Source organism: Ixodes scapularis, unplaced genomic scaffold, assembly GCF_016920785.2.
Source record: "Ixodes scapularis isolate PalLabHiFi unplaced genomic scaffold, ASM1692078v2 PGA_scaffold7__128_contigs__length_106722199, whole genome shotgun sequence".
Taxonomy (NCBI): Eukaryota; Metazoa; Arthropoda; class Arachnida; order Ixodida; family Ixodidae; genus Ixodes; species Ixodes scapularis.
This window is the reverse complement of record NW_024609882.1, coordinates 17,642,347-17,714,435: the sequence shown is the minus strand read 5'-3', so window position 1 is coordinate 17,714,435 and position 72,089 is coordinate 17,642,347. Positions and strand designations below refer to the sequence as shown.

The window sequence follows — 72,089 nt, the reverse complement described above, 5'->3', positions numbered from 1 at the left end:
CACGCTGGATCCAGTGGTGTGATTGTGGGTGGCACCTCTCCTGGACATCAGGGTAGAAACTCAAACCATTCACTTGGGTCGTACCCAACAAAGGGAGGGAGGGTCGTCTCCGAGAAATATCTGGGCAGAACCCTAGCAAAGGATTCTGCCCAGATATACAGTGTGTTTCTTTTTAAGCTTAACAGATTTGTTTAAAAGAAAGCCCCGAATGCTGCATGAATGCAGCTTTTGTGGGGACATGGTACAGGGGGCTGATTGTAACGATCTGTCAACTAATTAACTGAAACATGCTAGCTAATGTTTTATTTATGAAGCGTCACCGAAAACCACTCTATCAGCCAGTATTACTAACACTTGGAGCACTTGGGAAGCATGCTGAAGCGCTAGAGTTTCTACTCATCCAGCAGGAGCAGAGATAATGCGCCCGCCCGGTTTTTCCGTCTTTTATCGTCGGAGTCGCACGAGTGGTAACTTCAGTGCACAGCTGCACTTCCCGTGTACTCACTCATTCTAAAATCTACCGATTTAGTGGATTTCGAGGATGCTCGGCAATTTTCTAATTGAAACCACACGTCTATTTTTGCTAATTGAAAAGTTAATTAGCCAATTTTTGGTTAATTATTCGACTGATTGTATCGATTAGCCTCCTATGTCCCCCTGGCCGCGTAACTCACCAGCATAGACAACATTAGTGTATCTTTCGTGGATTTTTTGAACAAATCCGTAAAGATGAAGAAGAAACACCCCGTGTACGGCCATCTTGCCTTCTATGGAAGGTTTTTGCACGTGGCGTATGTCCCGTGCCATAGTTTCCTCTGTATGGTAGGAGCATGCGAAGTCGCCGTCCGAACCAGTCGTTGAAACCAGGGGAGAGGACGAGCAACAGCCGGGGAACCGTGACGCCAATGTCGTCGAAACGCCATGCGACGACCCTCCGAAACATTTCCTGTGTTTTGTTTCCGTTTCTGTGTGAAAACTGCAGAACAAAATTTAGGATGCTTAGTCCATGTATCTAGGGCTTGCCTTCCTCTTCTGACCATTTGATGCCACTGCACCGCTGTTGGCCATTGACTGCAAAAAACATAAAGGAAAAAGGAACAACAATGTTTCGGGGAATGGCCACCACCCTCTTCCAGCACCGGCTCCCAATGTCATTTTTCACGGGCAGCCGGCAGGGTTATTGTTCTTGCGCTGAATTACCTTGTTATTTGAATACGGTACTCAAATACTACAGTATACTATACATTAACTGTTAAATTTCCCTATAGAAAAGTAACTTTGTTTAGACACTATCTCCTGCAAGGCCCTGCTTTTGTTTTTTCTGTATTAGCAACTTCGGCAACTCAATTAAACTTTTTGTGTATGCTAAAGCTGTCTGTTAGATGAGGTTTATTCTTCCCGTGCTCCTCTGATTTCTTGTCCGAAATAACGGTCCACATATTTTATACGGTTACCGTGTAACAATTTTCGTTTTATTTTTGTTGCTGCTAAGTCAATGTATGCTGCTAAGGGCTAGTTGAGCCTCCATTGAGGCTCTTACCCTTTGCTCCACCATTTAACTTGGAAATAAACTTATTATTGTTATTATTAATTCAGCTGGGTGGCTTTCCCTGCACGGAGCAACGACAGTTCAGCCATCTTGGTGCTCAAAATCACGGTTTTCGGTTGTCCGGAGCTCCATCCAAAACAGTCACATACGTCTGCGTCTTGCGCAGAGCGTGGAGGGGGAGAACCACGAGAAGGCGGTGGAGCTCCTGAAGGCTGCCCAGGGGACCGTGAAGCTTGTGGTGCGCTACACGCCCAAGGTGCTGGAAGAGATGGAGATGCGCTTCGACAAGCAGCGCGCCACGCGCCGCCGCGCCACCCCCACGTCTTGAGCCGCCGACCCTTTTATTCCCCAGGAGACTCTGTGCATTCCAGACGGGCGGCCGTTTTGACGTAGGTAGCCCGTGCCTAGGCTTCCCCGCAGACGATACCAACTGAAACGTTCAGTCCAAACCTTTTCCGTGATACGGCAGTTTTCGTGGGCTGTATTGTCTTTCGGTTTGTCAGATAGTTTGAAGTGTGGGACCTTAACTTCAAGTCCCGCTTAGTTTGGACCGTAACTTTTTATATAAAAAAACAAACAAAAAAAACTGGCAGGTAATTTAAAGAAGCACTGAGGACTGTTTCAGCTCGTATTGTCTGCGATAATACTTTAAGGCTCGTTTGCACATCTGTGTCCAAATGGGATCAACTGCGTGGCAACCGGTTCTAACCGTTTACGACCAGAGAGCACGCCAATGCCATCTGTCGGGCGGTGTGGGGGCGCCTGCGGTCTGCGTACATATTGTGTGTCGTTCTTTCGCTGTGGTCAAAATAATTCTGATGATGTTATAAGAGATCATTTTTCATAAACAGTGCATAGATCTGATCTTGTTAAAAGTGCGAGCCCTACAAGCTAGTTGTATGCAAATCAGAAGCGCAAGCGATTTCGAGTGGCTCTAATCCAGTCGATCGCACCGAGGCAGAAATGTGCGATACTGCCTTTACATGTCCCCGAACAGTGTGCAATCGGTCTCTCCTGTGTGGTGTTTGTACGACACCTCACGAAAAGAGTGTGGCAGCTTTAAAGAGAGATTTTATTTTGGGGTGGGCGGCGGTGGACGAACGCATGGTTCAGGAAAGATGCCAGTTTTAACCTCTTTTCTCTACTGAGAGGCGTTCACGTTTACTTTATTGTTGTTATATTAGCAGTGCCAGTACAAATCTTTCTTAATCATAGTGTAGAAAGTGCTTTTGGTCTGCCTTTAATTATTATCTTTCTTAGTAAGTCGTCCGTGTTGTCTTCGTGCTTCTTTCTTCGTTATAAAACCGGGAATGATGACACTTGGCACGAGCTTTAAGCGTAATCAGTTTTGGCATACTCGTGCATTGATCTTCTTGGCGTAGCATGAAGTGCAGCATATGCTTTACCGATACTACTGTATAACGACGTTTTTACTTATAAAGGTATTTGGGTACATTCCGCACTTGCGCAGCGACCTGGTGTGATCTTGTAGCACCTGCTGTCTGTGGCCGGAAGAAGGAATAGATTCGTGGAGACGTTTCCATCTTTTGAAACATAGCTTCAGTTTATTTTTTTTATTTTCATGTCCTACAAGTCACTTTCCACACATAAAGCTCACATTTCTTTTATCCTGTATTCACAAGGTTGCATTATATCTGTAGCAGACGGGGAGGGGAACTGTTTTCATTCTGAAACACATTTCGAGGTGGGGTCAGATAAACCAAGACATTGAGAGGTGAAATCAGCTGCTGGTTTGCTCGGAGCCCCCGCGAACGACATGACATTGTCTCGGTTTCTGATTGTCCCCGCTACTGCAAACCAGCCCACAAAAACCTTTTTTGGTATTCAAAGGAGTGAACAGAATGGAAAAGACATACACAATATATGTATTTTTTTTAATGCATTCCTTCCCGATGATTGAATAGCTGCTGAGATAGTCTGCACCGACACTGAGAGGTTGTATTGCTCATAAATTAGATGTGCAGGAACGACCTGCGATGGGTAGTAGCGCTTTCACTAGAAAAAGAAAAAGGTAACCTTTATGGTAACAGCAACAGGAACACCAACAGTCAAAGATTTTTTTGTTGTTTTTTTTTGTTTTGCAGTGTTTTAGTATGTTGGGATACAGTCTAAGAACTGAACTGGTGGAGTGTTCGGACCTCCGGGTTCTAGGCCAACGTGTGACAAAGCGCGCTGTCTCAATGGCCAGCGGGATGACGGAAATCTCGTAACTACCTGCTCGTCCTTATAAAAAACTATGACGGCTTCAACAGACCTCTTAGAATAAAGCATGACGTAACAACGGGAGCGTACACAAGAAACAGTTTCCTAGAGACAATGTTCAAACAAACCGAAGCACGAGACAATGTTGCGACCGGAGGTCGCGCGTAATATGCGCAACTATCAAGAGCTCCCACGGATGAGTCGTAATAATGAACGAAGTACACCGTATATACAGCGAATGTACACATTAAATAACATCCAAACCATTGCAATTAGATAGTATACTCACATTATCACATTATTTTGATGTGTTTCATAACAACCACGTTGCCTGCGCAGTCTGAGAAAAAAAAAATAAAAGAAAGATGTTGTACACACCTAGACACTTTTTTTTTTTAAACAACTGTTGCTTATTACTTGTAAGACTGGGCCATAAATCAATCTCCGTGATCAGTTATTACTTGGTGGCTCCGATGGTGGATCTCGGATGCATGACAGCCGTTTTCATTCATGCTCGTGCACCGCAAGGAACAAGTTCACGATCGCCACGCGCTACTCTCAAGGACACCAATCCATTCGCTTCGTCTTCACAACATGCCAGTTCGCAAGTGCAAGTGTTGGCCAACAAGGACTCAAAACGAAATGCGTGTGTCCCAACTACCGTGCTTCTAGACTGGTCAATAAATACCTCACTAAAGACGGGGGTTATCGTACTGCGTTGAAACGAGGCGAAATTAAGACTTTGTGCCATCTTGCCTCATCCGTGCCTGCATATGGGGTAAAGGAAAGGTCAGAAGGTTTGAGTTCGTCGGTTCTCCTTTCGGCGATCGGCCGACGACAGACGTGCGGAGGGAAAACGAGAGTGTCTACGTGACACCTCCCAGGGAGGGACCACGGAGCTCAAGAACATTCTGTACAGTATATAACAGTATTCCCCGATGAGCTTAAATGGCTATTTGACAGTGTCCATTGGAACTTCCCTTTTAGACTGAGTCGCTACGACTCCATTGCTGCTTTTAAACCTCGATGGTGGAAGAGTTCGCTGAAGGAGCGAAGGCTTTTGTTTCGTTGCTCTCTCGACGCGATTGCGGGAACTGCGCCCCTCGCGGTCTTACCCCAGAGACATTGATTCAGTTTACGTCTTACAGTGTCAAGGCAATTCATCACGCACTATTGGTGTGCGGCCTGGACGAGAACAGCTAACACAGACTAAAATAATTGAAGACAATGCAAGGCTTGGAAATGATAGTCGTGCTGGAGCTCGTCGACCTCGAAGCATTCTGTGAGCTCTGATGTCTTGTCAAGGCTAATCATCAACAGAAGACTCGTATTACCTGCCAATGTGTGCACCACACCTGTACCTGGCCAAAACGGGGTGTGCGGATTGGCCGCGTGCACTGCATTAGCATTCAAAGGATACGATTATCGCATTAGCGCACGCAGACAATGACCAGCGTGTTAACTTTTAGGAGTACTAATTGGTGAGGAGGATTGTGAAACCATTTGTTATGTAGATTGCGCTACACAAAACTAAAGTGTGGCGTTTTCTTGATAAGCCTCCTACATTTGGCAAACCTGTTCATGTTTGGTTCCACCGACTGAACAAAGGAATATATTTGGGTGCAATTACCTATTGGAAGTTCCCTAAACTCCTATCTTGTAGCATGCACCTGAGGATTTGCCATGTGCAGGTCATCCAGAGCCACAGATTTCTTTGTCCGACCTGTGAACGAGTGAAGAGCTAAAACCATTGAAACTGGACACGCAAAAACGGAATGTGATGTGCTTTTACGAACATACAGCCACCTACCGCCTCTTACTATAATACGCCACCTTCTAGCACCTGTGTCTTGCGCGGTAGAAGCGGATATTTTAGTGAGAGTGAACTTGAAAGACTTCTGGGTTGTGTGTTTGTGTCCTCTTAGCGAGTCTATAGTAGTTTTCTCTGAAGCACTCAACCATACACAGGATCAAGCCAAGTCAGGACAAGGACAGACTTCTCTCGAGAAACAAGTCCCCCTAGCCCGATCAAGAGCTTTGATCCACAGTCATGTCTCTCAACAATCATATTTACACACTCGCTCCTGTACCATCGCTACTCTACTCTATCTAATACTATATGGCATGACCCACAATCTGGGAGTCGAACTTCAGTGTAGCGACGGACTCTCCATGTCTGCCAAGTTGCCTGGTGCATTTCCCCAGACCGGTGTCTCCAGATCGGAATTCAGAAATGCTTTTAAGGTCGTTGCCTCGGACAGAATAATTAGATGCGACGATGAGCATGAAAAAAAACCTAAGGATCTTGTGAGAAGAAACCAGGAGGTTCCTTTGCAGTTTCTTCCTTCTGGCTTCTGCTACCTTGATGCTTTTGATCAGTCCTAGTTACACTAGAAGGCCCAACAGAAACAACCGATACCTATAAGCCTCAAGCACGTGCAGCATGCACACGGAGGTACATTAGGCAGGCTTGCAGCGTCGATGGCAAGAGTGCCAAGATACATTCGCGTGCATGGTGCACGTGCTTGAGGCTTGCCGGTGTCGGTCGTTTCTGTTCGCTGCCCTAGTGTGACTAGGGCACGATGACGAGCTGACATGGGATACTGATGGCCAGTGTCGTTCGTCTCCTAGATTGTGCTTTGTCGTCCACCATTTGTAGTTCGGGTATGTACAGACTGTGCTGGGAGTTGAGTGCTGCCTCTGGTCGGTCATCGCACACCACACGAGACACTGGGTGCATGTACAAACGAACTGACACGGTGCAACTATTGCACAGGCCCTGGTCTTTGAGAGGTCCAGGGGCCCCTGTACGTGCGGAGGACGCCTTACTTTTAAGGGACACGTGACGCCGTCACGTGTGCTTAGCTCGGACATGTAACAGGGCGGGCCAGTATCACAGGTTCCTCCTCTACAACTATCGGCCACGGGCATAGGGAGTCTACTGTGCTAAGGTCTTGCGCTATCATTGCAGATCTTCGAGATCCGCTTGCACACTTGGCACTTGGTTCTAGGGTCGGGACAGGAGGTCTTCGGCAACGTAGTTCGTAACAAGGAACGAGGTGCAGCTGTTTTAAAGTGCAAGGACGTGGAACTCAAACTTGCGTTTCAACGCTGAAGAACAGCGACAAGATGCCGTCATTAAGAGTACCTATACAGTCATGGCGATTGTCTGGGTATATGGGAGCCAATCATGTTTAGAAACGTAATTCCATAATATGTTCATTACAAAGAAGAAGAAAAAAAGTGGAATTGCGTTTTCTAAGAGAGAAAGACATTATCAGCCAACACTTGCACTTGTGAATTCCGACTCTGAAAGAAATTAAGTATTCGGGTACATCTCGCATCCAGCAGAAACGAATGCCCATGTAAGTACATCGCCCATCAGTCCACTAACAAGACGGCCTGTTAGCACCACGCAAACGTATATCGGAAAACTATTATACACGTCTTTCAACACATCCACGGCTATAAAACATTTAGACAGATACGCACGAATTTCCAAGTCCGACAACAATCCTACCAGCTTGCAAAATAATGGGCATTCGTAACGTTCGACAAAACGCGACATCCGCAGCTACATCGATCACCCGAATTCGCTTGCAGTCAGAATCTGGTGCGTGTCAACGAACGACTATATGCGAACAATGTTACACGCACATATTTTTTTTCTCTCGAAAGGGTTAGAACAGTCAAACAGTGTTAGGGTAACTCAGACAGGGGGTTTGCTAAAGCATCATACTGGAACCTCGAGGCACGAAAGAAGAGGAAACAAAATAAAGGACACTGTTGTCTTCCTTTGTCTCGAGCTTCAAGTTTTAAAACGTCCAAGCTCTCACACTGTACGCATCGCGTTCAGAACCTTTCCGCGTTGTAGTTATGTCCTGAGCCTTGCAGATTGCTGCAGTTGCGTCTTGCGACGCTTTGTTTGCGGCGGTTTCGTTTTTTGTTTTGTTTTTAACTTGTGACAACATACGCAGCCAAAAACCGTGGTACGCGGTTACGACTCGAAGCAGGAGAAGAGAGAGGTTTGAAGTGGTACAAAGACCCCACACGATCATATCGACACGAATAGAACACGAGACTAGCCGTCTTCAGAACCCACAGAAAAACAAAAACAAACAAAAAAAAAAAAAACGCCAGAGAATTTATAATTTTTTCCTAAAATGGCAAACGCGCGCCGAGACACACGTCACCTTCGTGAGCGGGCCTTTTATTCCTTTATTCGCTCGTGTATGGCCGTCATGCATCTCGCGAACCACCGTTTTTCTTTTTTGCGCAGGCTATGTCGTCTCCGAGGCTTAAGACTAAAAGCCGCAGGAGAACGTCGCGAGGGCTTGACTTCTCGCTGTCGTTGCGGTGCGTTCCCTGTGCTGGTTCTATTGCTTCGTGCTTCCACGCTCACACTGACGCATATACACATGGCTGGAACTAGAGAGCTGCGTGAGGTGTGCCCATTCCGTTAATACTGCTCCAGTCAGACGACGGGTTGGTCACATAAATCAATAAATCTAGACGGCCGCTAAGAGTGCGTTTGAAGCGCTCCAACAACTTCCATTCGAACTATTGCCGCACCCTGTTCCTTACGAAATTGGTAAATTCTAATTTGAAGCTGACAAAAAAACCTTTCAGCCTTTCCACTCTGGTAAAGAAGGAATAGAAGCAAGGTTGTCCCACGTGCAAAAAAAAAAAAAAAAAAAAAAAAAAAAAACTAGTTCTCTCTATTGGTATAGAGGAGGCTATGTCTCGATGGCATTGAGGCAGCGGCTGCGTAACGAAACTGAGTGGTGATACCGGGCTGCTCTGCGAACCTTCCTACATATCAAATGCCCTTAAAAAAAATGTATATTTTGCGCAGTAGAAGATTAACTGCAAGATAACGTGACCCTGGTCACACTCGCTTGAAACGCACTGAATAAGCTACGCCAGAGCCTCTGAGCAACGCTTCTGAGTAATGATACTTGCCCATCTTGTGGCTTAAAATCATGGTTGCCAGTTATCTGAAGCTTTATCTGAGCTTCCTAACATTGTATCTCATGCTGAGGAGGTCGCACTTTTGAGTCACGACGATCGGCAGTTGCGTCTGCTCTGCACAAGCACCAAGGTGGCGGCGCCCACAACAATATCGTGGAACAGAGAGCAGATACTCTAAGCGTAGCTAATTATCTAATTGTAGGAAGGTTTAGCATAGCGCTGCCGCAGGTTACCGCCTAGAGCGGCATCGCTTCCACGAACGCGCACTCTGCGACCTTTAAGCATGCTCTTCAGAGCGCATGCCAGCTAGGAGCAAGTTTAAGAATAGGAGGCGCCCCAACTCCGAGTCCTCTAGAGTTCCTGTAGAAAACGAGGAACTCTAGAGTCCCCTAAGCAGCTTGGGAAGTTGGGGTGTCGCACTTCGCGTGCGCAGGCGGTCTGCGCATGCCCCGTGCGACTCCCTCAAACCACTCTGGGTGACCCAGAGTGTTGGGGCCTCCTCTTTTAAAACTCGCTATTGCCGTCCGTGCTGGTGGTACACCCTGCGCGGTAATGCTACGCTGAGACTACCTAACGTTTTGCCCAACCGGAGTGGTTATTCTCGGAAGCTACGGCACACCTCTACACTGAAAACTGCTGGAAAAGAAATAAAGAAAAAAAACTGCGATGGCACAACCACTCTTGCAGGCCTAAGGTGTCCGGAGGTGAAAGCAACGCCCAAGGCTCGCTTGTCTGCAACCCTCGCGAGTTTGCCGAGTACGACGCGCTGCGCGGGTCGTCGTATAGCATGAGCAGAACGCAGTGCCGCACGTATACTGCATCGTCGTTCCTGGCTGATTGCTGGCGTGAGCGAGCGGTTCCCGCCACATAACCTAAAGTTGCGCTCGCGCTGCTGATACGTCGTACAAAGGACAGTCTGTTCCCTGTACGACTGTCTTGTCGCGTTCATCTTACAAAAAAACTTTCTGCAGACATGTTCGAACATGCGTGCATGAAGCTTCGAACATGCGTGAGGCGTCCCTGCTGCGAACACGGTGGCTTTTTTACGACGTACCAGCGACATGTTACCGCGGCTTAATCGGAACCAAATGTGTGACCTGCCCGAGTCGTCTGTACGGCGACACCGATTCAGGCCGAGGTCAGTCCCAAAAAAACGGCGCAGCATTGCAATGTCTGCGTTGCAATCGTCGAAACCTAAAGTTCATGGGGACGTGCTGCAGTTAACGGAGGGTAAACTCGTCGAAAACGTTCTCGCGTATACGTTTCTATCATTTTTTTTTTTTTCGTACATCGACGTACAGGAGTATCCGTCGAGGGTCGTGTCGTTCGCCACTAGATGGCGACTGTCTTCTTAATTGTTTATGTCTCGGCTCTAGAAATTAAAATGCTGGCTACGTGCCGTAAGCCGCAATCCGTCCCCTTCGGACGTTGATTTTATACTAGAACTTGTTTACTCATTGGCAAGTTAAGATAAGTGTTAAGGCCCGTTCACACTCTTGCAACCGACTACGACCGAGAGAGACCAGACCGGTTTTTAAGCCTCTTGCGATCTCTTAGGACCAGCTCCGCTACACCGCATCCGGTCCTAAGAAGTCGCAAGAGGCCTAAAAACCGGTCTCGTCTCTCTCAGTCGTACTCGGTTGCAAGAGTGTGAACGGACCTTTACTCTGGCCTTTAGTGACGCCGTACCTTGGTGACGTATTTCGCAACTGATTCAAGATCTCGCGGGAGACAAAGCCCCATAATTAAGGTGTTCAAACAACTTTGTCAATGAAAGCTCATTCCATTGTCACACGCACAGTTCTTTGTTATATAGTTTTACCGTGGCGTTAGTTGGGGAACGTTCTCTGAAACGTTCGAGCTTTAGAGACGTTCGGGGAACGGCACCGTCGTGGAGCTGGCGGCTCAGTTGACAAATAAAAATAGGCGGTAACAGAATAGTTCCATTTTGTTTTATGTGGCCTTGTATTTTAGGGACCATTCACACGGAAGCGCGGTCGCGGCACCGCTCTGTTTTCGCCCGGGTTGCCGACGCGTACGAAAGTGCACCTGCCTTTTTATCTTTAGGGCTTGAGTAGACTTCTTTAAAAGTCTTAGAGCGGTTGTTGCATTGAGTGTCATCAGCGTCTAGCATGACGCCCCATGTTTTATGGGTAGAGTAAGTGCGCTTGCCGTAATTTTACCGATGTGCGGCAGCTGCAGCGCCCGACCAGACTGTCACTTTCTGCCACAAATGTCTCAGTTATTATTATTAGTATTATTATTATTTCCGAACCTTGTTTGAGTTTTAAGTATTCTCTATTGCCTGTTTTGTTTTCGTAGAGGATCGCACGAGAGTCGGAGGCACTGCAAGCTATGGTCACTGACGGCTTAAGAATTGCAATGCGCGGCCACGTTTTTACCCCGCCTCATGCTTGACAGGCTAGTTCATATATTCGATCGGTGCATATGCGGACTCCGGTAACATGAAGGTGACTTGGACTGACGTCACGTCAGCTGTCCCTGTGGCCTTGGTGCTGAGCGCGTACCTTCTTCCACATACATTCTGCACCATCGAATTCGTTTCCTTCGGCAAGAACACCCAGGAACGACCACCAGCATCATACGATGACGTCACGTCATGACCACCAGCATGATACGGTGACGTCAAAACGCAGCAAATCGCTCAAGAGCGCTTTGGTACGTATTTCTAGGGGTTCTTTCATGTGGTCCGCGGCTCAGGTTACTTTTTCGCAACAGCCGCGGCAATGATACCGCGCTAGTTGTCTTGGTACACCGTTGAGAGCCATCGAGCGTACAGCCACGCGGGATGCGTCATCAACGTATGCGCAGATCCGCCACCAACACGTCGACACCGCTTCTGCAGAGCGGAGATCGAGGTCAGGCGCGATACGAACGGGATTAGGCTTAGCCGCACTCTGCATTTCGCATGCGGCCAGTGACCGGCGGAAGATAGTTCTCGTGCTTGTCCTCACAGCGCCCCGTGACCCACACGCCGGAAACGGACCGACCGTTCCCTGTGCCCAGTACGCGCCTCGGTCGACGTCTTCACCGCCCTGGCCTCGGGGTCTTGTCCCATCGCCTCGTCGCTGTCGCGGCGCCGAGTCCCGTCTGGACCGCGCTGCTAGAAGTCCCGCTGTTCGTACAAGTCCCTCGAAGGTTCCTGGACCCTCTCTTCCCGGGTCTCGTACACCGGGAAGTTGGTCTCGGCCGTGGCGCCGTACGAGGCCTGTCTCTGCGGCGGACCTTGGCTCTTGGGAGCGTCGTCCTTGAAGGCGTTCTCCAGCGGGTTCCACGAGGGGCCTTCGTCCTCGCGTGGAGGTTCGGCCCACGGCTGCTTGTCACCGGACGCGAAGATGGCGTAGAAGATGACGCCGCCGAAGTGGATCAGGCTGGCGATGAGGAACACCTTCTCCCAGAGGGAAGCCACGTCTCCGCTATGGAGCTGCACAGAATTAAGGCATTTTAGAGCGCAGCTCTTAGGCGTCCGTTTCCAGCTTGAGCGGCGTCGCCGTCGCCGTCGTTGTCGGCGTAACCGCGCGTTGCATTATAAGAAGTTTACCATAATGACGTCACGAGGGTTACCTTCATGAGGGTTACGAGGGTTACTCTCACGAGGGTCACCCTCACGAGCGTTACCCTCACGAGGGTTACTCTCACTAGGGTTACCATCATGAGGGTTATGAGAGTTACCCTTACGTCACCCCCCCCCCCCCCCCCCCCCCCCGAGGTAACGTGACCTCGGGAAGTCACCTATCCCTCAGTACCCTTCCATCCTCCTCCTCAAGAGCTGCGCTCTAATCCGGCGTTACAGGGAGTTGTAAACGGCTTTTCAGTCGTTTTCTTAGCCCATGCTCAATGCCACAGTGTTTTTATTTTTTATTTAAACATGTTTTTGGTTTTATCATTCGCCAAACTCCCTCAGTAGATTACAGTGATTGGCTCTCCCACCAAGTGCTTGCCGGGAAAATGGACGCACTGTGTTTATTTTCGAGTGTAATTTCAGAAGGTTATACGCTCCGAAAAAGCTTTCAACTCCACTGTGATCTGGAACACGAGCCAAATAAAGAATGTATGTTTTACGGGGGAAAAAAAGAAAGTACATCGACAAATTGCGACTCGTGTCTATTCGGGAACAACTTTCTGTGGCATTATTCGACCAGAGGAAGAGTGCGGGTGCACAGCTTAATCGGCGCTCAAGCACGCGCTCCCGTAGCGTGAGGCAAGGCTGTATCATTGACTGTCTGATGTTATGGGAAGGTATTCACTGACATCTTAGACGTAGACCAACTCCTAGGTTATCGCCTCTTGGCAGTGGTATTACGTCAAGGAAGGAACTGCAAACATAGCAAATTTCTCTTAAATCTGTACATTTATTTGAAGGATACCCCTTGTATATATATATATGGTGGAATTACGCACTTTTCTGTCGGTGAGGTACTCGACCACGATTGGACAGAGCATGCCGGCCAGGGTGCCGACGCCATTGGACAGCCCCATCAGGATGCTGGCGTATCTCGGGGCAATGTCCAGATGATTCACATTGAAGCCTGAAACGTCCCATGGCTAATCAGGCAAGCAATCGCTTTCTTCACCCCGCAGACATTGAACAAAACTTTTATGCAGTAAGGGTTTACAGTCACTTTGCACTAGTTTTCCGCACTCGGGCAACTGTACTTAAAAATGCAGTCCCATTCATACTTCCTGAACACGTAAAAGGCATAGTTGTCTTTGATAAAGTACAACAGCAGTTTACTTCATCGTCGAGTGACCCCATACAAGGATTGAGTACTGAATAAGAGTATTTAAGAATGATCTGCCTATGTAATAAAATAAACTATTTTCAGGGAAGACAGCAGAGGGCTTCGGGGGGGAGAAGGTAAGTAATATCCACGTAAGGCCAAAATATGCAGCAATAGAACGTTTCCAAGTGCATCGTCGTAATAGACCCGTTCCGAAATACTGCCCTCTGTGTGCTGCTGTGAAATCCCTGCACAATGGCAGACTAAAACTTCCACGTCACTGCACACTGGAGAAAACACACCCACAGGGAAAGGTGATGAGCGCAGTGACGTTGCATTTTCGACACTGATGTTGCTCTTCGACTCGTAGTGTTGGCCGCGCTTCGACGTTCGCTATCTTATGGAATGACTTGCACGTTCCTCGATTCAGTTTTTCCGCCACTGTGCAGTGGTTCCGACCTCCTAATAATCGGCACGTGATTCTCGAAAGGGGTCGATAACTAAGAAACTGAAGGCCACAGGTGGCTCGGATGCCAAGGCTCTCAACTCCACTTTTATTTCAATGTTATTGGTTGTGAAAGTGACTTCTCTGTTCCAAAAGCCTACCTGGAACCTACAACTGATGTGCACTTTAGAATTTGAAAGCCCGTAGCGAAATACGTCTATGTGGGTACAAAATGTATAACAACGGTATTGAAAAAAAAAGAGAGAGAAAAAAGATAATACCACGCGGAGTGTAGACCTCGGCTCACCTGATATGGCAAATCCGCTGAAGCCCACGGCTAGGGTTAGCGCTGTGATGGCCACCGGAGTGCTTCGGGTGTAGCCAACCACAAGGAGGAACACGGCTTCCATACCGAACCCTGCGCAATGGCGCGGTGCGTTGCGGTCATCAGGCAACTACGTATCACAACTGATAATGAAGTCTATTCACACTATGACGCGGAGAAGCAAACGTGCAAGAGGTCTTGCAATGCAAAATGCGTTGACCACAAAAAAAAAAAAAAGAAAAAAAGTTGACGGGGGTACGTTATTGTTTGCTCGGCGATGTAAAAAAAAAAAAATGTGCCCAGTAACTTTAACATTAGCGTGAACCGCTGCGACGTTATGGACTACTCGACGATGTCAGAAATGTGCCGGGTTTTTTAGACAACGCGAGTTGCTGTAACGTTAATTATTGGCTGCCTGACGACCGTCAGAAACGTGCCGAATCGTTCTGCCAACAACGTGTGGTTTGCGGGTTTGCTCGGAGTGTCTTACCTCCGCAGTTGAAGATCTTTCGGACGAGCGTCGTGGTGAGGATTTGGCGTCTGCGAAGATAGTCGGCCAGGTGGCCTCCCACCGGAACCACCATGGTCATTAACAGGTGGGGCAGGGCTCCCACCAGTCCCGACTGCGAGCGGGAATCGACATCAGCGTGACGAGCGTCGACCGTGCAACGCGTATACAGCCCATTTCACTGAGTGAGCCCTGAGTGTTTTGCATTTGGCTACAGTTGTACTTCGAAGTGCAGAACGGTGACGAGAAAAAGTGTGCGGCTCTCTCACCCCGCGATTCGAATGGGCCGGCTTAGCGTTATTCGCGCTTGGACTGTCCAATGATGCAAACAATTCAGCGTTATTGGACTCAAACTACTCTTACGAGTATTTGTTCCCTAACGGACCCGCGCTTTATGCACCACTAACGCTACGCAGTGCAGAGAGCTGAGATTCCGTCTGAATGTAACGAGGTTGATGCCTAAGTTGTGGACAAAGGCTAAGAAAAAAAAAAAAAAAAAAACAGTTTTCTGCTGAAAATTTTAGCAAGAACGTTTGTAATTGGTAGCATGCACTACTCAGGAGCTCATTGTATGCTACTAATTAACAATGTATTCTTTATGTATGGACGTTCTTAGTATACCGAATAGCAAGACTACTTTCAGAATCGTTAAAAAATCTAATAATGAAGCCTTAGGTCATTATACAAGATCGTAAAAGCGAAAGCAAGGTTTTTTAGAGTGGAGCTGATCTTTAAGTAAAATTTTCACGACCAACGTACATGTTCTTTTGGGGAGACCAAATTTGATCGATTACCATTTGAAAACACATTTAAAACAAAAACCAAAAATAAAAATAAGCTTATATAAATATGTCAGTGACCTTTAAGATCCTTATGTAGCATAGACTCAGACTGGCGTTACATTCGTTATCTCTTCATCTGCATCCGGCAGCGTTTATAGTATGGTAGAACCGAGGGCGCTGGTCAAAATTAAGCATGCATGTTCCAGGTGAGATTGAATGCCATTGTCACTATAGACGCCGAAATCCTGGAAAACCTTTTGCATCTTTTCAAGCTGCTGACAATGTGACAACGGCGAGGCGACGACAGTGCCTTTCCGCCATTTTGCGCTATCGAGAACTCGGGCCATAATGGCGGAGCCTCCCCTCTCACAGTCCGAAGCCTCTGCAGCAGGGTGGAAAAAAAAGCGCAATTTTTTCTTTAAGTAAAGTAACTAAGATTTATTTGATTTAAATCTGATTTATTGAATTAAACTCAGACATTTTATTTAAATCCCTGCGGCTACAACATAGTGGTTCTATTTAACTCGATGCATTTTTAAACATGGCAGATTGATAGATAAATTGGATTACTAAAAAAATGCAGAAGAAAAATTTGGAGTAAATTTAAAGTACAGTTTAATTAGCAACTTTTTATCGAGTAAACCCCGCCTTAGTAGAACAATATTAGCTTGATCTGTTTTAGTTAGTGAAAAAGCATTTTTTTTTTCTCTTGTGTTCTGATTTTCTCGCAATATGACATTACTTTTCTAGTTTTTGTTTCTTTCTTTCGCAATTTCATCTACTCGCAATAGGACGTTGCGTAACGCGCGAACGAAGCGAATGGTAGAAAGAAAGCTCCCAGTTCCGGTTTGCTCGGAAGACCGCGGCTTTGTGCTCGTGTTCTGACATAAATATTTCTTGCTTGGTGATTCTCCTGTTTAAATACAAAGCAAATCTACCATCTGGCCCAAATGAAATGCGAACAGTGCCGGAACTTGGAGCCCTCTACCGGCGCAGAGCTCGGGTCGTGCTAGGCCAGGTTCAAACACACCGGAGTACGACGCACGACCTTGAAGTGCCCTGCTCCGACGTGTTCGAACTTCGAACCTCGCCAAGCACAATCCGAACTTGGAAGCTGCACCGGTAGTGGGCTCGAAGTTCCGTCACTGTTCGCATTTCATTCTAACTTGATGGTAAATAAAAAAATAAAAAAAATAGACACAGGTAAACAAACAAACATTTGGGGATTCTATTTTTGCGAGAAAGGTTTGATTTAAATCATCATCGTAAAACGAAAACCGGTCTGATGTAAATCACGGTTTAAATCTTTAAATTACGATTTACTTCATCCTCGTTTTTATTCTTCACCCCGCTCTGCAGCAGCATTAATACTAGCACATTCGTATAGTATGTTGCAGGTTAAGAACGACAGCTGGACAAGCTCCTGCCACAAAACACTCCACTCTTTCCAATAACGATAATAATCCCCGGAGAAGGGGAGATTTGTGTTAGTCCATGTCCCCCTTCTCCGAGTATTATTATCGTTATCCATGTCCAGCTCGCTGCACCTTCGCATTAATTACATGAACATCACTCTTTCCACTTTAGCAGGACGAATGGCGGAGAGGAGGGGAGTGGAAAGGAGAAAACCACCAATCACGGCGAGCAGAGAGTTTGGTGAGAAGAGTTCCGCTTTTTCTTTCTTAACCAGCAAAACAAAACACTATAATGTGTTCAGATCGTGAGTATCCGTTCACACAAAAGAAGGGGGAGGGGTATACCTTGTCCACTTCGAAATGGAAGACCTGGCCAAAGTACATGGGCTGCGAGATGATGAGAAGGTAGAACGTCCAGCTACGGCAGAAGTTGGCCACGATGATGGCGTACACCGGTAGCGAGGTGAAGATGCTCTTCCAGGGAGTCGTTTTTAACTGCCGAAAGAAGAAGAGCGAGGCACGAGTTAACGAAGCACTCGGTGTCGACGAAGCGAAAAACAAGGGGGGACACAATTGTCTTACGAGATTCTACTTGCCGGTGCTTGGACAGAGCTGCGTTCTCTAAGAAATCTGCAGCGTCTGCAACTCTCGCAAAGCACCTTATCTACGGAAAGAGGAGCTATACTCGGCGACAACTTTTCTTGGCAATGCAGTGGAGGGTACAGGCACGTGTTTTCTATCCAATTTTGAGCGCTGGATAAGGCTGTGCGTGGGCTATCGTCAACTTCCTCTGCATTGCCAAGAAAAGTTGTCGCCGAGTATTTTATAGGCGAACGACAAGACACGAAATTCCCTACATTCCCTATATGTTCCCTACATCTGTGTGTGCGACCATTGTTTAGACATTTTGGTCGTACGAAAACCGTCCGCAGACGTGTTCAAAACATACATATGTATGAAGTTGACACGCCTCAGGAATGCGTGAGGCTCGTCCGCACATAGTTCTGTCGTCCTGTCTGCAGTGAAGACCTTGTCTTTTGTATGACGTATAAACAACGTAACTGGAACTTCAAAAAACAAGTTTTTCTTTCTTTCTTACAAGAAGTCAGATAAATTAGCATTAATATTTGAGGGATACTTGCACGTATCCACTGTACTTATTTATTATTATTATTATTTGCCTCGCAATATTGTCAATAAGATGCTAGATTTTTTTCTTCAAAGAAGAGATAAATAAACGAGGACACGTTGTCTGCGCCTCGAGTGTATTTCGAAGTTAATCAGATGCATCGAATATGACTACACTAGATATAATAAAAAGGACACCGGATAGAAATTTTGGCAAAGCGCGAATGTATGTACTTACATACTTAATATACAAAACGAAAAAAAGACCCGAAGTAAAAAACAAACAAACAAACAAGCATAATGTTTTAATTTTAATTTCCATTAGAAGCGACCTTCTTCGGACCTCTGGCGGCGCGCGCGCGTTTCGCTTTCAATCTCGCTAGACTCTTTAGATGGTGCCGACGAGTACCTCCCCCAACAAAGACCGTTCCGCCCTCCCTCCCCTCGCCACACGTTTCCGGTTCTTTGAATTAAAATTTAATAAAAAAACTAAAATATAAACACACACACAAAAAAGAGGGAAAGCTATAGAGGCATGCTGTCACGTTGAGCAGACCGCGTTTTAGAAAGCGGACGCGGGACTCCCTGTGCTCTTCGTTTCACTATACGACGCACACCAGCGGATGCTACGAGCCATCGGAGCAAATCAACTGCCGTTAGAGTGTCACGTGACCTTGGGGAGTGACGCAATAACTCGCGTGGCGCACGGTCACGTGATCAGTTCATAGCGTTGGATTGGCTGGGATTGGCTCATGGTGTCTGCTGCAGTGTGGTGCAAGGTGAAACTATATATACATATAACCGCGCATATATGTGGCAGCGCCCCCGTTCCCGGCTTCACTCAAATCCCGGCCCAAATGGACTGGTCACGTGATCTCATTTGCTTACGCTGTCGGTGGCGGCGGACTGTGATTCCGCCTCCCTCCCGTTTCCGATACAGACGAACGCACGGGAATGACAGTATGTTATTTTTTTTTTTTTTTTCCTGTTGTGACTTTTTTTTTTATGTCGACATTCGTTATATGGCAATAGGGATGTAGCTTTCAAGTTTTAAGCAGCGCCCCTGGTGGGTAAAACCGGTCATTTTTAGGTCGCGTTTCGGTTGTGCTCCACGTTGCGTCCTTCCAAACGCTTTTCTTGTCAGTAACCGTAAAGAGACGCTGGCACGCGGTAGTTTATGCCCGTGGATTGTGTACGATGGGACGCTACGACGCCGCTTCACGCCCGCATTTAAACAAATTGCATCTCTCGGACGCTAGCAGAGGCGCCTGTAGGCTCTGTTATGGGCAGCGCAAGTTCGTCTGCTTTTTTTGCAGGGGTTGTGGTCACGCCAGAATGCCGAGCTCTGGTTAACTCTGATTGAAGGATAGTGGGTAGACCTCGAAGCAAGCTGCCTTGAGGTCTGCCCACTATCCTTCAATCAAAGCCAATCAGACCTTGGCGTTCTGACGTCACCACAAACCCTGCGAAAGCAGCAGACAAACTTGCGCTCCGCAAAGCAGAGGCGCCTCTTTGGTAGCGTCTTGTGGACGCTTTTGCTCCCCTGGCTGGGAGAAAAAGAGCTAGGCTTTTAGCGATAACAAACATTCCGTGCGCTCCACCTTTTTTAAAAAAGTTTTATGGGGTGCGAACGTGAAAGTATGATAATATTAAGGATAATAATACTTTTATTTATTGTGCCTAGTAACAGCCGAAGCTTAAGCACTGGTGCACTCGTTAGTAGTAAAACAAGAATACGAATAAATAAAGAATAGGGAAGGTAAGAAATGCAAACAACAATATAGAACAAAACACTCAGTATTGACTACGTATATACATCAACCACATACCTGGCGCAAGCACTTTCTAAATTGACACAAGCCTCTACTGAAAATGTCTCTATCAGATGAGTCTAGATGGTTTAAGTAGGTTTGAAGGCAACCCGATGGTGACATAAAGTTTGTGGGGTCAACGTGGAACGTGCGGTGGTTTCGAACATTTCTTCCAGGTATATGATAGTGCACAGATGAGACTAATGAGCTAATGTCGAAGTGACAGTGTATACATTTAAACAAAAACACAAGGTCGCGCGAACACCGTCTAGTTGCAAGTTCAAATATCTGTAATGATTTCAGTACTTCAAGTTATACGTATGGGTCATGTGAACATCTAAAATGATAAATCTAGCAAACCTTTTCTGTATGCGTTCTAAATTTTTTAAAGCAGTCATACTAAGACTATTTCAGATCAATTAACAGAAATCATGTTTTGGGAGAACTATGCTCCGGTAAAGCACAAATAAAAGATATACACTCGAAAAACTTTTGCTTAATCGTGAGATTACACCCAGAAGTCTAATACAAGAGCTCGCAACATGCGGCACATGCGAGTTGAAAATAACTTTGGAGTCAAGCAATACTTTAAGGTATTTTACTCACACTACACGGTTAATGGCCGCTCTTTCTAAACGGTACACAAAAGAAGTAGGATTAGTTTTGCGTGTAAAAGATATAACATTGGTTTTTTCAAAGTTGAGTGGAAGACCATCGTCTTAGACACCACTGACATATGGCGTTAACAGCTTCTTGAAGTAAAATACAGTCACTTAATGTCATTATGTTTTTGTAGATTTTGAGATCGTCTGTAAATAGCAAGAGACGTGAATGATGAACGACGTCTTGGATGTCCTTGACGAATATATTGAAATGAAGAGGTCCAAGGTTTCTGTGCCCTGGGGTACCCCTGATGGCACAGAAAAGAAGCGTGACTTTTCATGAGCACAACTGACACTATTCGCTCTTCCAGAAAGATAACTGTCGAACCAAGAACAATAATCATCACTGAGACCGTACACAGAAAGTTTATGTAAGAATGCCTTACTACAGTCAAAGTACATAGCACCAGTTTGTCCTCGAGAAAAAAAAACAGTCATGAAACCGTGTTGCGTGTCAGGTATTACGCGCGTGAAATAATGTGTCAAATCCTTATGAATTATCTTTTGGCGTCGCTCGTTGCGACAAGGCTTTCGGCTGAAGAAAAAACAGACATGGTGATCGCATATTTAACTATGCAAAAGAATGTTCGTCATGCTGCGCAACTTTATACCGCTCAGCACCCAGGTCGCATCGTTCCTGCCCACACTTCCTTCACACGCGTTTTCAACAAGTTTGCATCAAGTGGCACGGTGGTGAGTGGGCGAAGACAGAAAAACTATGTCCTTAGCCGCGAATTCGAGACTGACGTTCTCGCGTACGTAACAGCTAAGCCTGAAGCAAGCGTGCGCGAAATTGCGAGGTCTTTGGGACAACGATCCCTACAGTGTGGAAAGTGCTTGTGAAGCCACTTTTCACACAGGCATGCATCTGTTTCACGTTCGCCTGTTCCAAGAGCTACATGGCAGTTACTTCCAACGACGACTGGACTTTTGCGATTGGGCCCTGACTGAAATGGACCTGGATCCTTGATTCTCGAAAAAAATTATTTGGAGTGATGAGGCTCAATTCTGCAGAAATTCAATGGTGAACCTCCACAATGCCCATTACTGGGCAAGCGTAAATCCTCATTGGCTCCGTCAGCACAAACATCAAGTGAGATGGTCTATTAACGTATGGTGTGGAATATTTAATGATAAAATCATCGGCCCATATTTCTTTGACGGTACACTGAACGGAAAACTATACATGGAGAGAATCCTTGAGCGAGTCGTGGAAGAGTTTATTGCCGGCCTGCCTCTCAGCGTGCTGAAGGAGACGTGGTTTCAACAGGACGACGCTCCAGCGCATTCTTCTTCGCGGGCTGTTCGATTTCTACACCGAACTTTTCCAGAGAGGTGGATTGGACGCAGTGGTCCAGTTCCATGGCCGGCACGATCACCAGATCTGAGCCCGTTAGATTTTTTTTTTTGAGGTATGTGAAGAATGAAATCTACGCCACGGAACCCACCAGTGTGGACAACCTGAAACACTCGTCGCCGCCTGTGCCGCAGTTCAGCCTGAAATGCTCGAGTGCGTGTTGTGTTTCATGCGGAGCCGACTGGTGATGTGCGTTTCTGTAGATGGACTCCAATTCGAGCACTTGCTTTGTACGCAACTGTTTCCAGCTTCATAAAGTGGCCAGGCGGCGGCAAACGCTGGGTGGCTTATCACATGCCCAAATCCCTTTGGCTGCCAAGCCTTTTTTTTTTTTTTTTAAGTACCAAAATGCGCTAAGCCATATTTTTGCCTGCTTTTCTCGACGAACTAAAAGGTTTCCGAAGAAAATACTGGTGTTGTGAAAAGTGCTAATTCGGGACTCTAAGGTAGACGTCAGCGTGTTGGTAAACTAAATAATATTGAAATAATAAGCAGAGGGACGGACGGTTGAATAAACAGACAGCTTGACGAACAGAGGCACGAGAGCACGAAAGATGCGTTGTTCTGTCCGTCCCTCTGTTTATTATTTCAGTGTTATTTGGGGCTCTAAGTGAGGCAGTAAAACTTAGTTTTCAACAGTGCCCTGTTTGAGCTACACTTGAAGAAGCGCCGATGCCGTGTTCACACTGTGCCGCGTACAGCACATGACTACCGTAACGTGAGCGAGGACGCCGGTGCAAGGCTCCTTCCTCATTTATTAAGAGCCCACAAAACATAGAACAAAGGAAGATTATTTTGTTACACGCTGCAATAGTTTAACTGCCAGAGGGGCCAACGAGTGATATTACGCAAGCATGATTACTTTGTTGTTTAAAAACAAAACCTGGCTAGTTTAATGCATCAAAAAGCAAGAACTTAGAAATAAAGCAGCGGGTGGCAAATAATAGGTAGCAGAAGTCTCCAGCATTGAAAAAATATTTTTCCCAACTAAAACGCAGGAAGCTAGTCTAACGTTTCCGGCGGTTAATACTGCATGCAACAGCATTTATCGTACCAACGAAAGCGTCGCGTCGCCCGCAGGTCAAGAGAGGGATATGACACAGTGGCAGTTGACGCCGACCGCAGACGCCTAAATTACACCTGCCGCGGTAAGCAAAACACCAAGGAGAGGGCAACGTATTGCAAAAGCGCTGACGGCAGTGCCTGCATCACGGGTGACGTCACTGCTGTGACGCCAAGCGAGGGCGAAGATATCGACGTCATCGACGCTCTTGTTCTGGTCAGTTTCGGTTTGAAACATTTTCAAGTTTGGTCTAAGCGGCTACGGTTTTCCCCCTCCCCAATCTGATTCAATTACACACGACCGACGTCGACTGCAGCGCCGATACACGTTTGTGAAACGAATAATATTAATTTTAATAATTTGCAAAAAAAAAAAAAAGTGCCATTACGATAGCCGACAGAAAACAAAGGTAGTACAGTTAAACCGTACCATTTCTGCGTCATACGCCTTACATCCTTTTTTTAAAATTTTTTTACAGGTTTTCCCACTTGTTCTTCGCCAGTGTCTGCGTGGCCCGCCGTCCCACGCGTAGTCTTCTTCCCATGTCGTTCCCGTAATCCCATTTCTAACGCGTGTGTTGGCGTATACGGAGAGAAATTCCCTACGTCCATCGTTTTCTTTTGTCTAGCGACGACCCGTCCTTCGCGAGGCGGGAAACACGGAGGACGGAGTCAGGCGGGGATGCCGAGAGAGCTGTTGCATAAATCATGTCTCCGCCGAAGTACTCCTCCGCTTCGGCGATTCCTCCCCACCTCCCCTTCTTACCGTTCCCCCTGCGACGCGGCTTCTTGCTTCGCTCCGCGGTCGCGTGGCGAAGCGCGCCGCTCAGGGGCGCGAGAGCCGCGTGTGTTTTGAGACGCGGCCCTGCGTGCACCGCTGCTACTCCTCGTGTTTTCTCAAACCGGAGCGCGACATCACGCGGTGCAAAGGTGCTTCGGGATTCATACGTGAATAGACTGCATTGCTAAATTACCCAAGCTCACGAAGCGTGCGCGGGTCTAGCGCGCGCGTGCATCAACGTCTTAATTTGGTTGCTTACTTCAAATATTTAATAGAGATAAGGCGAACGCGTGCGGCGCGTGTTTACCTACTTTCCCGGCACTATTTTCGGCGCTTGGTTAATGTGGCGAAAAGGTCTATGCGTGCAATCACTGCTGCCTAATGCACACATTGAAGGCACCATGCTAAAGCGGCGTTGGTGCTGGCAGACACCGGCATGAGCGCGTGCTTTCCTGTAAATGCTTTATGTGCCCCAGTTTTCGTGCACACGAACCGGTTTACGCACCACGCTCTGGAGCCCGTGTCTTTGTCGACTTTAAAGAGAACACTTGCATTGGACGCCATTTTAATTGGCCTAGGTTCCCCGCGAAGTAAACCTACACACTGTAAGGAATGCGATTCTTTTAACTTCGCAAGTTTACAGTTATAGTTAGAAAAGCAACAAGGCGTCTGGATATTTGTTTATGTGGTCAACTTAGAGATAAAAAATCAATAAAAAATCAAGGCACGTAACGAAGGAAAGGACGTATCCAACGGTTTGTGCGCCCATTCTTTTCTCTCGTGTGTTCGTCTATTTAGTCGAGCTGGTCAAATAAAGAACTTGACAAGCTAATTGGCTCAACAGATAAACAACTTGACAAACTAATTGGCTCAACAGAAGCCCGCCACGCTTGTTGTTAACTCATTTCAGTATTTTATAATGTCACACTTTTCAAATATAGATGCTTGAACCGTCCGTTTATCTCACTGAAAGGCATATGCATCCGAGCGATCGCATATTCAGTGTTGATCAGAGCTGTTCAGTTTAAATTCTAGCTTCTCTAAGACTACCGGTGTCCACTTTCAATTTCTAAATCGCGTGTGCCGCTTACGTATGATAATTATATTGTATGAAGCTCCGAATAAACAAGGTTATTATAATTACAATTGCCGTTTTTTTGTGTGTTTTTTTAAACTCAGGACTAGTCTTAAATAGACTCTGGCCTATACCGAGGGCTGCCAGTGTCGCTTAGCAACCGTCAACTAACAACGGGAATGAACTTGAAGGGACTCTATCATATCAACTATATACATCAGCGCCGAAAGCGTAACGGAGACAAACTGTTGCTTTAAGAACAAAAAATGAGAATGCGTAATCTATGTTCGAGTTAGTTGAAGAAAAAAATTCCGAAAAATACCTAACAACAAAACACTTTTTTTTTTTTTTTCACGAGGCGATTCCCTTGGCGCAGCTTTCTTAAGCTATACCTCCGTTCCTCCGAGACGGCGTGTGAGCCCTGACAAACACGGCGTCAAAAAACAACAACAACAACAACAACAACAATAAAACAGCTCAAAGTTAGGCTCACGGAAAGTCGACTTTAGCGTAAGAGGTGCCTCCACCCGCAAGCCATATTTCATCATCCGGACAAGAACTCTACTGAATGCCAAACCCGAGTAACGACAAAATCTCTCTCCAAAAAAAAAAAAAAAAAAAAAAAAAAAGAGCAGAGGTTGAACAATAAATAAATAAATACAATAAAAAAAAGGGAGTATAAGCTCGAAACCTTTTACAGCCAATGGAAGCTTTTAGGTTGGCGCTGCCTCCTCCTTTCTCCCCCTCTCTACGTCTCTATTCTATGTCTTTTTCCTTTTATTCCCTATTTCCCCATCTCTCCACTCTTTCCTTCTTTCCGTCTTTGCACCCTTCTTTCTTTTAGGCGGTGTCTTTTTGTGTGTCGTTTACTTGTTTTGTACGCAAATACCGGATCAAAGGGAACAGTTCCCCGCCACCGTCAGAGTCCCTGAGATGTCGAAATATGTATTCCCTTTCCCCATTTTTCCCCATTTCTTTCCGCGCCATCCTTAGTTTCTTCCCTTCCCCCCGTTACACACGCGCGCGCGCATTTCTCGAGCTAGTTGCATCCGCGCAAAATGCCACTTTTTTTTTTTTTTCCCGGGGGGAACTGAGGGAATAAAAATACAAGTCAAATGGGGAGGCAGCGTTAGGGATGACTGCGCCGCGCTCGAAAGATTATTCGCCCATTTTGGGGATAAGTCGGCGTATACGCAATCGGGAGGAGAACGCCCGTTAGCGTGAGTACGGCGTGGCGGGTGTTGTGTTGCTACTTCTGATGCGTCCAGCAAATGGGTTCTTCGAAATGGTCCGCATATAAATGCATCGGGATGAAAGCACGGCCGCCGGGCGTTATAATGCTTTTGAAGAGCCGTGTTTCTAACTCTGGGTCATCTTTTTTTGTTCGTTTCCCAAGCGCAGTACTAATGCACTTCGAAAGCAACAGAAACATGACGATGTAATGGTAGTGGTGATGATAATTGTTAGGTTAGTAGATACGTGTGATAGATTTGTTGACTCGATTGGTTGAAACACCGCGGCAAAACTAAGTCGAGACATTTAAGAAAGGCACGGAAGGTGTGGCTCTTAAAATCAAAGTAGCTAGTTGCTACAGAAGTGCTGTCGCCCTTGTGCAGCAACTTGTTTCTAGGACAATAATTCTGGTATCGCTGCATGCCTTAAGGTACTGAACCGGGCCGCAGAATTCAATGAGAAGTATTTTGGCATAGATTGATAAAAGAAATAATCGCACGTTTCAGTCAACCTTTTTGACGCTTAATATTTTATTTTATTTTAATAGTTATCCTTCTGTGAAAGCGCTTCACAAGTGCCCAAACAAATATCTTAGTTCCTTCGAAGTATTGCTACACTTTATACCAGTAGACATGTTCCCTATGATGCTCCATGTGAATAGATAAAGGATTGAATTCTCTTACCGTAGGCGTAGTGAGGTTGACTTGTCCCAGGCTGTTTTCGATGTAGAGTAGCTCGGCCTGGGTGATGGTAGGATGTTTGGAGGGCTTCTCGAAGGACAGCCATAGCCAGAAGACGTACCATAAGGCTCCAAACACGCCTGCAAACAATCCAGGCTTTGAACGGAGTTGGTGACGCTAGATTCTGCCTCAATTATCTAAACAGTCACGTACACTACGAGGCGGTTGAAAAATACAAGTGGGGTCCTCAGGGCTGTTGTTTAAAACGTTTTTGTCGGACTAAAGAGGTACGACATTGCCAAATGCGAAAATCGCTATGAAAAACGATATGCAGGAAAACAAAACCAGAGGAGGTGTTGTACTGTAGAAGGTTTGCCAGACCGGCCAGAACGTTATTTGTTACGGGCTCGTGTTGTTTGGGAACCTCTGCACAGGGGTTAAGACTTGCTTACAAAACATGAGAGCATTCATTTTTTGAAGTGATGAAATATGCAGTCACCAAAATGTTTGTTCAGCGAAACGCAATGCCATCCCAAGATCTTCTTGCTGTTCACTGTCTAAAGTCCAAGGCGGATGTTTGGGGCATTAGACAATGCCCCAACCCAATCACCCGCCTCAGTACATCGTCTACTGTCCCAAGCAGAAATCGGAGGCTCCCCTGAGACTTAGCATAAGTGGGGCGTCATATTAAGAACACCGGAGCTAATCTGTATCACGTGTTACAACCTGCGACGAAGATATCATTGGGCCGCTCATTTGTCCTTGTTCAATTTTATGAACGAAGAGTGAAGCAGCGGGAGACCTTGCGTACTCACCATAAAAATAGAAGCAGGCCTGCCAGCCCACGTAGTCGGTTAAGATGCCTGACAACGGCATACCGACCACTGCACCGGCGTACGAACCTGAGAAAGTACAGAGGCTTTATTTGAGTAACACGCAGAGACCTTGCACATCACCCAGAAAACAAGAACAAAAGCGTAACACGCAACGGTATTAATCTTCTTTTCTTTATGGTTAAAACAAGATCGGCCAAAACACCCAACTCGTATCTCTCCGGTCGGTCTCATTCGCAGATAGTTCAAGCGAAATTAGGGTCCATATTTCACATCACAAGCTGTGGGCAGTGTTATCCGAGCCGATGGTAGAAACAACCTGCCGAGGTTAGAGCCACGAAATAAGCTACGCTTCGGAGTATAACAAAATTTACCCATCTTAAAATAAAGACTTTGTGTTGTGTTGTCCTTCCCCCACCCCCCAGTCTCGGGGTTTCGTCCACAATGTTACCCATCTTGATGTTTCATATAATGGTTGCCAGTTATCTCAAGTTTTAGCTGAAATCACAGGAAACGCTTTTCCGTCCTCCACAAATGTTTCAACAATTCGCGACAGAGCAAGGCAATATTACACGAGGTTCTTAACACCGAATCTAATTCCGGGGAAGTCGCACTTTTTGAATCACGACGATGGGCAGCTGCGTCTGCTTTGTACTAAGACCCAAGATGGCGGAACCCACAACAGTGTCGGGGAACAGAGTGCCGATACTCTAAGCGCAGCTCATTTAGTGGCTCTAGGAGGGCCAATACTTTAAGCGTAGCTCATTTAGTGGCCCTAGCCGAGAAGTGACAGTAGGGAGCGAAACTCAGAAAGAGGAGGAGGAGGAGGATGAGGAGCGAGCAAGAACGTCGTCTGCTTTTCACGCAGGGTCGGACGTTGAAATGCCTAGAGTCTCACCCATCGCTGCAGGGAGGGGGTCGTATATAGAACCCCAAAAGAATCAAAAAGGCTTCGAGCGTAAAAACGCAACCGGTATTATTCGCATAGCGTCGTTCCCAAGTCGACTTACCGCAGAACGCCAAGGTAGCCAAGCGACTTCGTTCTAAAGGCGGAGCCCAATGTCTCCAAATGCCGTGACAGGCTGGATACGTGACGCCCTGCACGCCACGACAAACAGAACAAAGAAAAATTAGAAAAAAGTTTACATAAAAAAAATTATACAAGTTGAAGCGCTGCTTCTACACTGAAGATGACGGACGCGTGCACTCAGAGACGAGAAATTTATTTTCGCGGTCAGTCTTCCACAAGCACAGGTATTCTAGCCGCGTGCATTCGCGTAATTTCTAAAGCGCGATGACAATAAAGCCGCAGCATTTACACTGCTCGTACATTGTACAAAAGACACCTTATTGGCTGCAGACACGATGCCGGAATTCGAGAGTTTGAGGGAACCGTTTTCGCACATCCCATGGTAGAAGCTCCGCCTCCAGCACAAGCTTTCTATGCGGAGCGCAAGATCGTCTGCTCCTTGCACTGCGGCTGCGATGACGTCCGAACGCAGAGCTCTTATTGGATGATTGAAAAAAAAAATATAGTGGCCAATCAGAGCACGGCGTCGTTCTGACGTCACCGCGACTCCTGCGCAAGAAGCAGACGACTTTCTCTCTGTATAGTAGTCACTGAAAGCTTCGGAGACGTAGGGCATGGCACGTCATGTTCGCGCTTCCTGCTTTCTGACTGGTTCTTTGGCGTTCCTATCGGCCAACGCCGCACTCTCATGGGCTGAGGAGCGACAATAAGATGCACGGTATACTCGCCACGCCCTGCCCTGCTTCAGCTGTCAGTCACTCTATCTTTGACCACACATCAAAGCGCGGGTGAAGGTAATGAGCGCGTGCTGAGGGCGAAGTTTCCACTAAAGACCATACCGCTTAGTATTCAGTGTCCATAGACCGTACCATGCCGCTTAGTCTTCAGTGTTCATTGACCATACCAAAAAACGGGCTTCTGGTCGGTGCCGTTTTCAGAGCTCGCACGTATGGCGCTGGCTTTCCACAAGCGACGATCATGTGCGTGCTGCGGGCTGTGATGTTCTCACGCTGGCTATGCCATCTTGTAAATACTGGAACAATGTATGTAGAGGACGTCTTTTTTTTTTTTTTTTTGAGCGAACTTTGCTGCAAGCCACGCGGTGAAAATTTGTACAACTTCACCGTTTTTGCGTGGTAGATGTATGCTGACGCGTTCGTAAGTTCAATGGACCACGAAATGATTTTTCAACTTCTTCCTCCTTAGCTTTTCTCCTCAACTCAAAAAGCGAAATGAGAAATTACGTGGTCGGGTCGTGTTTCTGCCCCGGATGCGATGACTTCCAAGCTTCCGCCGCGCTTTTTGAGAACGCCACGAAAAAATTGGGTTGTGTGTGTGTTTATACAGCCTAGAACTTGGTCTGCCTCACAGGGGCGACGAGTCTCCCAGCTGTAGATGAGAAATTCAGCCAGTGCAGTACGACTGCTAAGCTGGGGTCTTTAACGTGCTTACGCAGTAGTGATACACGACCGCACGCCGGTACGATGCTCATCCAGATCGAAACGGGCAGGGGTGGGGCTCGAACCCAGGATCCCTGGGTTCTGCAGCGCGAGCTTTCGCTCCACGTGCTCCGAGCTGGTGTGCGCTAGACCACTCGGCCACCGATCCCCCTGAACGCCACGAAACTTGTCATTCGAGAGTGACGATGAACGCCGTCAGGGCACTCATTGGCCGCGAACGCGAATCCAAGTATTCGTCGACGGATTGATTGTTGAGGGGCGCGTACGTCCGAATGACGCGGTGCTAGTGCCGGCTGACGTACTACATGCTCATCGCGGAAGAGTCACCGTGAAAAGGAGGAAAGAAATAGTCCGCTATATTTTCAAATTTTCGTACCGAAAAACAGGCATTGGCTTTGATTGGCTTCCTACTTTCGTGTGCTAGTTTTCTTTGTGGCCCACTAAACGAGATGTGATTACTACAATCCCAGTCTAAAAATCCTTTATCCCAGCCCACAATTAATTTTATGGTTTCTTAGTCTTTCAGAAGCGACCATCTTTCTTATGCGCCGTATAGCCCGTCGAACATTTTATCGTTAATTAGACGCTTTAGAGCCTCGACTCAGAAGAAGAAATGAACGACAACACCGATGTTAAATTATGGATGAAATGGAATTCATTCTACGTAACAGTTTTTAAAGCACCATCGAACTGTTTTTGTTTTTGTTTTTTTCAAGAAACATTGCGGTGTTCGAACGCGGCAGCAACTAAGCAGCAACAAACGCCGCGTCTTCTTCGTGTGTACTATGCCACTTCATTGCCATTCAATGGCCGGGCCGCTGCAGTAAAGAAGCCAGCTGACCGAGGGCCATGGGATTTCCTCGGCGGTAGACAGAGCCCTGGAGGCAGGCGCGGGTAGGTTCTAGGAATTGATTGCCGTTGAAATATTGAGTAGGGGACGCGGCGATCTCCGCCGAACAGTCTGGGGTCGACCGCAGCTCCGCCGTTTAATTTGGGGCACAAATCGAGTCTCTGCGCTTGCTTCCATTGGGTTTTCATGGATTGCAGTGGCGGGTACGAGATTCAATTGCGTTCTTACAGGGTATTGCGCGTCGTCCTAGTAGTCGTTGTGCTTTATCCGTCTGGATTCATGTGCAGGCTGTTGCAGAGATTTCTGCCCTGTCGCGTGAATTGACACGAAGCTGCATTATATAGGGTGGTCCAAGTCACCAGGCTCGATTTAAAATGGACCGTAAAAATTGACACCTGCACATAAAAATCTAAACTTTTCGTCAAAGGTGTATTTCACAGGTCGATGTTTTCTTGTAAAATTACAAAGCGCACTTCTCCTTCTGTAAAAAATAAGGCCAAGAAACTTGCCAGGGTCTACGGCGGGCAGCGACGCAGATGACAGGGGTCCAGTAGCGGGGTGTGTTTGACGTTCGTATTGATAGATGTTGCTACCTCCTTATCGCGAACACCGTGGTTTAATAAAATGAACATAATCCTTTTGAAATGTGGCTTATTCGGTTAAAAAATAAACGCGGACATTAAAAGCAAAACTTAAAGTAAAAAAAAAAAAAAAACGCGTCTGCATAACGACGGCGCATTTGCTGCCAACGGATTTCGTCTGCGTGTCGTCTGCTTTCTTTTGCTGGTCGGATGCACCTTCGGTCGCTGTTCCCGAGGCCATTTATCAATATGAACGCCAAAAACACCCCGCTGCTGGACTTCGTCGTCTGGGTCGCCGCCTGCCGTAGACCCTGGCAAGTTTCTTGGCCCTATTTTTTAGAAAGAGAACTACGCTTTGTAATTTTACGAGAAAAAACCGACCAGTGAAATACACCTTTGACGAAAAGTGTGGATTGCTACGTGCAGGCGTCGATTTTTACGGTCCATTTTAGATCGAGCCTGGTGACTTGGACCACCCTATATATAGTGTACGTCTCCCTCGTGCCCAAACTGAAAAGAGGAAGGCGTGTTTTTTGTGCCTTGTTAAGAATATTGATTCATATTATCTTTGCAGAATTCAGACGGTATTATCGGAAGGGAGCGGACAAAGTACACGATCATTTTGCAGAAAATACATTCTGAACGTTCATACAAAAACACATGGATGATTGAACTCGACAATCAGGGAAACACAAACAGTATCATATCTGATAAGAGTCATAACGAAGAAAAGCAGGCACTAATTCCGTTATTTTACGGACCTTCAAGAATTGACTATTATCATTAAAGAAGAGTTATTATTTTTCCTCTTTTATAATTGGCGTGGCAGACGACAAACGAAGTATTTGTCGCTTGTCGGTTCCTCGGTTATTAAAATGTGATCTCTAATAGCACTCGCTGCGAGACTCGACGATCAAGCATGTTCCTGTAACCGAGGGGAATTAGTAAATTGCTCTTTCCCGCAATATCGATACCGTGGCGTATGGTCCACTCCATCACCGCACAAACCCTGTGCACAGAACGCCCACCACGACGACCTGTAGCGGTCCGCGTGACCGCTATATGACCGCGTCTAGAGAGGGGAGAAAAACAGTCGATCACGTCCCTCCAGCCGACGCTATACAGCGGCGAGGAGACCGAGGAAGCGAGGCGCCATCTCTGCCCACTCGGGATTCGTCTCACGGGAGACGTACTCGAGGTGCGTCGCGCGATGAGGCATCGGCCGCCCAACAAGTTGTTCATTCGCGTTAGATCCCCTTTGCCGCGCGCAGGGCCGGGGAAATCCTCCAGGGACAGATCCCTCTCGCTTGTGGTGGCCTGCAGGAAGTGGCATCGTGCTCGTCTGGCTCGCGTCGACGCATCGCACGGGGATTCGCGTCTCGGATGTAGGAGCGCGCCGCCGTCTTCTGGGAGGACTTGGTTATTTGCAGCTTTTGGGGTCTCTATGGAAACTGACAGCGGTAGCGCAGCTAACACGTCTCACAGAAGGCAGTCTACAGACAATGTATGAGGCGTGTCTGCAGGTAATTCTGTTATCATGTCCGCAGCGAACACTGCGTCATTTGTACGATGTAGGTGGCGCGAGCTACCGCCCGTTATGAAGGGTACAGCCGTTATCTATCCATCCATTCATCCATCCATCCATGTATGCGCAGTGGGACCGCTGGTTTAGAGACGCAGGGCGCGTCGACTATAGAGCATTCTACAAGCGCGCCGCAGCCAATGAGATTGTGCCATTCGTCTATAAGAACTCTGAAGAACGAATCACGAAGCCATGAGCACTGAAGCTTAAGCTTAAGAAACACCCTGCCTTTTTTAAGCTTCTCGGATGGTGAGAAATGGATGGATGGATGAGAAAATGCTTGTAATCAGAACAATCAAGTCCTCGACGCTCGACGCTCCAGGCGCTGTTGAACTGGCCAATCAACCTGGACCGCCCTACATCGCCTCTCGCGTAAAGCGCGATCCAAACCAACGCTTCTTTTTGCGCCTGTAGGTCGTCGAGGACCCTATGTCAGGTTTTGGGTGACGCGGCCTATCGGCTTTGGCTTCGACTTGGCTGCGGTTGAGTGCTCATGTGAAGCTGATTTGTACTTGGATGACGGAGGTTAGTTTTTGTTGTCGAGCGCGGCACTGAAGAAAGCGCGAAAGGGCGGGCACTCGCCTCGACCAGTCCTTGTAGAATCCGGACGACCATGACCATTGAGAAGCCGATCTTGGCCGCGCCGGGAATGAGCATGTTGAGGAAGGCAGACACTGCGATGGCAGTCCCGAACACCCTGCACAAAAACATTGTCAAAACCGAATAGGAGGAGTGCCACGACGTTTTCAGCAATTAATTCTCGCAAGAACTACCGTAAGTCTCGGTGTATAAGCCTCGTTTTTTTCCCCTCCAGAAATGTTTGTTTGTGCGATTTACAGAACGGTGCGCCTTACGTGTGTTATTTTCCTATGTATATGAGCCTTAACTGCCCCAATGTGCCGCGCAAGTTATATTTATCTTTCAATTTTTTAATTAGGATATTGAAACCGGCTGGCGCTAGCGCATATATTGCTATCGCAACACGCCTATGCCGGCTTATCAATGCAGTTTCTCCGTGCCGACCGTCCAATTTTTTTTAGTGCTACTTATAGACCAACATTTTTTTTTACTTATACAAAAGCTTAGGACTCCACGACTGCAGTCCTAAGCGTTTGGTGATTATAACAACACTAGACCCGCAAAAGCTGCATGTCTTAAGACTGCAGTCGTGCACGTGTCTTTTATTTGAGACCTTAAAATGTGTTGCCTGCCGATGACCACGGGTTGCGCTCGTGATATGTGAAAAGTAGAAGGAAGACTGTCAAATGAAATCATTGTTGCGCGGGTTCTGAGACGGTGTTGTTGTTGTCCTTTTTACCTCCTTGTCTCTGGGTTTTTCTACTATGATTCGTCACCAGCTCACCTGCGTGTTCACTCTGATTTCTTTATCACGGTGATGCTATTCTGAGCCAGGAACGACACGTCTGACAATTAATGCTCATGGGACGGTATAGTGACATACATTACAAATGTGTAATTTTCTGAATACATTTATAAGATGTGTTTTGCTATTTAATACAACACATCGTACCACACTTCGCACCACACCTCGTACCACACCTCGTACCACACCTCGTACCACACCTCGTACCACACCTCGTACCGCACCTCGTACATTACGTGTGTCCTATCCAAACCTTTTATTTATTTATTTTAGGAGAAGGGGAAGGGGGCTGCTCGGTGTCTTATTAAAGGTGTTCTACCGTCGTATTGCAGTCTTGGGGGAACAGTTTAAAACATTTGAGAGGCGGTAAGCAGCCGGGAGAAGATGACCGTTTGTCGGCGGTACCACCAACCGAACACTATACCAAACATGTGCTTAGTTCCCTTTTATGTGTTACCATCGGTCACCGATTCACTACTCCGTTTCAGTTTTACGTTTTTTATTGTCTTAAACAATCTAAATAATCAGACACCGGTTTAGACGTACCAGATGACAGTTTAGTGTCACGATCTTCTAAAGGAACGCCGTGAACATCTCGGTATTTTTCGGTAATGCTTTTGCGTTTAAAGACGTATCGCGTGTTTACGCCTTCCTTTTCGAAAAAGGAGTAAACGTGCGAAAGGATTGAGAACAAAGCCAGTTTGTTATGATCCATAATAAAAAGAAAGCGCAAAAAAAAAAAAAAAAGGTCAAATGAATGACAAGTACGACAGACGAGCGCTCACTCACATCTGAAACCCTACTTCACAAACCGTTTCACGAGCTGTTAATGAAAACAAACTTTCAGTTGTGAGTGAGCGCTCGTGTGCTGAGCTTGTCTTTCTTTCGGCCTTGGTTTTTGTGCGTTCCCTTTTTCATAATGAAGCAAACATCAGACTGAGAAAGAGGGGGAAGGCGCACCGACCTGTTGGCTGGGTACTTGGCTGCCAGGAACCCGCCTGGCACCTGGGTGATGAGGTAACCCCAGAAGAAGGACGAGTCGATCACCCCGATGGTCTCCGGCGACCAGTCGAACTCGGCCTGCTGCGAAAGCGCACAGAGCGCCGGAGAATCGGGAAAACACTTTGTAACGACGCCATAGCTGGAGAGTGATATACACTGGCGGCCATTGAGGAGGAGATCCAACCGTCGCGCCCTTCACCGGCTATGTTGAGAACTAGACCCAAAGGGACAACAACGACAGGATGTATTCGCTTGTGTTTCTGAAGTAGAGCTCGGCTGAAGTATTCGCGTCTCCAGCTCGACGCTCGCCCTCCCGCGGCGGAAAACGGAAACGCTCTAGTGAGGGTCCCCCGATTCTCCTGCTCAGTGGGCGCGGCGGAACTGCGCGCGATCATGGCTCGCCAAATGTCATTTCCGAATCCAAACAACACCCTTCACTGTCCCAACGCAGTGCTGCAGCTGGTATGGGATTGTACCTTACCAAAGAGTTTCAGCATTGCGCATAGAAGCAAACGCAAGCGGTGTGCGTTTGCGTTAGAGTTGCGTGCGCCACGTTGTGCGTGCGCCTCATCGCCATGCGCCATCCAAGACCGTAATCTTGGGCTCCGCGCACGCTCAATGCGGAACACGCGAAGCAAACGCAAACGCACAGCGCTTGCGTTCGCTCATATACGCAATACTATAAAAGTCACTACTGTTTCACCGTAACGTGCTGCAGCGAGCAGACGTGTAAGCAGGTCGGCGTTCATCGAACTAGAAAGGCTGAGATTGGCAAAACGACAGAGCGTAGAAATAAAAGTAACTAAATGTTATAGATAAACTAATAATTCAAAGAAATCTTTCCTTTTTTTTTCACTTTTGGGCGTTTGGTTTGGAAGGATATTGGCGGCGATTTTGGACGTTTCGCCGATTGTCCAAAGTCGCGACTTTGGTAACAAAATATACTTTACCCCCATTAATGTAATTTTACATGAATTTCACGCATTAGCTTGTTTTCATTGATTTTAGACTATTTTTATTATATTACTTGGTAATTAAAAAATGCTGCAATTGGCACGAGTGATGATAATTGGCACACTTTTGATTGTCATATCTGTTCGCGCGTTTGAAATTAGATCATAAGCAACAAATTATATTAGAGCTTAAAAAATTACGTATTAAAATATCTCACATTTATTATCATTATTAATACAAATCAGAGCAACGTATGCCCCCAATTAATGCCAAGATCGGAGAAATACGCCATTTACCCGCAATAGTCTTTCCAGAAAAGTATAATTTTTTTTCTTTTAGCTCATGAAAAACGCTAGCATCGTTATCAAGATTGACAAGCAGTCAAACACTGGATGTAACATAAAGTCATATGCGTCACGCCGGTTGCTATAAAACACACAAACACACTTCATTTGTCTGACTCGGATTCCGTCTTTGGGTTTTTGCAGTGAGAACAGCGTTTATTAATTTTTACGTTTAGTGGACATATTGTAAAAATTTGAATTATTCTCTTATTCTTGTGCTGGCAACAATGGCAAAATAATTAATCATCTAAATACCCCAAACCCATTAAAAGGCCCGCAGTTCATTATCTTTCATGACAATTATCTAAGCGAGAAAGGCATCGACGAGGCGCAAATATCATCACTGATTGTTTCGATAATTACAACAACTACAAATATCAGCCATGATCTTAAGCTACGAAAGAATCCGAATTAAGACCTATATATCGAGAAATTAATCTAAAATAGAGGTTAGTTTCGGTTTCGCTCCAGAATTACAACGCGCATCCTAGCGTAAATATTGCGCTAAACTCCGTTCTTGTTTTCAAGGTAAACAGGTGACCTGCGCTCATAATACCCTAACTTCCTCGTATTACCAGAAATAATTTGTGTCGCTCAGTAAAGCCAGCACACTAGACAGGCTCAACAGCGGCACGCATCTCCGACCCTCACTATAACCGCCATCTTGAAAAATGAGTGGCGCCACCTATAGTTATTTGGAGTCGCGAATAGAGGCCGAACGCTAACGGGATACCCGTGTGAAAATTGTACCTCGTGCTCGATCGAAGATGACGTAAGGATTTACGTTTACGGTGCTTGGGGTTGAGCAAACACCGAGCTCTGTGGAAAACCAACTAGACAAAGCTACTCCTGCAGTTCGATCTCCTCACCAAGAGCTGAACCGGTTGGTATACTGGGTGCGCACCGACGGTGAGCTTGCGAATAGTTTACACCATCAAAATAGTAGATTTTTGGCGAAAAGCCGCAGCTTCTTTTAGACATGCGCCCTAAACAAAGTATTCAAACAATAGCATCGTGCGCGTATACCGACCATTGGCGACTCCAACGGTGTGAATTCAGTCCCGTTCCTTTTGTTTCACAGTTTCTCCGTCAGGCCGCGGGAGTTTTCGCTGCACATTACAAGCGGGAGCTCCCCGTTGACGCTGGGTAGCGTAGCTTTACCTGGAGCTGCGGCTTACTCTCTTCACATTAGCATCGGAAAAGTAATAATATTCTCGGGAATTGTCACGCTGTACGTCATTTAAGCCGTCAGTGACTGTAGCGGTCACCTAATTACAACCCCTGTCGCTTTTAAAAAAACGATGAGGCATATAATTCTGTAACTCTCAAGTTTTGAACAGCTCCTCGGGCAAGCAAAAACGGATATATTTAGGTCGCGTTTCCTTTTGTGCGTCTTGTTGTGTCCTTTGCTCTGTTAGTGCCCATGGATCGCTGAGGAACGCTGAGAGGGGCTACGCGGTGAGCAAGTCGTCTGCTTCTTGTGCAAGAGTTGCGGTGACGTCAGAACGACACCGAGCTCTGATTGGCTTTGATTGAGAAGATAGTGGGCAGACCTCAATGCTAGATGCCTTCAGGTTTACGCACTATTTTTTCCATCAGCCAATAAGAGCTCGGCCAGGAGCGCGGGCTAGCTCGCGCTTTTAGCTTTGGCTGCACTCTCAGCTTAAAGGAGCTGTGCAACGATATTCAATTGGAATGTTTTTCTCTCTACACGAGCTTACTGGCACACCTGGGACTCAAGGATACTCACACGCAACGCCATTGGCCAAGAAACTCCTTTGTTGCGGTGTAATTTCAAGGACAAAAGCGATCATTTTCATTTAATCTCTCCTTTGCAAAATTTGATGACTTAACTCGGGGATCGCAGTACACCCAAGTGACGATATTTGAATGCGGCTCATAAATTGGATCCGAGCATTGCGTGGGCACTCGATTTGGGCTCGTGATAATTGCTAGCCCGAGAAGCATTCGGGTTGTGACCCGTGTCCAATCGCTGCAACGACGACAACAGCCGAGCCATAACAATGTCTGGAACTCAGCGCGTGTCCTGCGCTTTGCCAACCCCAGCGCGTGGCTATGATCAACACTGGCGGCATATAATCGGCTCCAGATCACGTGGCCGCTTGTTCTGGCTGCGATTTGAGGCGGTGAACGCTGCTCGTTTTTCTTTAATTTTTTTTCTGGGACTTCTATTGCGTGGAGTGAAAAACGAACGCGTGTTTCATAGGTCATTAACGTTGGGGATCCGTTTTAAGCAGTATTTGCGAAAAGTAAAAAAAATTGTTGCATTGCTCCTTTAAGGATGAAAATAGTATGGCTTACGCTCGTGTGTCTTGCATGGTGGAACGCTAGGACGCCGCTTCACGCCAGCGTTGAATGGTCGCGTCTCACCGGGAGGGTAAAGACGGGAACCGAACGCGGCAAATTCTGGGCGCTGGGGACCAGAGTGTCGAACCGGAACGGAACCGAAAACCGGAACCGAACCGCTATTTTTAGCCGAATCGGAACTGAACCGAGCCGAAATCATTTCCGCAACGTGGCAACTGAACCGGAACCGAACCGAAAAAGAATATAGCGGTAACCATTTCAAAATTGTTCAAGGTAATTTTTTACAGCGGAGCAGTTAAGTGCTAGTTTCCCCAGTATCGTGTCCGTGGGCAAGCAAATGTCGACACAAAACTCCGGACAGCTACCGCCATCTATAAGCGACTGCGGCAACCAGACAACCGGCTGGCTGGTTGTCTAGGTGTCGCTGTCGCTCATAGATGGCGGCAACCTTCCCAGCCTTTCCATTCTGGTTTGCTGACGTGCGACCAGCGATTACTTCATTCCCACCATAGTACAGCTTCGCTGGTCTTCCTTCTTCGCCAGAGTGAAAGCCTGAAAGTTTTTATTTTTTTATTATAAAATGAATGTTTGAGTAATAAAAATTGGCAGCTGTATTTTTATGTAGTAATCAAATTGTCATATACCGAGTTGCAATGTATGAGGAATTCTGGGTTTTTGTGGAGCTTTTTTATTGCCACTAGGATTAATCATGCGCCACGTGGTTACGTGACGTAATGGTGCCAAGACATGCTGCCAAGTACTGTCATGTGACGTGACCCCGTGTAGTAGTCACGTGACTCACTGCGTGAAGTCGACTTAAATTGAGAAAGTCACTAGATATATTAGGGTTGTTGACTCCGTGACTTCACATGGCATCAAGACTTCTCCCTGCGAGGCACGTTACACCGTGACATATTGGACTGTCATGAGCCCGAGTCGAGTGCTCGGGTTTATGACAGTCAGAATCGCGAAACAATCGGTGATGGCTCGTGTTCAATCAGAGATGAGAATAGCCGAGCTCTAACAATGTCTAAAGCTCAACCCATGCTTTATTCTTTGCGTACCCTAGAGCATGACTATGATGAACACCGACGGTATATGTCGATACGGGGTATAACTGAGTCAACGGGAATCTGAAATCAATTTGCTATATCCGCTTCTTCGTTATATCTGGACTCCATAAAAATAACACGCAAAAGAAAAAGAAAGATAACACGGGTTGTAACACGGGAACATGTTTATCGTGCATGCAGAAAGCGGTCAAGGCTTCCCTGCACGCGATGTTTGCTAGATCGGAGCTGCCTCTCGGCGACTGCGAGAAGCTCCGATCGAAAGAAAATCCTGCAAGCTACGTATAGACCGCGTCCAGAGCCCTATCGACAGCCGCAACGGCAGCCGCAAAGGACGCCGGCAGTGGACGACATTCTTTACGTTGTTGCGCGCTTCGTCGAGGATGGCAGCACATTTTGGTTTCAAGAAGACTCCTTCCGTCTTCCCCGTCAAGAAGCCGGGACCCACCATCGTTGAGTGGCAATGAGTCGCCGAATCGGTGCTTGTGCGAAGCCAGACTTTCACGCAGAAAGAAACCACACCCACTATAGCCACGCCGTCGCGGAACATGAAGCAAACAAAGCGCGCACGGCACCAAGTTCGCGCTCAAGTTCGTGTTTCGTCGGTATAGCGTTATAAACGTGTTCGACTCTCCACCTGGTTTCCTCGCCACGCTGGCTACGAGACAACCAAATGCAGGCACATTTGAGCCCACCTGCCCAGGAAGCGTCCGCCATTGGGGTTGCTTCCTCTCTCAAACCCATGTTATTTCCGTCGCCTCCGCCGGTATACGTCATAGGTGCGTTGTCGCTGGCGCTCCAAACACCCCTATCGGCACACACCACGACGGCTTTTCCACGTGAGATGCGGAAAAGCCGCTTCCCAGATAAGGAGCCGGAAGCAGACGACGATGCAGAGGCTGCCGCCGGCGGCCTTTGCAGCATCGTCTCCGGCACGTACTGGGTGACTGCTCGGCCGCGACAGCACGAGTGCCACAATCCGAGACAGTAAAATTCTGAATTGTATTATTTTTTTTTTAAATTATTACGAAATTTCTTTTCGCTATATCCGCGGAAGCCGCTCAATTTCCTTCGTTAAAAACAGACACAAATTCATTGAAAAAGTGCGAACGGGAATGGGAAATTAGTCACATCACGTGGCTGCTTGTTCTACTAGCGAGTTGAGAGGGAGAGTTACTGTTTCTTTCCTTTATTTTGTTTGTTCTTCTGACATTGTGTGCAGTTTAAACGCCAGGAGTTATGTTTTAGTGGTATTCATTAAAAGTAAAAAAGAAAACGTTGCACGACTTATTTTACATGTACACATCACTGAGGCACTCATAAATGTTTTCATTGTTGCTATACTGTCTGAAAAAAGTTGTCCCTGATAATAGAAGCATTGAAAGGATGTGACTTTCTAATCCCACGATATATGGAACTACAAGTGTGTACGGGAGGGATATATGAAAAGAAAAATTCTAGTGGCCTCAGAAGGACAGCCGAACGTTGACAGCCGCTTTAAAGCCGGCTCGCACTTCACTGCTTAAGGCCCGTTCACACTCTTGCGACTGCTTGCGACCTCTTAAACCTGGGTTCCTTAAAACTTCTTAAACCAGAAAACACACTGGCGCCATCTATTGGGAAGCAGTGTAAACTCGGCGGTCCGGCATATTTTTTTTTATTTCTCGCGCAATATCCTTTCTTTTTTGGCTCGAAAAACTTTTCTCAATGTTATAAACGAGCCTTTCTATGGGTATTACGCACATTTGACCTCGGAAATCCCGTAAAACCTTCGCTTTTGTGAAATGCAGTTCTAGGGTCACCGCATAGATGGCGCCACAATGTCAGTGTGTATTCTAGAAACATTTAAGAAGTTGTAAGAGATCTCGTCTCTCTCAGTCGTACTCGGTCGCAAGAGTGTGAACGGGCCTTTATACATCATACAAAAGACAGTCTGCAAACAGACTCAAACGCAAGTCATCACGAGATCCGTGCTTCGAACGCCGCATGGCAGCGAGTTTAAAGACCGACCAACGAAACCATTTTCCGCAAGGTAGGAAAATGGCCCTCGCGCCCTCCTCTTTTCACCCTCTCCCGAAAATCACGTGACGGCAGGGGCTCGTTTTGTGTCGGCTTTTTCTGTAGGGATAATCCTCAAAAACCGCGAAATGAGCGGCTAGCTGCGAGCGCCACAACGACCTTGAGACGTCCAGGTGTCTTCCCTCGTTGACGCGGGCACGTTCAATCCGCGAGATTGAGGAAGCCAGCGCGACCGAACGCTTTTTCCCATGAGCTGCAGGTCCGAGGCCGCTCGGTCGGTGAAGATCGAGGGGTCTTGGTATGCTGGGTTCGTTCCAGCAGCCGCTCTCTGGCATCGCGCGGCATGGAACCATTCCCGTGTCTGCACAAGGATTGGCTTGCGTAATAAAGGGTTCAGGTCGTTGATAATATATTTATTTTTGAAACTTATAAATCAAGTGGCTTTCCCTAATCTCTTCATTACTGTTTGAAACACATCTTCTCTCATAGGTTGTTCATCCCATTTTGGACTCTTTTGCGTATTTATTCGTCCTTCCCTCTGCTTGATGACTGTGTGATAACTTAATAAAGACCTTTAAATATTGGCGCGGGCTTGCGCGATCAACGCTGTCCCGGATTTACCCGAAATCGGAAAGATTGGCGTCAGGAGGAGTTGAAGAAGCAAACCGAAAATCTTGCTTCTAATGAAGACGGCACAATCGTAAGATAGGTATCGCGGTGACTGATGTCTGGCAGGCTCTCTTTTGTGTGATGTATAATCAGTGTGGGACCCCGGCTTTAGCCTCATAGGAGTGTCGTTCTCAAGTTTTCCCCCAAACTTTCGGCACCTCCGTATTTTGTTTAAACTTCACAGTTTGTGTGTGCAATATAAAAGAGATGGAGGATTACTGTTAACAAATGACACAAATGCAGTGGACAATCTAACACCTTCCAACGTAAAATGAAGTCCCTAATGAAAAGTATTCCGTAGGGGAACATCGAAAAAAAAGGAAGGTAGGAGTTTTCAAAACGTACTGCGTTGTAAAAGTTCCTCTGCTCTGCATCTTCGGCACAGACCGGAAGGAGTGGTCCCGGAAACTACTAAATCCCGGAAAACACAGAGTTGTAAAGTGAGGGCCCAAAACAAATACACGTAAAACCGAATATAACATTAGCCTCCAGAGACAGTACTTTGCGAAGTTTCGAACTCGTACAAGCCGATGTCCAGATGTGATTTACATTACAAATATATTTGTCTGGCCTTCGCGCTATTTTTGTGTAATTAGGAATATCATTCCATGCATTTCTATGTATTTCTTTTTGCAGTAAGGCGTTGTGAAAGGGATTATTTAGAAGAATACCATGTTGCGCTATCACGCGTGAGCGCAACAAGAACGCGCAAATGTTGATAGCCGCCGCGCCACAAGCGATATCTTCGGCATGGCACATTTCCTTTCATTTGTTCTTGGCAGCAGCCGATAAAAGTCGGTTGCGCCGCCACCAGTATTGTTCTTCAGTTTTCGTCTGTCGGCGAGCTTGCCTGGATTAAAAGGTCCGTCTGCCCTGCTCCCGGTGTCGTCTCCTCGCCGTGGCCTGGAGTCATGCTCGGCCAAATGCAACAACCATTTATTATTTTTATTTCTGTTAATTTCGTGTATTTACCTTCAGATCTATTATGAGGACACAGTCCTTTTTGGCCTACCCCGCGACCCGGTGTTTCACAAGTAAATGCACCCCAAAGTATCTTAAATATGCTCTGCAAATCTTTTTTGGTGTTTTCATCCTTGATAGGCAGGTCTATAAGTGGTTTGTGAGAGCCTTACTTTTTTTTTTTAAATTTTATTTTGAAGTTGGTTTAAAGTAATTACGTATTTCTGAGACACATTTCACTTATCGAACACATAGAAGTTCTCTTTTATGTGATAAACAACAATTTTGTGTGTCTGTGGCTGGACAAAAACAAAGTGCAAGGGGTGCGTGGCGGAATTATGACGATTGCACGCGCAGCAGACCTTCAGAAAGTGACCGAATAAGTAGAGTATAAAATACTACTTTGTTTTATTTAACCAAAATCACCTATTAGCAAGGGTGATGCTTATTTGCAAATTGAATCAACCGGCATCTTGTCAAGAAGAATGTTCATTTGGGTACGCGCTATTTTAGGCCAGATTTGAGATGAGTACAAAAGTGCGTATAGGTTAGGGGGGACAATTTTGATCACCCTTTGTTTCATGATTATTCGCCTGCATCACGGTGCTGAGTGTAAACAATGTTGGTGAGGAAATCAAGCGGTATGATTGCGGCTCAGTGTTTCTATGATAGGTATACTGAAAGGTCTTGGGCTACAACTTTCGTGACATTTTGAAAATAATATTGCTTTTAGCTCAGCTGCGTCGTCATCATATCTATTGTGAGACATATTTCGTAAACTAGGTTTCACGATATATCAGCCGTGGAGGTGCCCATTCCATGATTTTATGCACTGTAATTAATTCCTAAGTTCAAGACCACTGCTAGGATTCAACTTTTAATTCTGCGACGCAAAGTTGTACCAATCACGGGTTATTTAGGCTATCTACCAGACTGATAACCTCTACATTCAAGTAAAATGGATGCCACTGAGATAAACAAATAGATGTTGAGTCGTATAAACACGACGTTTTTTTTATAATATAGCTTTTCTTTTACTGTTTCATCGAAATGAAATAAGGCAGTTTCCTAATCTCGGTACCTGAAAATGAAAATGAATATTACACGAATGATAAAAACTACACACAGTTACTCATTCACGTTTCAAATATTGCCTATTGTCAAAACAACGCGGAAAATATATTCTAAATTTAGCGGTTACAACCAGTTCGAACCGGTTCGAACCGTTATTTTTGCTCTCCGGAACTGAACTGGAACTGAACCGAAAGCCGTGAGGCGAACCCAAACCGAACCGATAAAAATTTAGGGTTCGACATTCTGGCGCTTACCTCGGCGGTCCCGGAGGAAAGAACGAGAGAGTGACAGAAGAGCGGAGAAAAAAAGCAGACGAAGGTTAGGCGGCGTGTTCGCTTTGCTGCGACGAGTTGAAGTTGCTCGAGAGCTTGTCAAGTTTATTTAGTTTTATACAACGCGTGATTTCAGTGCTTTTCTGCAAAGTAAGCTGGTAAAGAACAAGGTGCAAGACCTCTCAGTTGATACTTTGCTACTTCTTTGCGCATATTAGGGCGTCGCCAGCGATATGTGGTCGCGTCTCGTGGACACTACAGCGCCCCCTGGTCGGGGCAAACAGGCCTATTAACGAGGGGAGCGGGAAGATTGACATTGAAAAAAAAAAAAAAAGTTTGCTCGAATCGAGTGAAGGTCAGATTCAATGGCTGAAGTCACAAGGTGATACGTCACGAACGTTAATGTCAGTTGTAACTTAAACAGATTTTCTTTCCCCTGTTCTTTTAAAATTTCTGCTACTGGCTTACGTTATCTTATCTTACACTTAAAAATAATCTACCGCTACGCGTAGTTTCTTGGAGACTCGGCACAATGTTGCCACTTGAACACAGATAGAGTTAACGTGACAGATGGTCCGAGAAAATAAATCCCTAGCGGCAATATATTTAAGGGGAAAAAAAGGAAAGAGGCAGTGATTCTTGAATAATAATAAATAAATAATAAAAAAAAGATAGGAGGAAACGGCAAAATTTATTTCAAGCAAAAACAAAAACGCAGTATTAAAAATGTAGCGTCGGCCAAAAGGACTTGTGGGGTTGAGAACAAAACAAACAAATAAGGAACAAACAAGCGCAAGAACCGAATTAAATTGGACGTCTGGTTGGACGGCGCTGACATTCCAAATCCTGCTGGGCAGACCGGAGAATATTCGAGGCGGCAGAAAGCGTTGATATATGAACTGGAGGTCCGCCATCCCAGACATTTCACTTCTATTTTTTATTCATTGGTGACTTTCCGGACCACGGCAGACAACGCAACAAGTAAACTAAAAAATTTAGGCTAGAATACAAAACAACAAAACAAAGCAATAAATCTTAGGGATAAATAAGACAACGAAAGCTAGAAGAGTTGGGTTCGAGAAGAGAGAGCCGCGACTCGAGCGGCGACTGAGGGCCGGAGTCTCGAGGGATCTCGGCCGCAAAGGGATTTGGCGAGATCGGAGACAACGGTGCTGAAAAGCAGAGGCGTTAAACGCACCGCCACCCAATCCGATCAGCCGGAGGAAGAAACACCCGAGACCGGAACGAAAGTGAGACGAGCAGACGGGGAAGAAAAAAAGGAAAAGACACGAAAGGGGGTAGAAATAAGGGAAGAAGGCGGAGAGTGGTAAGAAAAGGGAGAGAAGAAAAAAAAAAGAGAGGGGGAGTGTAATGGGGTATGGAGACAGGCTTTGAAGAAGGCGTAGCTGCTTTCTGACTTCTCTCTCTTTTTACTTTATTGGAATCATGGGTGTTGCGGATCGAGCTGTAAATATATATGGAAGGAATTAATAATATCTAGCGAGCGCAGGTCGGAAGGAACGTGCGCGCCACCAAGGCACTCGGTTCTAAGAAGTCGCAAGTGTGTGAACGGGCTTTTAAGGGAGAAACTTAAAGGACGAACATAGTAAAGGCTTAAATGAATCGGTGAGAGGTGACCAGAATACCTGTATTCCAGCACAAGGACATTTATCTGGTTGTGCTGTCGATATGTGTTGTTGATATCTCTATGGACATATGCACGCATGGAGACACAAGCGTATGTTTGCTTGCGTTGAACCATTAGAGAGTTTTAGTAGATCGTTCCCATGACTCCGATAACGATACCCGATACTCCGCCACCGCCTCCATTGCGCATGCATAGTATCGTTATCGGGGCTATCGGAGGTATTGGAACGATCTACTAAAACTCTCTAGTAATGTCCCAATCCCGCTGCTCGTACATCCTACATAAGACATGGAGTCTCTCGGCAGACATGGTGACAGAAAAACTTCAAGCATTTTCCAAGCACGTTTGCTTCGTACATACGTATGCTTGGAACATGTCGGCAGGCAGTTTTTGCGTGACCAATCTGAGAGGAGCGTCCTACGAGGATGGATAGATGGATGGATGGATGTTAGCTAGCGGCTATATCTTTTGTAGTGGGCGGTAGCTTGCGCCACCTAGAAACTGGCCTCAGCCAGCGTCTGCAGTCTGTCTGTTGTATGATGTATTAGCAGTATGGGCTCGACTTTGGTAACCCCAATCTCAGCTACTATCATCAAGTCTTGAAGGTAAAATCTTGCAGGGTTCTGCTTTAGTGAAACAGGGCAAAGAATGCTCGACTGAATGGTTTTTAACCGCTAAATAATTACTCGTAAAAAAGAAAAGGAAGACACACGTTCGCTGTAATCAAAGTCAAGCTTCCCGAAAAAAAAAAAAAAAGAAAGGACGTGTCGTAATAGATGGGGAAAAACTGTGTAGTATCTACTGGCGGACGAAACCGAGGTCGCTGCTAACGAATATATGTACTCACGGAGAGGGTCGACAACTCTTCCGCAGCGTGCGCTGCGCAGCGTCACGATTGTCGTCGTTTGGCAGACGATATAAGCGATAGTTCGTTTTGAGCGTGCGAAATGAACAGTGCGCTCGGATTTGGCGCCCGCAGTTCACTAACAATCTACCAGACGCGGGGCGTTGTTTATTTGTTCGCGCGTCCAGCTTCGTGATTGGCTGTTTGACGTTCTTTTCGGCTAATTCCGCAATCTGATTGGTTGCGAAGCAATAGCAAAATGCTGTGGGCTCGCCACACCCTGCGGTCCTTAAAGACCGACGACCAGTTCGCGCTTTCCATTTTTCTCTCGCTTCTTCCTTTTTACCCTTCTACCCTCTCTCCCGTTGCCTGTTTTCTTCTCCCCCATGGTGAGGAGGGTGTTCTGCCTTGCAGAATCTCGAGTCTGGTCGTCGGCCTTTAAGTTATATGTGACTATAATGAATCTATACGGCGATCACCTGTTCTATAATATGCGTCTTCGGCGGGTCAGAACGCGAAGAGGACACGCCAGTCGAAGGACGATACAGAAAACGCGTAAATAACATGCGATGGCAAGGCAAGGAAGCTCGCGACAATCATTGGTTGAAGTCGGGGGGAAGCAAGGGCATGTGGGCGCATGTGGAGGGTCAACAAACAAACGAGGTGCGCAAGAAACTGACCAACTTGCGCGCCGTATAGACGTTGGCAGGTATGACCCCTGGGCGCCGCCATCTTGCTGATGGTGCGGGTAGATCGTCTGATAGCCAAGCATTGCAAAGGCGTACCCGCGGCCTCAGCAATGCTTGACTGTCAGAAGATCTACCGACACCTGCAGCACAGCGGTGGCGTCCAAAGGACGTACTTGCAAAAGTCTATATACACACTTGCAAGCAGCCACGCTTCGAAAGCTAGTCTGGCCACCATGGATCGAAAGAGCTATATTTGAAAGTGGAAGTGGCAGAGGAGCCAACTGGCTAGATCCAGAATCCAAAGTTCTGTGACCCCTCGTCACCAAGGGGAAACCGAGGGAATCCAACCCAATCCGATCTGGGTACCAGTCTGACAACCGTCGGCACGCCTTAGAAAGGCTTGCGGACGGGCAGAACCCGGTGGTGGTACACGCTGGACTCAACGACGTTTTGCGGGGAAGAGAACGGAACCTGGGGAGACAAATCGAAGCCGGGGTGCGTAGACTGAGGGCGACGGCTGAAGGGGTCCAACTTGTCATATGCACGAATCCGGAGATTCAAGGGCAGAGTGTAAAAACTGAGAGGAAGGGAAAGGAATGTGGTACAGGCTAATCCGGTCATAAGGTTACTGGGGAGGCAGCTGGGGTACGACGTTAGGGATATAAACAGGGAGGTGCACCAGCCAGCGTCTGGTGGTCCATCTGTTGCAGAGGGTATTCACTACCGTGAGCACACCGGAAGGAGGGTGGGTCGAAGGACTGGACGCAAAGCGGTGTATTTTTGAAATCTACACAGGACCCTGATGGACGAAGCCTAGAAGCGGGGCTGGGAGGGGGATGAAACGGAGAAAATGTAGGGATAAAAATGAAAAGGTAAAGGACAAGTAAGTATAAACTATATAAACATGTAGGGCGGCAGAAATAGGATAAAATTGGATAAAATTGAACACCCACATCAGAAAAAGAAAATAGTGTCTGGATTTGTAGAAGCACATCCTAAAGATGCTGAGCAGCCCTCAATTAACCCTGACTATGTGTGGGAGGGGTGTAACAGAACAAAAGAACAAAGAAAAGAAGGTGGAATCGGAACCTCGGTGAGGAAGTCGAACAATCGGTAGAGAATAAGTGATAAGTGCACTGACCATCTTTGGCTCAAAGGCAACATGACGGAACGACGTGCCGTGCCGGTGTATGTGGTACCAATACCGGAGCCGGAAGAAGCTCCTAGGTTCGAGCACCGCAGAAGCAGCAGGGAGACTAGGAGGAGGCCCCGTAGAAGTAAGAGAAAGGATCGGCTCAATATGGGGCTTATAACCATGCAGGGAGGTAGAAACAGAATAAAGTGGGATGAGATTGGTGAACAATTAGGCGCTGAAAATTTACAGTGTATAGGGTAGCGGAAACGCACATTAGAGATGAAGAGGAACCGCCGTACATACCAGGCTACTCCTGGATGGTATGCAACCGGAGGGGAGGTGAACGCAAAGGCGGAGGTCAAGGCATGTTAGTTAAAGGACAAGACTAGCAACGGGAGAAGGAAAGCTGCAGAGAACATTTATGACTGAAAGGTAGGGTAACAGGTCTAAGCAGTCTTCTGGGGTTCGAATACCTGAAAACAGGAAATGACTCAAGGGAGGAAAATACAGAACACTTTACAAGTATATCGAGGGACATCAAAGGCATTGGCCTTAATCAGGAAATAATTATCATAGGAGACATGAATGCCCACTGAGAATAGTTTTACGAATTTACAGATACAACCGGAAAGTTGCTAGAAGGTTCCTGTGAAGTTCTGGACCAGTGTTGCGGAGTTGCACTCCGGAGTTGGAATGATTCCCGGACTCATTCCGTATTTTCGCGACCCCGGAATGGAATGGCGGCAACGTTGAGTGGAATGGAATGGGAATGGAATTAGATGCCTTTTGCCCGGAATGGAAGTGGAATGGAATGGAGCCAATGCATTAATTTTTTTTATTATTTATTTATTTATTTATTTTTCTGGGGGGGGGGGGGGGGGGGGGGGGTGTTACGCTCAGCTAAGCCGAGCCAGTCAGCGAGTCAGTTGCTCGGAAATAAAATGAGCGGGAAACTGCTAGCCAGCGTGGAGCCCTGACGGACTTATACGCCGAAAAATGCAATACAAAAAACAAGCGCCAAAGGAAAGAGGAGAGGGGGCGACGGGCTGCACTGGTGTACACGAGAGCAAAACAAGAAACCAAGCAAAAGAAGCGAAGGGAGCGGCCAATAGAGTAGCCACCATGCACGGCTCCTCATCGTCCTTCTTGTCTTGCATTTTTTATTTTTTTTTGACAGCATGGAGAATGCACGCGCGCGCACAGACAGATCTGGGAGCGGGGGGCGACTTATAACTCGCAGAGCTTTGATAGCTCGTTGACTCGCGCGCCGTCGAAAAATGATCAGTTATTGTTTTCTTATAGTTCGCGGAGCGTTGTTTAGCAGGTGGCCAACCCTGCTGCCTTCCACGTTCATTCGCGCGCACTCCTTTGAAGTGTGAAATCTGGGTTTGTTTCGGCATTAAAGCAAAGCGAGATTCACTTCTCTCTTCTCCTCTTGCGATTTGCTCCGACGCTTGTCTTTTTATGCTGCATTTTTACGTGTAAATCCGCCTTTTACCTGGTCTTTGTTCCGATGCTTGTTTTCTGTGTTATATATGTTTTACATTCAAGTGGGTTACGGTTACAAGAAGCTAGCGGATTCCCGCTCATTACCAAGGTTCCTTCCGATTGACTGAATTATTTTTCTCGTCAGAGAAATGTTACGTAGTCGGGACTCGGGACTCGAAACAGGTAGCGTGCCAGGAGTTGAGTCGGAGCATCTTCTACCGCGGATCTCTAGGTAAAGATTTCATGAGTCATTGTTTATTGGCATCCAATGCCTGCTGCTAGTTAGTTAGAGCCTTGAGAAACAGGAAATCAAAGGAATTGTTGCTTGACCTGTGGCCGAGTAGCTGAATCACAGTTCGTTGCAACACGAGTCTGGCGGTGGTTGACTTGAAATAGTAGGATGGCTCAAGCAGTATGAAGTTCAACCCTTATCCGAATGAATCTGCGCCCGTAATATTGCACGGCTCAAGGGTACATCATCAGCCGCCGTGAACGTGGCCCGCTGCTCTGGTGATCCGAAACCCAGGAAGGAGGCCAGACGTGGCCTCGCTGTGCGGACCCAGACTTCGTACACCTGCGACTCGTCTCGAGCGCTCTGTTTCTCGGAAAGCTCGCACCTGTGTCGGCCATCTCAGGCCACAATCCACGAAGTCACTGTTTGGATGATGTTAGGCGAAACTTGAGGACTGCCATTCATGCGTTGGAGGTGGAGGGTCGGCAGGAAGGACCGGCCGTCACAACAGGGATGCCATCGTATCGATTTTTCAACCGTAACAGAAGAAAAGGCTTGTGCTCCAGAGTGCTTCAGTTGGTCCACTATTCTCGAAAATTCCAAAATGCAACTGCCTGCACGACCTTCAACGAGGTCACCTACAACGAAAGGACGTATTGTCCTTTCATACAGCAGGGTGGGTAAAGTTTATGTTCAAGGCAACACCTACAGATACAAAAATACTACTTAATTCTACGGTGACTTCATGTGATCAATGTTGACAGTGGCGCCCTTATTGGACAGGGGAGTGGTGATGTTTTGATTAAATTTAGGGCCTTATGGAATTTATTTAGAGGTCGAAGTCTTTTCGCATAACTCGTCAGGAAGACAGGATGTCAGGGAAGGGACCGCGGTCAATCCTTGATAGAACGTTTTTTGAGCCCACTGAAGACTCCTCTTCCGTCCGGAACCACTACCTTCAAAGCGAAATGCCAAGCTTGCGGGAAAGTAATTTCGGGAAAAAAATTGTCCACTTCAAACTTCAAGCCTAATCTGAAGTGGCGTCTCAAAGAAATTTGAAAAAATGTATTACATTATCAGTACTTGTATTTCCGCCCTCCCTAAAATGTATTCCTGTATTTGTATTTCCAAAGACTTTTTGCCTCTTTTTAAAATGTATTTCCGATACGTATGGCGATACCTTTTTACAGATATATTTGAGCATCAGTATTTTAGCTACTATTTCCATCTATCCCAACATTTTTATTTCCAAATACATTTGTGAGTATTTCTGCCCAACCCTGCAACACAATGTAGCTGTCAAGTGCCATATTTTGCCTATAGGAATTAGAGGAATGGAATGGAATGATTCAGCCATTCCAGGAGTGGGAATGGGCCCAGTGTCGCCATTCCTAGGAGTTGAAAGAATTGATTTATTCAAAACTCCCCGGAATGAAATTGGAATGGTAGGGGGGTGCCCATTCCGCAACACAGTTCTGGACCTAGTGTTATTTAATGCACAAGTAAAATGTGACGGGAAAAAAACTGTGGAAACGAAACAACTCACACTCAACAATAAACTGCAGTGCTGCCTCATTTTCCACAAACTGTGTGACAGGCTAGGAAGTATGGAAATAGGTGAGGAAAGTACAAAAAGATTAGGGGAATGACCACGAAAAAAATTAAGATTAAATTTGGCGCGTCTGAACCGGAACAACAAGCTCAGAAACGAGTGGGCAATCCGAAATTAAGGGAAGCTCAAATGCAATGTATCTAAAAGTATTGAGAACATCCAGAAAGAAAAGGGACGTTTGAGGATCTAATAGGAATCTTTAGAAGAGAATTAGAGAAGCATCGAATCAAACAAAAAGGAAAGCACAAACGAAGACACAAACCAAAATAGCTGGTGGGATAAGGAGGTCAAAGCAGCTATATAGCGGCACAAAGAGGCATCTAGGGAGCATAGGTGGGGAAAGAAAAGGGGAGCCTTGCCAGCTGAAGTAGCATCAAAATGGGAGAACTTCTAAAAGTGAAAAAGGGAGACATCAGCTTTAATACAGGCCGAAATTGGGAGTGCATGAGTGCAGTAGATAATGGGAATAAATAAAAATACAAGAAAGTGGCGAAACAAAAAGTTTTGGGAGCAGGTTAAGGCACACGGGAAAAAGACAGAAAATTTCCAACACTTACTGACTACAGAAAAGGAAAGAAGAGGAGATGGGGAAGAGGCACGGGAATATATTAGGCAGACAATCGAAGAGGCTTTCTCCCAGCTTGAGCAAAGGGGAACAGTGAATAGCACGGTCAGCAGCATTGTTGAGGAGGAATAGAATTGTGTAACGATGAAGACGACCACGAAAGAATGGGTTAAGGCAGAAAGTAAGGTTCTAGCAGGCACAGCGGCAGGTCCGGACGACATACCCATGGTACTCATTATTACACGAGGAAAAACCAGCAAACTGAGGTTACGGCACGTGATTAATCAAATAATATTGGAGGAGAGGTGCCTATTGATTGAAAACTAAGTAAAAGAAGACTAATATATAAAGGCGGAGAAAACAAAGACAGCATTAAGTCATATCACCCAATAATGGAAACTTCAGTTTTATACGGAGATTGGAGGGATGGGCAGAAGACAGGCAAATACTGGGTGAGCTCCAAAACGGATTCCGAAGAGATAAAAGACAGAAAGACAACTTATTTGTCACCACAAAATGTATAGAAACAGCAGTGAAGAACCAAATTCCTTTATGGTTAGCTTATTTAAACATCAACGGAGTGTACGATAATGTGAGCCAAGAAAAACTCTGGGGTAAGCTGAAGCAGTATAGCTTAGATGCAAAGTTGATTAGCTTACTTCAGCAGGTGTACAAAGACAATCACGTAGTTATAACATGAGAAGCACAAACTACACAACCCGCAGAAATAAAAGAGGACTCAGGCAGGGCTGTCCACTGTCACCTCATATATCTAAGTGAAATGAAAAATATATCATAGCAGAGCAGCAATTAGGTTCTGATCTGAGCTACGTGGATGAAGGGAGAAATGGTAGCACAGGCAATACCAAGACTGATACATGCGCACGGCGTAGTAATTATGGCGGATAACCAGGATATGTTACAGGAACTAGCAGGAATATGTGGAGAGGAAGGAAGAACATTGAGCCTGATTTTAAGTAGTGACAAGTCTGGAGTAATGGTGTTTAACCATGAAAAGAGAGAACCGTTGAGGATTCAATCGATTGTAATAGACCATGAAAAAAAAATACAAATATCTGGAAGTCTGGCTCAATGTGGGAGGAAAGTCACTATGGAACAGGGATGGGAAAAATACATGCAAATATGTATCGAAATACAAATGCAAAATACTTCGTCAAAAATGTATTTAATTACAAATCTAATTACATTTCCAAAAAAGCATTTAAGTACAAGATACAAATACAACCAAATGTATTTGCTCTCCTACTAATACTTTTTCAAATACATTCCTCAAAATTTGCGTCAGCGACTTCAGGGCACCTGCAACGGGTTTCTGGGTATCTCATTTTAATTTTGCATCGCACACTCGGGAGTTAGTGTGCGAGGCGCTAGTAACGTAATAGAAATATAATCACATAGGTGATAGGTGAAAAAAGTACAGAGCTTCAAGCAGCTTTTTTGTCAATTACATTGTGGTATAGACCAACAAAGAACCGACGACAAAGACGCGCAGCACTAGCTAGAGAATTTTTTATTGTTGCAACTCGCACCAGTTACGAAAGTCTGGACGACCCATGCATTTAGAATGTTCCAGGCAAAAATATGGATGGAAATCAGGCTGGAAAGCATCACAAGTTGTCACAGGCACTCATTTAGCCAGTCTGCCTGTGAACGTCGATTTCGTCACTATTCTTGCCCTGGACTAGCACCGTAATCACAAATTCATTAAACGCTTGTGATTTTATTGAGAGACACTGTATTCAGTGCAAAACGAAGTTTTCTTCCTACTCTGGACGGTGACAATAAATTTAGGGATGTATTTTCGCCCACTTAATTGTATTTAATTACAATTGTATTTGAAATACCCCCGTTTTAGTATTTAAGTACACGTCAAATACATTCCCCAATTTGTAAATAAATACAAATGTAAAATACATAAAGTATTTGAAATACGTATTTCAAATACTTGTATTTGAAATACTGCTCATCCCTGCTATGGAACTATAACGGATGTGAAGTGGTCAGAAATATATGAAAATTAGTGATGGTACCAGGACTGTCTTTTGGCAAAGGGGCACTTAGCATGAAATCAGAGATCCAATCAAGATTAGAAGTTCGACAAGAAGGATAGGCAGATTGTCACTGGGAGCACATGGAAAGACACAAAAAGAAGGTGTCCAGGGGGACATGGTCTGGTCGTCTTTTGAGAGACGGGAGGGAATTAGTAAGTTGCAATTTGAACAAGGGTTGACCGAAATGGATGATAGGCGGTAGTCACGGAAGGTATTCAAATATTTATACATGAAAAGTTTAAACACAAAATGGACAAACCGAACCCTAAACCTTACATTTAACTATCTACACAGTAGTGGCGGGGCTGAGCAGACTACTTCAGTGGAAAAGGGAGTGAAAGAGGCGGAAATAAAATTGTGGGAGGTAAGGATGCAAGAAAAATCAACTATAACAATGTACACATCGCGGCACTGTTAGCGCGAACACGACATCGGCGCATTTTCGCATTTTACTTCTAAATAGTATTAGCAAGCACGAAACTTTTCGATTACATTGTAGAACTAAATGAGCTCTATCCGTAGCAATAATAACTTGGATGACATCCCTTAGTTTTAAAGAGAAAAACTGGAAAAACCGGCGATCGCTTGTTCGCGCTAACAGTGTCGCGCTCTGTACAGGTCTGCACAGGCCACAAAAACAGGTCATAAGAGAGGAAAATGTGCTTGACAATTCACTGGGAAGGTCTTTGCTGTATGAGTGAGAACGGGAGTTTGAAGACGAGAACGTGTAGGGCTAAATTTCAGGAGACAGACCAGTTATGTGCCGCCTGCCATATTGAAAGCGAGGCATTAGAGCACTTGATTTCGAAGTGCACGGGGCTTCGCCCTGCCCTCTCTGAAAATGTAACGGATTTAGCTGGGGCCCTGGGTTTTGCTAGTGACGATAGAAGGACGAAGAGAAAAGGATTACAGACAGAAAGAGACGGGTTGCTAGAAATTATCTAGAAAAAATTGAATGATGGACAACTAATTAACACAACTGGGGACGGGCGGGAAAGAAGAAAAATGGGACTCCCTCCCGCGTGGCTCCGGCCCAAAGTCTCAACCCTGTCCCCCAATAAGTCCGGTGCTGGGGTAGCGCCGACAAGGTTTGACCAGAGGAAAATTGGCGACTCCCTCGCCAGGGTAAAGAGGCAGGGGATGATGTTTTTAATTTTTTTGTCCGATCCCCCTAAGGTCATCCTGGTGATATCCCACACTGCCTGGTGGTAGTTAGGCGGAAAAAAATTGGCTTAGAAGGGCGTGAAAAATCAAATGTTTTCTTTTTAGACTTAGGCTAGGTGACGCAACGTACTACCCGTTCCAAAGGGTATAGCCATTAACATTCATCCGTCTATCCATCCATCCATCCAGGCTTGGCTGTCAGACGATCTGCACACACCAACACAGCAAGATGGCAACTCCCAGAGACCGTAGTGCCGCCATTCGGTCGGAACAGGAAGGTAATTGATTTTTTCGTCATATCGTTTACATCCAAATTAAAAATGGCGCCGGTCACGCGAAAACGGTTCCTTTCCCGCGATATTGCCTTGGACTTGGGTGCACGGGACGATGAGGCGCTCAAAGACGGACGAGTTGTCGAAGGAAGGACGGGTCAGCTTACGGAAGCGCGAGGGGCGGGCCTTTTTCGGCGACCTTTCCCTAATCTGGGCGAACATCTCTTTTCCTTTTCCTTCCCTTCCCTAGATCTTCCCTAATCCCGATTAATCCCACCGCGAATCCCCGGCGTGACGAATTGTCAGACACCAGACACGCAATCACCTGCCTCGCCCCGCATTGGAGCTGTAAGACCCCGTGCGTCTTTCACTCGGGAAAGGCGGAAGAAAAAGAAAAGAGAAGGAGAGAAACAGGGATCGCAACGCTTCTCTTTATATCCATCTATCTATATATCTATATCTATATATATATATATATATATATATTCGTCACCTGCCCCGACCAAAAGTATTTTTCGAGAAGCTGCCTGAGGTCACGAACGCACGATAGGCGGTTCGCCAATTCCCTTTATTTCGACACATCTTGGAGAATGAGCGAGAACTTGGGGAAGATGTTTCTACTTCATCAATGTGGAGTCACCTTACCCGAGCCATCGCCGAAATTCTCGACAGCGAACATTTGTAACTGCCGTTACTAAAGTTTTTTTTTTGTGAAGAGTTTTAATTATTATATCATATTTAATATGTTTTGTTGTTTGTGTGTGTTTTATTTATGTAACCCACTCCCCTTTGTAATGCCTCTGGCCCTGAGGGTAACGAAATAAATAAATAAATAAACCGCAATATCTAGATCTCTTTTGGGCCGTGTTCCAAAATTTACTCGATGTCACTCCAGAGTAAAGCTATCGTACCTTGGCGTTCGATGACCTAATGGCGACGGCGTCGCTATGTCAGTATTGTCACGTGAGTGTATCTCGTGAGGGTAACACGGGTCTACTCGAGTAATTTCTAGAACACAGCCTTGGATAGCACCGATAATTATCGCCATTTTGTGTTTATATCTTCAGCAAGACAGGACGGCGGACTGACCTCCTCACTTGCCACACTCGCCTGCAAAAATCTTTAAGCCATCGACGTCCTCGAAACACCGCCACGCTTACCCACTATAAACGGCTGTGAGTCGGAGTGTGAAACTAGCTTGCGCGCATAAACTTGTTGCATATTTACGCGAAACTTTGTTATGAAAGGATCACTAGCATAGATCCTTGAGGGCCTGCAGCAAAGGCCAGATGAAAACGGAGCCAGTCACGTACCGAGAATGGGATGCATCAGTGGACATTCGGGATGACTTCAAATGTCTAAAATTCGCTTCGTCTCAACCGTCTTGCGAAAGGTTGATCAGCGAAGGCTGAACTCGATAGAGCGAATATGCGGCGAACCACCAACGAACTTGGCCCGGCAGCTCATTTGCTTTGTGCTTTGAGGAGTCCAGCCTCAAAGTGCCGAAAATAACCCATAAAAGGACACTGTTTCGAGTATATTTCACATCTTTTAAATTTCACAATAGGGTATATTTACCCATTCTGATGTTAGCCTGAGACTGAGGCAGGAAAAGAGGAAGTTTCAAAGTAGAAGAAAAAGGAACAGTTGAATTGTCAAGGTCGTTTGATTATTGTGGTGGAAAGACATGAGCTCTTTGTTATCTTTTGGCTTTGGAGGTCGCGAAGGTTCTGTGGTGAAGATTGTGGAGTGTATATAAGAGGGTGACCGAATAAACTTGTCTTTAGCTGTGTTAGAGACGTATCCTCGACTGTTCCTTTTTTCTTCTACTTTGAAACTTCCTCTTTTCTTGCCTCAGTCTCAGGCTAACATCAGAATGGTTACTTTCCAGCAGCTCGCCTGCTCACTCACTACAATATCATAGGGTATATTTGTTTCACAGGGTATTTATTAAAGGCAGAAGCTATTAATGGGGTACCTCGAGATGGAGAACGTCTCTCAAACATCGTACATCGTATAGATCGTACAAAGGATAGCCGGCATACAGATTTGAACGCGAGTCACCGCGAGATCCGTGCTTCGAATGCCACATGGCAATAGGTTCAAGGAGAAACTAGGTCAGGCGGCATTCGAACCACGGACATTGCGGTAACTCGGGTTTGCAGACTGCCTCTTGTCTTGTCTGAGGTATGAGCATTGTGACCCCAGCTTTTCTCAGGGACGAAGAGGCTAACGCACTTCGCAAAATTGAAGGCCCTCATCTTGAGGCCGGCGATGAGGGTTTTTTTTTTTTTTTATTTTATCCCACCCACTTGTAGTAACTGTCTGTTTTGCTATAGACCCTCTTGCCGTTTACAAACATGAACTGCCGCTTGCGGCCCAAGCGATTTCCGGTCGCACCGTCTTTGCAAGCCTGTTGAGTTAGCTTATGTAACCACTGCTAGAAAGCATAAACGCTGCACGGATAACAAAGTTGGAGATTAAACGAGGGCCTTCGGCTCTACAATATCTACAATATTGCCCCTTAAAGGAGGCAAGTTGGTTTACAAGAATACTCAAAACGTTTTAACATATCTCGCACTCATTCGTTCTTTTGGCGTTCCCCGGAAGAATCGGTGGGTAAACGTTTTATCTGCATTTAGAGCAGCGCTGTTAAAATGCCCTTTTTTATTATTTTTATAAACCGGGAGTTCTCTGTGACGTCAAAGACTGGAGCACCACGTGGGAGCGTTTGCTATAAAAGGGTCTATATGTAGAGCTGAAACTCATACCACAATTTGCTAGTAGTAGTTACTATACAGGGTACTAACGCTATAGCGTGTGCTCTCGCGATTGTGGTTGTATATACTGTCCCTTTGTCTACATGAGCACAAATCACGGTGTAAGATATACATAGGTGAGGACACACAGCACGGCAAACGCTGGGACGCGATCGACTAGATAAAGTTCTATTGGCACGCGCACCAGTAGCCTCAGCCGACAGCGTCTCCGCCGTCCAGACGGTTGAATTGAGAGAAAGAAAAAAAGTATCTTGTGCCCATACATAGCCTCCTATATACTGACAAAGCTTGCCAGATGTCCACGAGAAGAGGCCGCCGAAAGGGAAAAGGTGGAGCGTCAGACAACGAATGAGAGGAGAGCCTCGTGACTGGCACCCCGCTGCGGCGAGATGCCGAAACACAGTTCTCCCGAGCGAAAAAGTGTTTTTTGTGTCCTTGCCACTACAAAAGCTGTGCGCTGACGTCCAGGTTCCCCGAGAAATGGCTCTTTGATGATTTGCACTACCAAATCCTCGCGCTCCAAATCTGCGACCGGGCACTCTATGGCTCCGTCGTCGAACTGCCAGGCTTTGTGAGTATAGAGGAGGCTGTCTCTACACTTCAACGCATCCATAAAACTGCTAGTGCCGCCGTTTATGCACGGAGCTAGGGTCAGTGACGAATCAGTGTCTAAGCAACACGCATAGCGGAAGTAGAGAGTTGTGCATGACGTCGGGCACCCAAAATACGACTTTAAAAACAAGCCTGTCTGGTCATTTTGGCGCCGTTTGCAACCAAGTCGAGGAGGGGACTTTTTCTGGCAGCTGCGATTAGCGCGGTGTTCACACCTATGTATACTTATATCTTATACCATGGCACCGACGTAAGGAAAGCAGTTCTTTAGGTGACGCGCTCGTGGCCGTCTTTAAGACAACACACTCTTTGAAAAACTTACTGGTGAGACCTCGCATAACCGAAAGGACCACTATGGCAGCCAGACAGTCATCCTCCGTTCACTTTACTCTAGAAGGTATATACGTTTTCAGGCAGCCACTTTTTAAAAGCTAGTCTGGACACCTTGAATACAAAATGTTTTGTCTTGAATGCCAGCCTGGCATACGTAGATGCGCCTTAGCAAGTCTTGACTCTCAGACGGTCTGCACACGCCAACAGCAAGATGGCGGCGCCTGGAGACTCGAAGACGTGTGTACGCGGCCAGCTGAAGGCTGAGGGTTCTCTGGCAAAAGTCAGGAGCAAGCGTACACACTTTACAAGCAGTTATAATTCAAGAGATTATCTGGCCACCGTGGATAAAAAATGCTACGTTTAAATGACACTCTGGTAACCGCGGGCTCGGCAAGCAGACGATCTACACATGCCAGCAGCAAGACGGCGTCGCCCAGGGGCCGTACTTGCATACGTACTGGAGCGAGGTTACCCACCATGGTTTCTGTGTTGTTCTGGGTCATCTTGACAATGGCGACGCCCATGTTACACCGAATGCCGAAGGAGATGAGGAACCCCAGGGAGCTGAGCAGGGCCACCGTGAGGCGCTTGGAGATGTCGCAGCAGGGGCAGTTGGGCTCCAGGAACCGCCTCCAGGACGTGTCCTTTTCCGTTGCCCCCGGCTCGTCGGGGCACACGCCGACGCCGCCGCCGCTGTCGTAATACTCTTCCTGGAGCTCGTCATGCTTCATGAACCCCTTCTCGTCTTCTTGCTTTTTGAGGCGCCTGCGCAGAGTAGTTGAACACAGAGTGTGTTAAAAAAAAATGGGCATCGTGAAAAACGAAATAAAAAAAGAGCGATACGCTTGACGGACACGCGGTTGACGTAACGTCAGGACATCACGTGGCATCGCGACGTCACGTGACTTTGATGTCACGTGACGTCACAGAGCCATGTTACTTCGATATCGCTGACTAAACCAATCGCGCGTAAAAAAAAAAAAAAGTCCAGGTTCACGGCGCGTTCACGGCCTGTTATGCGGAGATCAAGTTTGCAGGAGTTGCGGTGACGTCAGAAAGACGCCGAGTTTTGATTGGCTCTGATCAACGCATAGTGGGTAGACCTCAAGGTAGCTTGCTTTGAGGTCTACCCACTATCTTGTGTCCTGACGTCACCACAACCCCTGCAAAAGAAGCAGACGAACTTGCGCCCCGCATTGGTTTATCATGTGATAGTAAAATCGCAAAAGGTCTGTTCGATTCGGCCAGAAAGTTCTGAACTAGTTCTGTCCGAGTTCAGAGGAGTGCAGGAGTCGTGCAGCGGCGGCGCAGAACCAGTGCAGCCGCCGCGCTAGGACTGGCGCTGTGATCGGCTTTCCGAGCGGAAGCGCAGGGTGTCGTCTGCATCTGTTGGCTCTTGTTTGTCCGCGCCACGTTGTATGCTACATTTAATTAGTTGCGGTTTGATGAGACCATTCGTGTTTCCTTATTTTTAAAGTATAATAACCGAATCTTTTCTGTGAATATTTTTTATTCGAGTGTACTAAAAACGTTTTCTGCACGAAATGTGTTTCTGTCTGCATTTTTAACGGTCATTCGGTTCCTGTCGTTTCCATGTTCGTGTCCTTCACATTTATTTAGCAATAGTAGATTCATTCCAAGTCTCTCGAGTTTCGAATTTAGACGATAGGTTCGCGGCGTCAGGATGATTTTGCGTCGGGAGTCACTGGCGGCAGCGCGCGGTCGGTAGCGGTCACCTCGAAGACGAAGGCGTGACGATGGCGTTTTGGCCAATACAGTTATCGACCGTAACTTTGGCGTCAAGCTGAATCGTTTATTCTGAATCTCAAGAAAGAACCGCATCGAACTACCAAGCCAATGCCGATCCTCGGCGTCATTTTTCCCAGGCCCGTTAGTGGGCGTCCAGACACCAGCGGACAAAGCATGCAGTATTATGCTCAGCTACGGGGCATGCGAGGGCCATTGTACTAAATCCCAGACCTCTGCAATATATCGGAGTCGTCAGTATGCATTCAAGAGCAACTTAAGGCGGGGACTATTAAGACTGAAATACCTTTCCCGTGTCTGTAGGGAAGAAAATCAACACTGTAGATCCCCACATAGCATCAAAAAGAAACAATTTACGTGAGCCAATATTTCAACACTCACCACAGGGAGCCAAACGTACACGAGCAGGTGCCTAAAAAGCTTTCAGAATGTCATAATCAATCAAATTTCTTCTTTTGGTTTTGATCTCAATTCTGCGTCCATAGCGGATACGTTATCATCATAAACGAGAGGAAATGCAACCTCCATATCGGCGTTATTGTTAAACATCGCAGACATTTGAGCAAGAGCTGTGAAAAATTGCACCGCGAGCAGAGACGGACGAGGAGTGTCGTCTGCTATCGCCGCCTGCTCTTGTCGTCTGCTTCTGCACGGACGCTGAACTGACTCCGGAGCTGGTGCAAGGTTTTGAGGAACTGGGTCTGAACTCTTTCAGAACTGGGATGAATCGAACGCGCCAGTCCAGCGGCCATGCAACTTCCTGATGAATCGAATGCATCAAACTCCTGCACTGTTGAACAAGTCCTGCCAGTTCAGACAAATCGAATAGACCTAAAGACAACGAGCGCCATGACGATGCTCTTTTAGTGCTGCTTAATTGGCTACATTCGGTCGTAGCTGCAGGTGGACTTGTTGGAAAGGAACGGAGTATGGAAATAGAGAAGCCAATTTTTTGAAAAACCTGGAATGCTATCGCATATTGACCATGTCTGCAGCAATACAACGCAGAAACACAACCTCGAGAGCTCAAGTTTTTTTGTTTGTTTTTCGTGCACACTTCTACGGACATAAGTATGCATTGTGCATAGATAAAAAAAATACATAAGCTAAATTCAGGCCCGAACAAGTTGGTAAAGCAGTACAATCCTCGTAAAAAATTCCGGCGAAAAAAAAAAAAAGCGCCTATGGGAATACGTAAGAAAAAAAAGATGCGTGGGGAACCGCTCCACTACAATCACAGCTGTGGGATGCAAGATGAACAAGCACTCCGAGAACAGCGCGGAAACTCTCGTAGACATTCGTTCTGTCAACGGGACCGGAGAGATTGTCGCGTACTTTCACCCGCAAGATAGACTTGTTTCTTCGCCTAGCAACGCCAAGCAATCTCGAGCGGTGATCAATGAGAAGAAAAAAAACAAAAAAAAAACAACGGGAACGATATCGCCGGCATGCAAGTTTCGTCTAGGAGACAAAAAGAGCACAAGACACAAATAGAGACGCGTCCAAATCACCGGTAAAATAAAAAAGAAAAGCACGAGACAGAACCAGAGACTCATTCAGAGCCAACGAGAAAATAAAGAACGCAAGACACAGCCAGAGACTAATCCAGAGACAACGAGAAGACAAAGATAAAAGTTCCTAGTGCCCAATTCAGGCCAGACAAATTCCAAACCTGTCTTACCCTGGTGACGTGACACAAATACACACAAACACACACACACACAAACAGAAAAGAGAACGCCAGAAACCAGTGTATTGCATGTTTGTTTCGCGCATATATTTCTTTCTAATTTTTTTTTTTTTTTTTACGGTTTTGCTGTTCTGTAGCGATCGTGAAAGTTATCTAACGCCGGAATGAACTCTAGAATACCGAGGTTCCGACCCGAATTGTTTCTCAAGTTACAAAAGGGATATTGCCATTGCTTCTCGATGCAGAGGTTTCATCGAGGACAATCAAGGTATTGCGACTGGAACGCGAAACCCGAGCTTAAAGTTAGACAAGACATATACGGGGAGTTTTACGAAACCCCGATTAAAGTGTGTGCAAAAAGTACGCTTTGAAAAAAAAAAAAAAAGAGATTTATATTTTTTAGTTACTCTCTGGGGTCCTGTTTATTCAGGCCCACGCTGTTTGGGATAAATTCCGTTTTTAATTTGTTTCGAATAAATGAATTTTTATTAATAAAAATAAAGCAATAGTACTATTTCCAAACTCGCCAAGTATTATCGAAAACCAATAAATCAGTTTTAATAAAAAGATGAATAGCGCGTGCTCCGTTACTTTGGAACCCCGGTTTCCACGTTGTCCAAGCGTTCCCAAAAGTTTACTAAAAGCGTTGTGTTGGATGACGCCCAGCAAGCTTTTAATGACCCCTATATGTTAATAGAGGTGCCACTTAATTATTCGGAACTAATTAAGCTATCTACCTTCCGCCCAAGTAGGCTCCTCGGTGATGACTAATAAGTCATCAGCCGTTTGCTTCCTTCTGCGGTTCGTAGTTTTCTCGGAAAAAATTTCCGCGATGATCACTGGCACGCCCGCTATAATAATCGATTTTAAGAATTCCGTCCGCGGGTTTAATAAGCACGGGCTCATTTGTTCTAAGTTCCGAGTCTCGAAAAATTCCGACTAAAGCTACTCATTGCTTAACGGGGTCGGTTGTCATACTCTGCTATTTAGCTTGACTCCTACGTGGCTGCACCTTTTGAACGTAAACTCCATCCATGCGTGATGCGTAGAAAGAAAGTCTTGTAGGTTTACTATATGACGATCTCCGAAAAAAAAAAAGTGATGTTTTCTGCCAAGTCACTACAATGTCCTTTGAGTCACTATTATAGACCAGAATTTGTATAAATAAAAACGTCCTTCTTATGTTTTTTTTTTGTTTCTTTGTTTTTCGCGTCAGACTCCCGTTGTTTCATTCGCAGACTGATATTCTTAGATTGCTATTTTACGTTTAGGTTGATTGCCGATTCTCTTAACTAATAAAAATGGCTTCTCAATATTGCGTGTTTTACTCAGTGTTGTCATCGTTTTGCCTCAGAATCCGCAAAGAAGCAAAAAGAAATCCGCCAGATTCCGCTAAATTCTAGAACGTATCCACAAAATTTCCCGCTAAGACCATTTTATTTAAAAGAAACAGTGAAATTTTGTATCAAAGAAACTTGTACCATTCCTAAGAGATCCCACAAAAACCGTAAGAGCTGAAATAACATATACAAGTGTCTTCGAAAGAGGGTAACTGGAATACAAGAGGATTCAATGCTATGGTTGTCATCAACCTCATTACATATTAGGCTAGAAGTAATAACTGTTTACACTGACGAAAAAAAAAAAAAAGAACTCACAAGTCAGCGTAAAACACATCGAGGATGTCTTCGTCACCGCTATCATCGTCTGACACCATCTCCAGAGGACAACTGGTACTTGTTAAAGGACCAGGAAGGTGACTTGGGGCTCTAATCTACGCGGCGGGACTTCTTGGGATTAGGACATCGCCGCCTGCTCTGATTGGTGGACTGTGCGGCGCTCACGAATCGCAGCAGGCGGTGATCTTTCGGTCGCAATTGGCCCAGCCGTGTAAATCAGGGCCCCCTACACTCTGAAAAAAGCCCGTGCGTCTGCTTTCCCGCACAACACTTAGAGAGCCAATCACCGCAGCTTACAGAGCCAATCACCGCAACTTACAGAGGCAGCTTTGCGAATGACGATACCGAAACAAATGTTTAGAACAAAAGACGCAGATTGAGTTGTGACATTAAGCAATGCAAAACGTCACGCTTGCATTGCTTAATGTCACAACTCAGTCCGCGTTTCTTGGTCTAAACATATGCTTCGGCATTGTCATTCCCTAAGCTGCCTCCGTACGTTGCGGTGATTGGCTTTCCGAGTGTTGTGCGGGAGAGCAGACGCATGGACGTTTTTTAGAGTGTAGTTGCATATACGTTGCAGATGTCCCGATCGCACTTTAAAAGGCCAAAAAAAAATCTTTAAAAAATTGTGTCGTTTTAGCTTTTCTTTTACCACGAGGATGGCCTTTGTTGTTTCAGGCTTCAAGTTGTTCCTCAATTTGGATTTTACTACGTTCAGCTGACTAAACCTCTTCTCTACTTTGGCATTTGAGTCCAGCGTCACCATGGCAAATTGGGCCAACTCGGCGAACAGGTTTTTTCCACAGGTGTCATTGTATATATAGGTGTAAACTTTGCACCAGAACGACTGCATTGACGATGTTTGCTCCTAGTCAATCAAAGTAATTTTGCTCCACTAGTTTTGATTTTTTTTTTTTTTAGATTTCTTTAGGGGCGGGCGCGCCGAGTCCACGGCTTGGGTGCCTAGCAGCTCGCCCAGTTTTTCTTGCGTAGAAGGCCATCGGCGATCTGAAGCCTCGCGGATTCGTTTGTCTTTTGAGCCGGAGAGGAGGGTTCCCGGTGGCTTGGTGCACCAGTGTCAATTTCTATTTTTTTAGAGGACAAGAAAATTGTTTTTTAAAGGACAATGCCGAGTTTATACATTGCGTGAGGCATCCGCCAGAAAACCGCCACGTATAAAAATGGCCCGTCAAGAAAAATCCGCTAGGCGCTAAATTAATTTTTTTCCCCGTCAGAAAAAAAAAATTCTGTAGCGGAAAATTTGCTAAATTGGCATCATTGGCCTTACTGGCGCGTAATGTCCAGTCTTGGTCCCAGATGAGTTGCGTCCTAAATGTGGTGATGGACAAAGGTAGGTCTTCAAATATGAAACTAAAGCGAGTGTGTCGGCGAGCTGGTTTAATTCTTATATGGTATCCCAGGAGCGGGGGCAAAAACGGGACGGACAACAAAAAGCTGGAGCTTTGTGTCCTCCGACCCGTCCCCCCCACCCCCCCCCCCCCCCCCCACACACACACACACAGACACACACACACTTCTGGGTTGCCATGTCAGACTTAAAATACAGCCACCCCAAGGCAGTGATTTAGGTAAGCTCGGCTTTGAATTTAGTGATTTACAGTTCGGACATAAATTAAGCCGAGGAAAATGTCAAATATATAGGAACCACGTGACGTTTAACAAAGAACTCGGCGGCGCCGTTTCAAAGCAGTTCCAAACGGCGCCTGTGCAAGCTTTCCCTCACGTCACGTGCGTATGCTGCGGGAAAGCCACCTTGCAGGGCCTCTGGACCTGCGGGTTAAGTAAGGCCTGCTGTACCGGAATGGTTCAAGTGGATTGCGAGAATTTAAGGGAGGTAGCTTCGTTTTGAAAGTTTCGAATGAGTTCATTTCTAATTTTTTGCCGTGGTTTTTGTTCATTTTTGTTTTGTTTATTTACCTTAAAATTTAAAGTGATCGGAAGTCTTTGAGCTTTTTCTCCCAGTGTGAAGTTTAACTATATGTAAAATAAATTTGTCTCGCCTGTATAAGTCCACGTGAAAGATATACGTTTTTTTTCTTTCTTGGGTATGCGTGTTTAGTCAATCTTTGATATTTACCTTTAAAGCCACATTTCATTCACCCTCGCCACGAAGTTTTAACTATACCTCATATTAACCCGATCTAGCATAAATCCATTTCGATTACGTCATATGAGAGAGGTAAGAAAACAATTCACAATAAAGCAAATTTATGTTTTCATCCGGCCGCTGACCGAGATAGGTCCACGCTGTGGTGGACGAACTCACTGTAAGGGGAGAAGAAGAAGTCGGAGATGTTATTTATTACTTTATCTTTTTACTAAATGAAAACAAAATTTTCTCGACTTTCGGACAAATAAGTAATCTCATAGAAAAAAAAAGGGAAATCCTACCTTGTCAACGCGTCAGCGCTAATAATAATAATAATAAAAAAAACATCTACAACAAAACTATTTTGACAAGCTGACAAGAGCACAGGTGTATGTTCAGCCGCAGTTCAACCGCAAACAATACAACTTACAAAAGGTCTGCCGGCACTGTATGAGGCTATTGTCCTCGTGTCACACGGGTCGATCAAAAAGAAAACAACTGTCTTTAGGCAGGTTCTAAGCCTAGAGTATATTTGAAGCAAACGAGCTCCGAGCATGCATTGAGGCGCGTCCGCTGTTAATTTTGTCGTCATGCCCGTAGAGAAGAACACCGTGACTATTTTAACGTGATAGCGTTTAGAAGCTCGTATCGCAAAAAAATCCGGTGTCGGCGTCGATGCCAACGTCGGCGCCGGTGTTAGTGGGACGGGGAAATCCTGTTTGGTCAATAAGTACATCGACTACCCTAAAGAAAAAAAAATCGAAGCATTTTAGGCGGAGCGGGATCAAACGCACGACCTTCCGGTTGCGAGCCAGTCGCGACGCTAGCCACTGGGCCACGTGGACATTTTTTTTTTTTTAATGTGAAACATTAACTGTTTCATAGAGCGAACCGACGTCATCAGATTTGAAGCCACGACAAACGTTTGTCAATGGCACCTAAAACCCCCTTTTCCAAGTGAAGCCGATCTCTGATAGATAGGCCCCCATTGGCTGGCGCGCGTCATCAAGCAGCGAGGCTACCATTGGCTCTCGTGCAGCATAGTTAAAAAAAAAAAAAAGAAAAAAAAAAGCCTCCAGAGAAGCCTTTTTTATGGCGGCGCAGCACACGCAGCGGCCAGGTCGCCGGTAAGAGCGGTGCGGCGGTGCTGGCCTGGCGGCAGCACCCGCTCGGGCACACTCCGGGGAGGGTGCACGGCCGAGCTCAGCGCGGCGCGGCCACTTCACGAAAAGGCAACCTCGGCTTTCGGCCGGTGAAACGTGGGCGTCCACGCCACTGCGCCGCAGGCGAACTGAGAGAGCGGAAGAACGACATTCATGCTTTCGCAGTCACAACTGATAAGAAGAGCTTAGGTGTCCTCGGACTTTTTTCTCGTTTTAATACACGAAAAATTTACATAGCGAATGAGCGCATCAGTGTAAACAGTCAGTTTCTTATGTACACAAATGAACAAAGTGACACGTTTGAACGGCTTGGGAACGAGCGGGGGTTTATAGCTTAGGAGTCTTCCTGTAATGTTTTTATGACGTTCAGGCAGTGTGACTGCGCGGCGGCGTTCACTAAATCGATACCGCCTAGAAGGCAAGGTCCGTGCGTGACGTCATAAAAAGTGGATCCTCAACCAAGTGGAAAACTGCTTGAAGCTTCACAAGAGCCACCGGAAAGGGGCAGACTCGTCCGTTGTGGCGTCGCCGCCACCTGGTGACGTCGCGTTTCCTTGGGAGGCGCTGCAAGATGCGTTGTCAACCATGCTGACGCTAAGTATACGGTGCTGCGTGGGTGCACTAGGGATGATTTTCTTTTTTTTGGAAAGGGGGAGGTGGGAGGTGCATGCCTATTTATAGGTTGTACTGTTGGCATACACACAGTACCGAGAAAAAAAGATGGCAAATTGCTAGGCTATAGTGTTGCGAACGTGAAATGTTCTGGAGCATTATAAAAGTTTAGCGATACTCCGAGTTTCACGTATGCAGGGCATAAAAAGCTGGCGGTCTTCCAGAGACTTCCATATACTCTCGAGCTGCTCTCTCTCTATCTCTTGGTGCGCGCAGGTGGTCGAGCTCCTACTCGCTTACCCCTCGGCCGTGCCCTCCGGTCACGTGAGCTCCCCCGTTAACCCGTCAGCATCGAGCTTTGCGGCCACTTCCCGGCTAAATTTAGCGGGGAAGCTGAATTAGTGGATAGGTCACGTGACGTTTGGTTACGTGACGTCAATTTTCCCGCTAAATTTAGCTGGAAAACTGAATTGGTGTATAGGTCCCGTGACGTCATAACGCGTGCTTGCTCGAGGCTCGCGAGAAGCCCAAGCGTTATCGAAGGTCTTCGCCCAAGCGCGCGCTGGTGGCGGGATAACTGAAACTTCTTTTTGCCGTTCTCGCTTTGCCAGTAGCTATCGTAGGCGTAGCTTGCGCCAAAACTGTTCGCTCGTCTTTCTCCATGGCGAACCGCGATCGAGGCAAGAGCTCAGTGTGCCTAGATTTCGGAGTGGTTCCAACTGTTTGATTGGAGCCAGATGATTTACGAAATTATGATCCGCGTTTGCAATCCTCAATAGTCCGCAAGCGTGTCCGCCCCTCCGCCCGCGTTTCTCCCCTCCACGCGATGAGTTAGCACATTCGCACTCGCGACCAATCTGCGCGGGAAACCTCCGCCATTGAATTACAAACGCACTATATGGTTCGAGTTTCTCCCTGTCTCAAATGTAGGCTCTCTAGGAGGCCTCACCAACGGTCGCACCAGTCCAAAATGCTGAGAACACGATATGATCTTGCACATTTTCAGCTCACTTCCTCTGCGAGCGTAGAAAAGGGTTGAAAATCAAGGAAATGCTCCCCCGTCACAAAAATACAAAAAAAAAACACACACACACACACAAACGAACACACAAAAAACTGAATTTAGTGATACCTATTGTTTTCGAAACCCAACAGACCTTTCGTAACCTTGCCAAACCCATCATAATTAACCTAACCTAGCCTAGCCTACCCTATAGCTTAGCTTAATCTAAATCAAACACACTTGAGCCGGGTTAATTTGGTGCAGTCAAGCAGATGGTCTAGCTTACTATCAAGGAAGATCGCTCACCCAATTACGAGCAGTCTTACCTCAGCAATTAAAACCAAGAAAGCAAACACAAACAATGTGACACGCTTGTACGAAATAAATTGTCAATACTCACTTTTACGGACGATCACCCCTACATTGTTGCATTCGTCTCTAGATGTCGATTAGCTTAACTGAATTTGATAGGAGAAGCCTCAACGCTCGCATGTAATGTCGAGCCAGGCGATGCGATACGCCCACGAGTTCCGTACAGCTAGCTTCCGCAGCGGGTTAATTGGACGGATCGCATTACACGACCAACAGCTTAACGATGCTGCCACCAGGGTTGCGTTAGAGCGCCGCAGACGAACCTGGAGGGCCTAGATTGAAGAGAGGACGGCAATCAAACCACGGAGAGCGTTTTGCACTTTAATGGCGGACGCCCCCCGCGCAGGTTGATCGCAAGTGCGCATGCCTCTGCGTTTGCAGACTATTAACTCTCTCGTAACCTTCTCTATGGTGCCTGAAAGGCATATCCGACTGGTGTTTTTGCGTCCTACGTGATCTGTAGGACGCGTCCTACGGACCACATGGTCCGTTTTTTTTTCGCCCATGGACGTCAACGACGTGTCATGCATTCGCCGGCCACTATCCTGGCGGTATCGCAGCAGCAATGGTGAATGTGCCAGACGCCTGATGTGGAGGAGGTCGCCCTCCATGATTTGGCAGTCAAAAGAAGCTTGACCAGCCAGGAATGGGGAACATGCGATGACAGCGACTCTTGGGTTCTTTCGTAATTCCCCCTCCCCCCCCCCCCCTGGAACTTGTAGCATTAACCGCCAGGATCGCCGCGACGTCCCACAAGATGGCGCGCCGCATTTGGTGACGCGTCATGTATTGCCACTTCGGAACAATTTTTGATGTATGGGCGGAAGAGCACTCCAAACACTCCTGTCGAAGACGCGTTCCAGGCACACGCGCCCACCCTCGCAGCTCGAATTTCCAACATGGCCCATAATACCACGTGACACCCATGGAGCAGTTTGAAACACTCCGAAATGTAGGCGCACTAGACGGACCCGCCTGGAGCGTTTCTCTCGCTGGCCTCAACGAGGCAACAAGGTCGTTAGATGTTGAGCGGGAGCTTGCGTCTAATTAACCTGTTCCAGGGTATTAGAACCATACCGCGTC

General features: G+C 46.4%; 2 protein-coding genes across 2 annotated transcripts in view; one reads left to right on the top strand and one right to left on the bottom strand.

Moving 5' to 3' along the window:
• LOC8050981 (protein lin-7 homolog C) overlaps window positions 1-4,153 on the top strand; it is a 9,997-nt gene extending 5,844 nt beyond the window's left edge. The window contains exon 5 of the mRNA XM_029986671.4: window positions 1,716-4,153. Within this exon, the coding sequence (XP_029842531.1) occupies window positions 1,716-1,877 (162 nt within the window). The 3' untranslated portion in view covers window positions 1,878-4,153. The remainder of the gene's footprint in view (window positions 1-1,715) is intronic.
• Window positions 4,154-11,820: 7,667 nt separating this feature from the next.
• Window positions 11,821-61,146, bottom strand: LOC8050978 (vesicular glutamate transporter 2). Its single transcript, XM_042286524.1, has 11 exons — window positions 61,084-61,146; window positions 35,434-35,525; window positions 33,668-33,782; window positions 28,593-28,680; window positions 27,565-27,651; window positions 26,753-26,889; window positions 17,306-17,455; window positions 14,746-14,878; window positions 14,238-14,348; window positions 13,166-13,293; window positions 11,821-12,188 (listed from the first exon to the last, which is right to left on the bottom strand). The coding sequence occupies exons 1-11, from the start codon at window positions 61,129-61,131 to the stop codon at window positions 11,868-11,870; spliced, it is 1,410 nt and encodes a 469-aa protein (XP_042142458.1). The 5' UTR covers window positions 61,132-61,146; the 3' UTR covers window positions 11,821-11,867.
• Window positions 61,147-72,089: the final 10,943 nt, after the last annotated feature.

What these genes read in the sequence shown, in the direction of transcription:
- LOC8050978 (XM_042286524.1), bottom strand. Translation starts at nt 61,131, where the DNA reads ATGGGCGTCGCCATTGTCAAGATGACCCAGAACAACACAGAAACCATG. An exon ending in AAAGATCTTCAACTGCGGAG is followed by an intron (nt 14,349 to 14,745) that starts GTAAGACACTCC and finishes GCCATTGCGCAG; the next exon opens with GGTTCGGTATGGAAGCCGTG. An exon ending in CAGCGGATTTGCCATATCAG is followed by an intron (nt 13,294 to 14,237) that starts GTGAGCCGAGGT and finishes GGGACGTTTCAG; the next exon opens with GCTTCAATGTGAATCATCTG.